At 36.5% G+C, this 72,089-nt stretch overlaps 3 protein-coding genes and 1 long non-coding RNA gene across 4 annotated transcripts; 1 reads left to right on the top strand and 3 right to left on the bottom strand.

Annotated features, from left to right (window-relative positions):
- Positions 1-12,785: 12,785 nt before the first annotated feature.
- Positions 12,786-13,456, bottom strand: LOC113362272. Its single transcript, XR_003365666.1, has 3 exons — positions 13,415-13,456; positions 13,234-13,318; positions 12,786-12,824 (listed from the first exon to the last, which is right to left on the bottom strand). It is a non-coding gene; the product is annotated as an uncharacterized LOC113362272 (long non-coding RNA).
- Positions 13,457-34,193: 20,737 nt separating this feature from the next.
- LOC113358766 lies at positions 34,194-37,408 on the top strand. Its single transcript, XM_026602432.1, has 6 exons — positions 34,194-34,329; positions 34,559-34,728; positions 35,069-35,238; positions 35,604-35,681; positions 36,298-36,442; positions 36,714-37,408. The coding sequence occupies exons 1-6, from the start codon at positions 34,245-34,247 to the stop codon at positions 37,137-37,139; spliced, it is 1,074 nt and encodes a 357-aa protein (XP_026458217.1). The 5' UTR covers positions 34,194-34,244; the 3' UTR covers positions 37,140-37,408.
- Positions 37,409-37,766: 358 nt separating this feature from the next.
- Positions 37,767-39,293, bottom strand: LOC113358767 (acyl-CoA--sterol O-acyltransferase 1-like). Its single transcript, XM_026602433.1, has one exon. It carries the CDS (start codon positions 39,127-39,129, stop codon positions 38,059-38,061), a length of 1,071 nt encoding a protein of 356 aa, XP_026458218.1. The 5' UTR covers positions 39,130-39,293; the 3' UTR covers positions 37,767-38,058.
- A 141-nt stretch (positions 39,294-39,434) lies between these two features.
- On the bottom strand, positions 39,435-43,193 carry LOC113358765 (protein APEM9-like). The gene is made up of 6 exons (XM_026602431.1): positions 43,087-43,193; positions 41,404-41,568; positions 41,135-41,212; positions 40,695-40,989; positions 39,966-40,327; positions 39,435-39,841 (listed from the first exon to the last, which is right to left on the bottom strand). Exons 1-6 carry the CDS (start codon positions 43,140-43,142, stop codon positions 39,721-39,723), a joined length of 1,077 nt encoding a protein of 358 aa, XP_026458216.1. The 5' UTR covers positions 43,143-43,193; the 3' UTR covers positions 39,435-39,720.
- Between the last annotated feature and the right edge of the window lie 28,896 nt (positions 43,194-72,089).

The following is a 72,089-nucleotide window of genomic DNA, read 5'->3' as shown; positions in this document are numbered from 1 at the left end:
AACTTCAATTTGATCTTCAGCTTCTAACAAAATATTTTCTTCATGAAAACCTTCAACTTGATCATACTCATTCATTCCATCTAAATCTTCTATCAAAGGAATTTCCATTTCAACATTTGGTTTAGAGTTTATACTAATACTCACCATCATTGGATGTTCCGTGTTAAGACCCATAGATTTATTGAAAATCATTTGATTCTCAAGCACAATTTGAAGGTTATCTTTTTCCTTTTCCGTTCGAACTGGCATAGCGACGTCATGAGACAACGACTCTATGACAGTGTCATTATGAGACTTCACTTTTTCAGATGTATTTGAATTTGAACTGGAAGAAGCATCCAACGATATTGCATCAACATCTAACGGTGCTGAATTTGTATCAAACGGTGCAGAAACATTCGGATCATAGGCTGGAGTTTCATCCAATGATGTAGAGCCGATATCCGGGTCTAAAACCGCACCCGAGGATACCACTCTCCCCTCCTGGCCTATATAAGGATCCGAGTTTTCTGTCAAGTCATAGACAAGAGTTCAATTCTTATCTAATGTAGAGCCGAAACCAGTACGAACTGGTGACACTCTCCCCATCTGGTCCATATACCGACTCGAACCCATTTTCTTTCTTCTCACCGTGACCCATGGTATGCATGTATCATCCGAAGAGCCAACTAGAGTATTATTACCCCCTAGATGTAGTTCAATCAACCTCCTCCACAACTTTTCAACCATTTTACCGCCGGATTTGACATATAAGATGAGATGGTGGTGTTTGAAAAATCTGGTGACTTATTTCTTGGGGCAGAAGTAGGACATGCAATTGCAGAATTATTCTTCCGATATTTCACAACATCAGAATAGGAAATAATAGACCTATTCTGCTGCTCCACCGGTGGAAGACGATCTTCAGAATCTTGAACTATCACAAATTTTTAATTTTGGTTTATGAATAAGTTCTTTATTAAAATCCTGCTGATCATGAATAAATTCCACAGTCAAACATATGCCCTGGAAACAGACTACTGCAGGAATATCTGAAAAATAAGACTGCACCTTGATCACAAATTGACTTTAAAGATTGTGAGTTCCATAAGTGAAATGGAAGACCTCTAATTCCTAGACAAAACACATTTTGCTGAACTTAACTAGAACTGATATAAACATCTTCAGGTCTCCAATGTCTAATAGAGATTTTGATTTTTCCTACCAGGAAAGATTTCTCTTCCTTGAAACAATCATAATCAACCTCATCACTTGCATAAAAGAAACCCAGTTTTCCATGCACGCTACGTAAGTTCAGCTTCTCCTTCCAACTAAATTTATTTTTTAGCAAATGCTCAATTTTACTCCACCCTGAGTGAGAATTATGAACCACCACTGCTAGAGCACGATTATAAAAACTGTGCACAACATCTAAACAAGCAACTTCCTGATTGATCTTCATAGGCTGTGAGTCTTGTACTTGCATAGAATCCTTTGAAAAAATAATATTATGGTTTAAAGACTCCCAGAACTTTCTTCAGATACCTCCATTTGCTCCATTAGGTATGCATATAAAACTCTCTGACGAAGAAAAAGATGAGAACTCATCCAATCTAAGAAAATTACTTGAACTATTGTTTAACCATTGAATCTGAATCACCACATTATTAAATCTTTCGACCATATTTTACCCACTCCAAATTCTCGTTCATAAGCCATCATTAGTACCGATGAAATCCATGGAATTGCTAATCTTGGTAGGACAATATTAGTAGATTTATTTTTGAGCTTTTCATACATTTAAGACTAGAAAAGATCCAATAAAAAGAAAAAAAATTAGATCGTAAAATTATAGGAGCTAATTGTGATACTTTCATATTTAAAAATAAAGACGACAAAGAACTCTACTACCCAATAAATCTCGGCCCCAAGGGGAAGGATTACAGATCCGTCCTTGGACGGCGGAGAAGTTCAGAATAGCACACTCCTACACTGAATCAATCACAGCGGACTGAAGCGTGAAGGAGGCTGAGTTCTTGGAGAGAATCTCCATTGCAGAGAGAGATCCCAAATTTTCGGAGATGAGAGAGGATAATACACTAGATGGATTTGAATATGTCGAAAAACCATGTTGTTTATTTGTTACCACTAGTTTTCTTTCCTAGCATGTGCTCATATTTGAACTAGCAGCGAGATAGTAGCGCTAAATGGTTCAGCATTACAAAAATGACTTTTTGCTGAATGGTTCAGTGCTGAAAGAATATTTTAGGGCATCCGCGCTGAACCATTCAGTGCCAGAGCCAGGCGTTGTTCCATTCAGCGCTCCACGGTAGCACTGCACAATTCATCGCTTGACCTCTTTTTTTTTCCTACACCTCTTTCATACCACCAACGGCTATTTTTTTAAATTTTTAAATGTTCCATTTTTTTCCTACACACCAACGGCTGTGTTTTCAAATTTTGAACTGTAAAATGTTTGGCAATTTGTTCCAATGGTTGTTTGTTTCAAAATTTGAAAATTTACCAAAGTAAGGGAAATCTTTTGTTACATTGCAAAACAAGGTTTTTTTGAAGAAATTTAAAAAGTACATTGAAATTAAAATAACTTATAAAACCTAATTAAAAATGAATTTATAAATAACTTAATTTATTACTAATATATCTATTTATGGGATATGTGGTAATCCTGTATGGACCAAAATCTTGTCCTTCCACAGTTTGTAGAGGGGTTTCTCCCTCTATTTCATTCAAGTTTTGGCGTAACATCTTCAAGTCAGCTTCCGTTCTTTGTGTTTGTGTCAAGATTATAGAGTTTTACATGTGCTTCTTAAGGTACTCTTCCTCTATTTTATACTTGGCAACCCTTTGTGCTTGTGATTTTTCAAGAAGTTCGATGAGCTTATCCATTTTGTCATCTTCTCTCTGCGATGCTTTAGCCTCACAAGCCATTTTCTTTGAATTATCTTTTCCTGGACCCGTAACATCATCTGTTTGTTCGAAATAACGTCTTTTACGAGATGTGTCTAAGATTTCATAATTATGAGTAGATGATGAGCTACCAAACATTGCCATCCAAATCTTCATCCATAGTTACAGGAGGGGAAGTATCAGCTTCATTTCCTTGAGTATGTTAACTGTCTTGAGTAGGTTGAGCGGAATTACTAGCTCCATCATCATTATTCACCTCAGGATTATAGTCGGGTTGATAAGTCTTCACGATCTAAAAAACCGAATCATGTTTCCAAAGTCTCTTAAACCCTGCTTCATAATTATTTTTCCCATGATAATATTGGGGGGGGGGGGGGAGAATGTATTAGACAAACAATGAAAGAAAAATTTTATAGAAAGAAAGAAATAGACTAAAATGGAAGAAAAAAAGAAACATAAAAAAAATTCAGGTTACTTACATAATCTTGCACTGTCATTCCAGTAGTTCTGTTTTGGAAGTAGGCTTAATGTGTGAAACATATTCTTTCACTTCGGATCTCAACGTGTTACATCTTAATTGCAATGACTTTTTGTCCCTCTATCCACCATTAGGAAATCTTTTAAGGTACTCTTCAATAATCTTTTTCCAAAATATTGAACCTTTTTGATCTTTTCCTTTAATCGGATCGTTGCTTGCTATAACCCAACCAAGAATTAGTGTCACATCCTCTTTTGTACTAAAGTGTGTCATAATTTTGTATGAACAAAATTATGTGAAGAAGAAGAAGAAGAAGAACAAGAAGAAGATAATCGATGAAGAAGATAATCAATTGATTTTGGTTTGAGGGATGAATGAGAAGTAGTTCTCTATTTATAGGTAGCCTGGAAATATAGTGATTGATATTCTTCTGGATTGATTGATGGCCAATGTGCATATGTACCACCCAATGAATTATCTTCAGGATTATTTGGTTGTTGGGATAAGATAGATGGTATTAAAAAAGAAGAAGATCTTCCAGATGAGGAACATGAAGTTGTAGCTCTTCGGTATGTCTCATTCCATACGAGTTGACGAGCTCCAATATCGAATGAATATTGTCGTGCCATATACTTGTAGCAATCCTCCTACAAGTATAAAGTAGAAAGATTTTTATTTAAATATTCAAAAAACTTAAAATGAAAATGCAAACAAATGTAAATGTACTTACCAATGTCAAACCCATATGGGAAAAGTCAAACGGACAAGGTACTTCTGGAACTGGTAGTTGTTGTTCTACGTCGGATTCATTGGGAAATGGTAATCTGAAATCTATCTCCGGCAGTTGTGATAGGGGATCATTCTGTTTCCCATAAGTATATGTCTGCGACATCATGTCAGGAGGCGGATGACTAGGAAACAAATGGCGAGGAACAATTGAGCTACCCAATGCTATCTCATCAACTTTCTGTGCATGTTATGACTAAGTGAGATAAGTTCCAACACTCTTCTTCCACCAAATGTTATATTGATCCTCAGTGACTGCGATGCTTACATCTACAATCGCTTTGTCCTCAACTGATTATAAATTTGGAGGATTTGCTGGGATTACAATCTCACTTGCAATCTTCCTCTGGAATCTCTCAGCCAAGTAACAACTAACTCTTGTATTTTCATTCAGGTCAAAAAACACAACTCTCATTTTGGATACTTATATTGCGTATCCATAATGGTCTCCCACAGCAAACACACTATCTAACCATGGTTGACAAATACATGATGCACTTTTTCTAGTGTCAATCTGCGTTCTTGCGCTTTTGACTGAGTTTTTCCTAGTATCCTTTTGGACTCCTCTGTGTCCTCTCTTCCTTGATATAATGTTAATCTTCTTGAAGAGACAAATCTTTGGTAAAACATCATAATATTCTCCAGGTGTCTGAAAAAGCAAGGGTTGCATGTTGCGGAAGTAATAATAGTACAAATATTCAACTACCATAACCATGCCAGAAATTTATAGGTATTGCATAATGAAGCTATACCCCAATCATATTCCCCAACTCTATCTACATCAGACAAAACTAGAACCCAATGTATCTACTCTTCCACTAGAATCCGCAAGAATAAAATGACCAAAACACCAAAAATAAAGAATGCTTGTGTCAAATGTCTCTACACATCCAATGTTGTCATGGTTTTCTCTACTTTTAATGTAGTTTTTCAAGATAGCCAAGGATAATGAATTTTTCTTAAAGTCCCATGCACCATGATGATTTTTGATATCCAAAAAATATAAATCATCCAGAGCAGAATATGCTAGATCACTACCCAACTGTGGCATAACTACTGGTCGTTTACTAGAGTCACTAGTGGGAATTCCCGTTAACATGTACCAATCTACAGAAGGAGGAAAATTTCAAACTCTTGAAAATGAAAGCTTTTCGTTTTGCTCCACCATCTCTCAGTTATGGCTTCAACTAAGCCTATATGCCCATTTGCGAAATCAAACTCAAAAACAGAAGAAAAACCACAATTATGACAATATTGTTGGAATCAACAATTGCCGAAATAAATTGAGAATCTTTTAATTAAGGTTTTTGGTTTTATATGCTTTAATTACCAGCAATTAAATGCATATCTCTATAGAACAAAAATTAATAATGTGCATTTACTAATTGGAGATTTTATATTGAGAGATTTCAGAAATTTTAGACAAGCATTTATTGGAATTAGGAAAATCGAATTTTGCTATCATTGCATATCTTGAGAATATTTTCGATTTTGGGAATTCCTTGGTGTCCCAAACAACCTTGGTCTATAAATACCTAAGTTTGCATTTCTAGAAAACTATCTTAAGAGCCACGCAAACTTCATCTTTTTGTTGTTACTGGTGGAGCCGTCTAATCGGAGAGGAAAGTATCCTACTTAGGTGAAATCTCTTACGACTGCTCGTTTAAATACTTTTATGGGATCAAGAAGCTCTACGCGTACCGTTGGTGAGAAACTAGATAATTGCAGTGTTATTAGTTTTCGATTGATTTGATTGACTAACGGTTGTTGAAACTTTGATTGCACCTAGTTTGTTTATTCTTGAGAATCTTCTCTTCTGATATAAGATTCACTCAAACTAGATCGAAGTATCGATGGGATCTTTTGAACTTTTTGTATATCTAAACACATCTTGTGATAATCCATTGTTAACATACTTCGTTCTGTGTGTGATTGATCACAAGAGATTCAAGTGGTTTGGTGCAACTGTTTTTTAAATATTAAAGAAGATTTCTTATTTGGTTCTCATATCTTTGGGTGTGCACTCACCTTGATCGGATGGGATCCAACTAGAATAAGATTTATTCGATTGATAATTAGCTGCGTGTGATCGGCATCACTTTATAGTTTCTTGTTGGAATCTATATCGATTGATTGTGAATCTAAGCTTGAACACTTTTATAGTTATTGGATAGATTGATCTAACCAGGAAAAAGAGTTTATTAGATTAAACGGAAGATCCTTTGCGTATGACTTGAGATGTCTTTATCTTAAAAGAATCAAAAGAGTTGTTACCAAACATATTTGTTGTTCCTTTACTGTTTGGAATACGATCCAAAGGAATTGTTCCAGTGCGTGCACTCATCGAAGTCGGAAGCGCAAGGATACCGAGGGAACTAAGTGAACTAGGGGTAGTTTAGTCTCAATATACGAAGTTGGTTTAGATTTTGTATAGCGTCTTAATTCTGAGAATATTCAATTCTGGACTAGGTCCCGAAGTTTTTCTGCATTTGCGGTTTTATTCGTTAACAAAATCTTGCTGTATGATTTAATTTTATTTTCCACAATTATATTTGTTTACATAATTTTAAAGTAAATTACACAAACGTTAACTCCGATATACTTGATAGTGATCTTATAGAGTTTGGTTAAGTCATAATCTATTATCAAGTATCATACTTTGGAAGTCGTATTGTCTCGATCTCTTATCCATAGACAATCACACAAAGTGGGAATACCGATTTGTTGCATTGTCTCGACTTGTCCATAGACGACCACTTTTGGTAAGAGGACTTATAGGTGGATAAATAAAATATTATGGTGTATTTGGGTACACTCGTCTTTTCAAACCTCTATTTCAGATTTAATCCTATCAGCACAAAAAAATCGAGAAAAAACAAGACCAGAAACCAACTCAGATAAGATTCCTCGTAAAGAGAATCATGGACGCCACTGTATCACTTTAATATTAGATCCAACAAGAAAAACAAAATTAAAAACTCGAGTGTTCTTTCTCAAATGTTCGACACCCTTCCACCCGTTGCATAAACAAAAGCAAGGATCATAAGGCTTGCGTCGATTGTCGACCCATTCCAATCTTATAGAGGAAACAAGCAACACAAATTACGGAGACTTTTGTTGTAAATTTAAAGATAAAAGAAAAATTAAAACATACCAGTGATGTTCGACAACATCCTTACATCTGATGCTCAACATCATCCTTATCACAGAGGGTTATTACAGTCATAAAGCAAGAGAGAACAAATAGATACTAATATTGATGCTCAACAACATCAATACTAACGATGCTCAACAACATCCAAACCACATAAGGCCTTTACAGTAAAAAAAAAAAAGAAAAAAACACGAGATACATATGATGCTCAACAACAACATTACTATTGATGTCTAACAACATCAAAATAAACGAATTTCAAGATTGTTACTAGTTGAATATAACAAATTTAAACAAAAAATGAAAACCCTCACTGGTTCCATTCCATTCCTCCGGCCCTTATTGATGATCAATCTGCATATCCACTAACCCCTACTTAATAAAATTAGGGAATCCACGAAAACAAGGTTGCTCCATAAAGAAATGATGGAGGAAAAATTTCTTTTTTGGGAAATCACTATTTGAGATCTAGGAGAGATAAACTTATCATTCAATCTTCCGTTGGTGGAACTCTTTAAGTATTAGAGTTTTAGGTGCAGAGAACCCGAAAAAGACTCTGGGATCGATCTTACACTCTCCTTATATACTTACTATATTTGGTAAATTATGGTCGGAACTAAAGGGAATCCTAAGAAACCTAAGAAAATGGCTAATGTTCTTCTCCAAAGGTTATTCTATTTAAGAATAAAGGAGATTTAAATAATCATGCTTCGTGTGAGATTACTTTTGCTCGTAAGAAATGCTACAATATTGATCACAAAATTATCTCTAGGGAATTATTATTGAGAAAAAACTTGTATAGGAGTATGTAGATGTAATTACTACTTCATTAATTCACGATGTTAGATGATTACTAGTACTTCAATGAAAGACTAATTTTGGGTCGGACAGATAGCAATGGTCTTGTGCACGGATTAACAACATCAGACATAATCATTAGTTACTATTTTATGAGATGAAGTAATAAAAAATCTAGATATACTTCGGTTTTACACCGAGATTTACACCGACTGAAACAACCGTTGGGCCCCACTTTTAATCCTTTCTAATCCCAGTGCAGAGAGCGCTGGTGCTAGCCGTCCATTCCCTCTCGGTGTAAATCGAAGTATCAAACTTCAGTGTGTGTAGAACATGTATGTATTATAATATGTATCAATTTTACTACTATACCCTTCTATTAACAAGTTTAAATGATATTGTATTATAATTTATTTCTCTTGAATTAATAAATATTATTAAACTTGCATTCAATTATTCTTTCCTAACTAATTAACTAGTTTCTTCCATATAATCTTGTAACTTACACACTTTAATGCCCTACATAAAATTGAGGAAAGCGAAGCTTTCGAAGTGGACCCTACAAATATTACATTGATTAGCTGGGCCAGCCCCATAGTAGTGAAGCTTGCCAGAACTTACTTTGTCAATATAATATTTCAGAGAAGGCTCTGTATGCACCCGATCGCCAGGATCTCCGAATTCCCTCTCTCATTCTACGCCAAATGCTAAGCGGTGATCCGAACAGCTGCAGCTCCCCTCCCTTCTTTCGCTGGCTAACCTGAATAAATCGTTATGGAAGGGAGAACATATTGAGAAGAGCTTCGATTGAGGATATGCTCCTGCTGACCTTTCTTTTCTGTAATATCCTCTTCTTCTAACTTACACAAATCTTCCTCTAGTATTCACTTTGATTTGATTGCCCTGAAGGCATGAGTAAAGGAAAGGAATGAATAAGGCTAGAATCGCAAGTAAACTCATATGTCGAAGAAGACTGTTTTTAAAGGTCTAACATTTGTAGTTTTTACCCTTTTTTCCCAAACTAATTTTAGTTTTTTTTCTAGTTATTTTATATTTTAAATTTTTTTTTTTACTAGTGATTTTTTTTCATTTATTTATGATAATCTTTGTTTCTTATATATGATTTTGTGTTGCTTTTTTACGTTTTGAAAATATAAAATACATGTGATTCATGTGATATATTCTGCATTTTTAGATGTACAAAAATAGTAAAATGGTAAAATATTAATTAGTTTTGAGAGATTACATAGGTCAAGAGAAAACAAAAATAATTTAGAAAAGCACACAATTGAAAGATGATTAAGATCATTCAGTTTGGTTAAATCTAAAGCATATAAAAAATATCTTGTTATAGTGATTGAGCTTTTTCTGTTGGGAAAACTTAATTCACAAGCTTATCATGGAAAGTTTAGGAATACAGTCTACTAAAAGATGTTACATATATATATATTTGAGCAAACCTCATAGATATGCACTATTTCACGGAAAGGTACACTTATAGTCGGACTCGCTCAAAACTTATCAACTCGCTCAAAACTTATCAACCGTGGGCAAGTACAACTCACCCACTGACCTGTTCCAGTTCCTACCTATTCTACCCTTCCCTAGTCAGTTTGTTACAATAGTTTGGTTAGGTTAATTTTTAATGGTTTGAGTTTACTAGGAATAGGAAATGGGCATAGGGTTATATCCTCTTTAATCCCAATCTCAGTTTCAGTTTCTCATCTTCTCCCTCTTATGTAACTTTGCAGAGTATAAGAGACGGGTGGATATGAATTCATGAAATCCATAAGGTATAGGTATGTATGTCTATTTAGTTTTTCATTATAGTAGGGTGATTGTAATTGGAATTTTTTTGTTGAAGTCTTGAAGATGAGATAGAACTTATATCTTCTTTCTCCATATACTAGTATTGTACTATACCTACTTTTATCCAGATGTTCCCTCTAGTTATTTTGGTTGCATTCTTATCATGGGTCTATTGTTCTCAATATATTTATTATATTTCTATCTTTTGTATTGGGTTTGTGTGGCGTATACACTCATATGTGAAGTGTATGTTTCGTGATTTAAAATGGATTTTTAGGTTAATTGTCTGAGATAGTAAGTGTTTGGGGTGTCATGATATTGGAATTATGGCTCACAAATCAGGGATATAATAGTAAAGAACTTAGGTGTTAAATCGATGGTGCTTCAAATACAAGACAAATATAGTTCCTAGTGGTGTATGTCGTTTGAATCTTTGGCAAGTTGATCAGCGAAGAATATTATTTAGAGATGTGTATACTAATCCAGAGAAGGCATATCTGTAGCTTTCACTGAGTTATCTGCTTTACATTTGGATTTGTGTATTTTTTTTGCATTAGTTCTCTATCTCGAAAGTGCATTTTACGATGCTTAACTCAGTTATTTTTTGTTTGCAGCGCAAGTATTTTTGGAGTATCAACAAAATCTATTCATGTAAAAATGTACTCCTTTTGATGCCGAGACACTTGTATTCTCAAGGGAGTTGTACCAAATGACATTGATGTGTATCGTTTGCTAGAACACCTAAAGGTACTTGTTTCAATTTGTTCATGAACCCTAAAATATTTTACCTATATATTATTTTCCCTTGTCATAAATATATATTATAAGGCAAGTACCAGTTTGCACTCAAATTTTGAGAAGGTGTTTGTTTCGCTAATTGGTTTCAGGAAGTTTCAACCTTATTAACACATTTTTTATTTTGGATGAGGTTGTTAATTGTTTTCCTTGCTTTCAGTAAAAAATTAAGTAAAATTTATTTTATTGATTAACTATATTATTTTATGAATCAGAAATAGGTTTTGTTTAGAGGAGATAAGGAAGGATCCTCAGTTTCTAGAAGTTGAGAATGCCATATCATCTCCTTTCTCGCTTCTGTCACTGCTACATACTCATTGTCCATAGTAGACAGTGCCACCAATTTTCATACTCGTGAGTTCTAACTCACTGCAGCTGGTCCCATAGTGCATAAATAACCGGTCGTACTTCGCTTTTTATCTACATCACCTGTAAAATTTGCACTAAAATACCCTCCAAAGGTAGAGCCACCTCTTCTATAACACAAAGGTTGCTTTTTTTTGTTGAAATTTAGATATTTACTTCGGACATATACGAGCAACATAGTAATTGGAATTGCTCGTATATAAATCCAAGAAAACTAGTATTTAGAAGAAGACTTGTACTTTCGAACTCACTATTTTATATTAATATTCTCCACTTGTAAAAGTTACAGACTATGGGTATTTATAGTCATCAACTGTCGACTCTCAAAGGATGACTTTCTAAACCTCACTGGATATTTCTTCACATAGAAGAATTTGACTGACTGATACAAAATTACTCTCTCTCTCTCTCTCTCTATATATATATATATATATATATATATATATATATATATATATATATACTAGAATATGACCCGTTCCGTAACGGCCCAGGATATTAAGTGTTGTTAGTAATAACTGACCGTTGAAGTTTTGCTTTTGTTGTGCATAGCTAAAACACCTACTCTCTTTTTTTCTTGTTGTTGGCAGACTCTTTTTTTCTCTTGTTGTTGGCAGATGGTGCTTACTAAGATGGGCATCAAAAATTCGAATTTGTTGGCTATAGTATTTTTACAATCAAACAGTTGTACACATGAGAATTCCTTGCTAGTTATAATATTTTTACAATCAAACTGTTGTAAGAGTAAATCCATCCTCACCAGCCCCAATAATCTTTGCATAGAAGGGCATAAAGGGGATCATTTTTAGTAAAGCCACATTGAATAGGAAACTAACATAAAACTACAATCTTTTGCCCGTACGTCGTTCTAAGTCATCAATATAACATTGATCTGTTTTGCTTCATTAATTGAACACTTTGATCTGAAATCATGAGGCTCAAAGTTAAAATAAGAAAGTGGGATTCACGGAACATCTTGTAGATACAATACTTTGATCTTGAAAGTTCTAGCCTGCAAAGTTAAGAGAATGTATTATAGATGTAGGATTACATACTCTTGATTGTTGAAGAACCTGGAGAAACAATAGTTTTTTAGTTTTTTTTAGGCCCAAACTACAACTGCTAACATATACAAACATAAACTGCAGAAACAGAAAAACTTAAGGATAACAAATAAAAAGAGCAACAACACATCTATGTTATTCATATGATTCATGATGCGCCTACTGTCACCAAAAGTCTCTCCATTCATTCACCACCATTGAAAATCACAGTGGAGGCAGATTTATTATGCTCTAGTGGGGTCTTTTTGCTTGGTTTTTCATCATTCGCGTCAGGTCAAATTGATCTCTGGCAGTTATGACTCGAGGGAGGGTTGTTGGGGCTGCCGCTGGAAAAGGAAACCTTGTAACCATGTAACTGGGAGTTCTTTGCTTCTTGGCGCTAAATGCAGTTAATCTTATTTGGTACTCCATTTCAACATTAAAAAACTACAACTACCTTACATTTTTCCTCTTCCTGGTCAGGCGTCAGCACAAAATTTGGGTACTTTGGGACTTCAGTGTGCATGGTATGGAATTTGTTTTAACTAACTCAAGGATGCAATGGTATACCTCTCACATCCTAACTACGTCCAAGGCAATGGCAAAGAAAATCCACTGGATTTCACTATCCATCGCACCAAATATGGTGCTGCAGGTATGGTCTGTCGCCTCAAAGTGAAGAAGGTACCTACATAAAGCATCGGGGTCAGTATTTGACTCCCCCATGAACAATGTGCGAAACAAATTTGGTATTGAAATAAAAGGAAGTATATAAAATTCTCTGGACCTAAGTCACACATTTTAGAAAGGTTATTCCTTTCTGTTTTGGTTTCAACAATCAGAGATTTTCTTGTCCTAAAAATTTAGCAAGCTACTCAGCTAGGAATGTAGTAGTTAAATAATACATTTTATGTAAAACAACATTGCATGAGATGAGAGTGGAGAAAAAGGAAGGCACTACCCATCAATATATAAGCTATCATGGTTGTTTCTCAAAGTATTTCTCTAAAATAATTCATATATAATCAAATTACATGTTACAAAAAAATACAATCCATATTAGATATGGTGAACAGGAGAAAAAGGTACATACTAACCTTTCACATGTTTATTCAACATCTGTGAATATATCTATATTGGGACACACCTAGTAGCATCGGTGTAAAAATAAGGTTAATTTCCCTGTAATAATCGCATAAAATGTTAGTGACAACCATATCCAAGATACCCTACTTTCCACAACCTATAATATGTAAAGACTGATGGATATGGAGATACCTTGTTTTGTTAATTAATGACGTTTGATTGACCTTCTTCGAAGGCCTGTTACCCCATGAAGCTCTCTTGTGTGGAAGATAAACCTACTTTTTGTACCAAGCATGCCATCTAAACCGGGACGCCATACAGAGTGGCATGATATGGATCTACTTTCAATAAATGAAACAAAAACACAAACAATTTAACGCAAATTAGATTTCCTTGAACAGAAGGTATGTACATACAACACATATCTATCTTTTTGGTGGCTTCTTTAACATCAAAAGATATCAACTAAAATCATATATGCAAACTTTGAAAATAGAGATACAAAAGCAATGATACATGTCACTAAGCAGCAGATAACGATTTTTGAAGAGTAAAAATGATTTTTGGATGAAACATTTTGTCGAACACGTAAACAACAACATTTATCCCTACAATGCTTTGGCAATTGTGGCTTACCAAAAACAAATGTAAGAACCATGTACCAATAAAAACATAAAAATGAATCAAGTAAATTTTGATTATACTAACAACATTTTCTGAATATCTGAAAATGCACAACAAATAAGTGACGAATGACCCAATATTCATATACAATTTCGTGTGCTTACATTATCATCGGAGCATGAAGACGTCCTGCAGTTGATTTTGAACGCTGGTCATCCATTTTCTGCCTTCTTCGAGAAAGTTTTATAGGTAGTTGAGGGACATTTGGAAGGGTTGACAATCTGGGAACCTATTTGAAAAAAATTAAAGAGAATGGACTGCACAAAATTAGAATTAATTACAGAGCAAAAGTAAATTCTCATGAACACAACGATATGATGAATGTAAAACATGACTTTATTAGTCTTAAAAAACAATAGACAATATCAGGAATGCTTGTATTCAAAACCGAAAATTAGGAGAACCCCAATTTCAGATAACCACGAACATAGTCATAAAAGAATTACCAAAACAATATGATGAATTAAGAAAATGAGGAATGCTTGATTATTCAGAGCCGAAATTAGGAGAAACCCAATTCAGATAACCACCAATATAGTAATAAACACAGTCAATTGAAATAGAATTACCTAAGATTTTTGGAACTCTGATGATTTCTGAATTAAACAATCGTATCCTACAATACAACAGTAACCTTATTAGGAACTAAAATTGAAAAATGAAACTATCACTGAACGAATCAAATAAAAAATAACTGGTATTTACCTAGGGTATCACTGAGCGAGAGAAAATGCGACTGAAACATGACCTCGTCTAGGATTTATGTAGCGGGATTTTATTTTATTTTGAAAGGGATACTTTTGCATGTAACGTATGAGGAATTATTACTGTGTCTTCAAAGATATTTTTTTTCGTTAGAACAGATGAGAGGAGCGACACGAGAAGAGATCTGATCAAAAAAAAAAAGTCATGAGAAGAGATAAATTGAAACGGAAGATTAGAGGAGCGCATATTTATGCCCCTAATCGGTGCTGATTTAATTTGGATTATAATGATTTCATAACCGACGAAGATGATGATCTGAACGGCTGGATGTGAGCGTTAAATTTGGGTTATTTCTTAGCCACGATTTGTTTTTCAATTTTGAGAGCAAATGCTGGCCATGGATCGCGATAATACGCTCTTCCACAGCCGTTGGATGGGGCAAAAACCATTTGTTTTTGTAAGAATGATATATATATATATATATATATATATATATATATTTCTTTTCTTACCTCTAGATAATTACAGATTTGTCAAAACCTTTTGACCAAACTTCATTCACATGCAACGATCAAACTATTTCACAATCAACTCAGTAAATAAAATCATTCTAGACATTACAAATTACATTTCAATAACCCCTCTTAATTTCTAATAGTTGATTTTGATCTTCAATCAATCATATGGTTCATCCTTTGCATTATTTACTCGTGGTGTAGCTTTTTTATGTCAACGTTTCGTAATGTCAGAACTTGTGTCTCATGATAGTGGATCTTCATCTCTGCCTTTAGTCTTCTTTAGTGTTTGCTAGATTACTAGTTTGCTATCCTTTCAGTGGACATGCCCACCGCCTCCTACAATTTTCAAAGCTTGATTGTCATATATCTAGAGGATCCATTTTCGGTTACTTATCTTTGCGTTGGGTTTTTACAAAACTTGAATACTTAGATGGTTCAAAGGTTCCACCTTTACCCACACTCGTTTTTACGGAAGAACGATTTTTGAGGAACCATGGTTTTATCAGGGGACCATGGTCTTATTAGGCCAACCTCCCTATATTTATAAGGGGTGTCCTAAAGTTAGGTAAATACATATTTATCCTTTACTTTAATTTAAATTAAAACTAACCTAATAACTATATAAATCTAATCATATACATTAATCTTAATGAATCTATTAACCAAAATCAAAATCAAAAACAAAAATCGGAGGGGAATCAAAAATTTTTAGTTTTGAAAAAAAAATATTCTCTTCTTCTCTCTTCCCTTGACGTTCCTCGTTCGATTGAAAAACTCATCAATCGTTTTTAATTCATTTTTTGATAGGATAAATTGAGTAGAAATCATCAAATGATTGGGTAAATTGAGTAGAAATCATTAAAAATATGGTTTAAATGGAAGTTAAAGTGGCATGTTCGGTTAGGAATACTTTAAAAAAAAAACTAGTTTTGTAACCGAACATTCTGAAACCAAGAACACGAAGAACACTTCGGTTATCACGAATTTATTTTTTCGTAACCGAACTCCGAGTTCGGTTGGTTCGTAAAAAATAGTTTTAACCGAACTCCTCATTGAAAACCAATATATTGTGTTCGGTTGGTTCGCAAAAAATTCTAAAACTAGTTAGTAACCGAACTCTACCCAAAAAAAAAAAAAAAAAAAAAAAAAAAAAAAAAAAAAAAACTGTGTTATTTTTCCCACTATGGTGAGTTATGATTTAACCGAACTTTGCCTACTTTGTTCGGTTTGTTCGCAAAAAATCTTGACACACCGAACTCTTCACTAATTCCATACATGTGGAGTTCGGTTAGATATGTTGTTGGGTTAAAGTTTGCGAACCATTCAAACATTACTCTGTAAATCCTATAAACAAAGTTCGCTAACATGTATGTTTACCGAACGACTAAAACCTCCATTAAAGAGCGAGTTCGGTAACTTGCGTGTTTGGAAGAAGTAACCGAACTACACTTTCAGATGAGTTCGGTAACCTATTCTTCACATAAGGTAACCGAACAAGCCCAAATCTACTCTAAAAATTTACTGTTTTTTGAAAATTTGGAGCAATTCAACCAACATTATCTAAGTTTGAAGCATACCTGGGTACCCAAATACCCTTCCTCCGGTTGTGGTTGGTAAAATCCATCGTTTTTCATGTTTTTCTTCTTCATCTTCTCTAACTTTACTCTCTCAATAATTCTACTTCTTTTAAAAAAAAACCCATCTGATTTTTTAATCTCACTAACTATCTTTAACTTAATCATCTCACTAATCATTACACTAACTATTATTAACACTAATTAATCATTATCCAAAATTAATCAGGAGGGCAATTCAGGTATTAATACAAATATCTAGATAAGGGTGACCTAGATTTACTTCTAATGTCTTTACCCAAAATAAAAGCATGGTCCCAAAAAAAAACATGGTCCCCAAAAAAAAACGTTCTTACGAAACTTGACCACTTTGGGTCAGAGGTTCCACCTTTACCCAATAAGCTCTTTTTCTTTGATTTTCGAAGAGGTAATCCATATGCTTTTCCCTCACACGCATCTCTAATCACTTATTAGGATGTGAACTTTTTTCCCAGTTTTCTTCGTGGAGACATTTTCATCTTCAAATTTTTAACTCAACTTAGAAAATCTTACGAGCTATTTTCTCTCTTCTTTTTCCATCCTTTTCTCTTCTTCTTTTTCATCTTTTCTCTTTTTTTTTTCTTACACTTGGAATTTGGTGACAGCTTCTTAGTAGGGAATGCATCTTCTAGTCTTGTTTATCTCCATATCTTCTCATCTCCTTTGGTTCTTTGGAAAAGTTTAACGCCTGCATGGATCGAAACAAGCTTTCATACCATGTTAAAATTTAGATATTTGATGATACTTCGGAGATATACGCATGGTAGTTAAAATTGCTTATATACAGATCCTAGTAAACTAGTACTTGGAACAAGACTTGTGCTCTCAAACTCATGTTTTTATATTAACAAGTGGAGTGCACGTGCGTTGCACGTCGGCAAACAAATATCTTTGTCATATGCATTTTTCATTTTTGAAAAAATATATTATAATGTACATTCAAACAATTTCATTTAGAAGTTAACAAATCAAAAATGTACCACCAAAAAAATACATTTGGGGCAGAGATCCTTTGTTATCAAGTGTTCCTATATATCACTCCATCTGAATGAAGTATATACGTTTTTGGTTTTTGTGGGGTCTCGACTCTTGAGGCTGTAGGCTTCTTCTTCAGTATATTTCTATCTTTTGTCCAAGAAAAAAATCACTAAAAACCTGCAAAAGATTTGTAACCACAACTCCGCAATATCAGGCAAAGAATAAGAGTAATTTGTATGAAAATAAAGATGCAAGTATAAGCAACAAAGAAAAGTCTGAAACACCCTGAATGCTTGGATAACCATGGTGAAATCTACACATCTGCAAGAGTTAACCTGATACCAATTTACAATTCAAAGACTTTCACGAAGGAAAACCATTATATTTCAAAGTTCATGGGCAAAAAAGTACGAAAATAATGGTGAAAACACCCATAGACAGGTATAATCTCAACCCAACAAGAAAAAAGTAATTTTTCAATTTGATCAACCCAAATTACTAACACACAATGGAAATTGTCAAATGCAGGCTAATCCAGCATCCATATTTCCTTCTCTTACTCTAGCTTTTCGTGATTAACAAACTAACAGACTACAAATTCTAATCCACCATCCATATTTCCTTGTCTCACTCTAGCAGTCACTACCGTGATTAACAAACTAACAGACGAAGCACAACAACAACGACACCATAAAATAGATCACTATCGGTATATAACAAAATCACTTATTGTAAACTATGTGGAAAAGTGGTAAAGTATGAATTTAAGAATTTGGACGTAGGTTTCATCTCATATAGAAGCTAACTTCACATATCATCAAATCTAAAATTAAACACTTAATCCATATCATCTCATCTGGACGTGGGTTTCATCCATATTAGTCGATCTTTATGATGTCATCCAACAAATTATGATTTATTAAACTAACGGCAGTCGGGGGTAACACAAAATACATAGTCCTTTGCTTCCATTAATATTGAATATAGTCCAAGGTCGGAAAAAAAAACTCACTTGTACTATAACTATGGGGTCTCCTGAATTTCTGACTTGTGATTTTCTTGCTGCCAGAAAGATACCGTGAAGCTGGTAGCATACAAAAACATAAAAGTTAATCAAAGGTCAGGTCATAAACTTTGAGTCTGATAGCAGTCCAAAAAAACTTCCATTCACTTAAAGATATGTTTAAGGTACCTGACCTAGGAAAGTTGTATTATAACGATACCGGGAGGGCGCAACTCTATTTGGTTGAATTGATGTGACTGCTTCCATAACAGTTACATGTTTCACCTCATTCATTGGTCCCAATTCCTCTCATAACATTACAAAACAGTACAAAATTTATTAGTTAAGTAATTTCATAACATTTGTTTTATACCTATACTAAACAGTACAAAATTTAGTTAAGTAATTTCATAACATTAGCTCCTTTTTGCAAAGTTTTGAGAACAATAGAACAAATGCTTGCTCATTCTTCTAATCAGATAAAATGAAACAAATCCAAATTCTCACATAAAACTATATCAGAAATAATGGGTAACACATCATGACGGTCTAATTCATTAATCTACCTTATATCAGCAAATACTCTTTGAACAAATACCACCATTTCATAAGTAAATGAAATCTGTTCTTGTTTAATAGATTAAAAGCAGAAATTCACTTGAATCAAAGTTCAAAAGTTCAACCACATCAAATGGTATTGTTGTTAGTACTAAAATCCTTAAATTTCAAGGTACGAAGTTACAAAATCTCAAACAATATACAGAAAACCTAGAATTTCAGATTACAAAAATCAAACAATTAGAGAAGTTTCGCATACCTAATCGAGGAAGTGAAAAACAACCACCGCAATTCTTCATCTCCCACATTGATTATCTGCAAATTGATTGAAATCTGGGTGAAGATTCAACTGCAGCGATGGATTTTAGTTATTTAGAGGAGAAAGAGAGGCAAGCAGGAAGAAAACGAAAGAAGTGAAAATTACGATACCTATTCGAGGAAGAGAAAAAAAAAAAGAAATAAACTGAACGGCTGTGGTTAGAGATGGGAAAATCCAATGGCTGATGAAAAAACGTGTTGTTTGGAAAAGTACGTTTGGTGTACGAAAGGTACGGCGGTACACGAAAAGTACGGCGGTACACAAAAGATGCAGACTATGGTTATCTATAGCCATCGACTGTGACTCTCTAGTACTTTCTAAACCTCGACTGAATATTTCTTCACGTAGAATTATCTGACTGACACAAACTTACTCTAGCTAATTCTAGACCTTTCTAAACCTCAAGACTAAACTTCATTCACACTGATAAAACTATTTCACTATCAAGATTTTTTTTACTGATTTACGACTCAGTAACTAAAACCAATTCAAGACATTACAAATTACATTCCAACATTATGTTACCTCTCAAATACTCGAGTATCCACTTCACATCTTCCCAGTGTTTTTTTTTCTAGGTTGCTTGCATATCTACTACTCACTACTTCTATTGCATGTGCAATATCCATCCGGTCTTGTACACACCATAACATATACTCCCATTAGCCGAAGAATATATGGTACATAAACATGCACTATTTTTCTTCATCTCTTTGCACATTACAAATTTGAAAGACGAACTTGGCTTCCATGTGGGTAACTAATTGGCTTGGCATTCTTCCATACTGAACCTCTTTTAACACTCATTCAACATATTCAACTCGACAAGTGTTTCCTTAGCTTTCTTCCTTCTTATAATTCTCATACTAAGGATCTATGGTGCTTCTTCAAGATCTTTCATGGCAAACTCATTTTCTAATTGTTTCTGCTGGGCTGCCGGTTGTTACGGTAAAGAGAAAAAACTCCATATTACTTTTGAAGACCCATAAAAAAATAAAATACAACGATATAATTAAACAGCAACATTTTACAAAAATAAGTTAAAGAAAAACAGGTAACACAAGCCAGTAACAACTAATGGCAATGGTAATTACAAGAATACAATCACTAATGTGTATGGAGGCACTAGAGCCTAGACATCTTTAGTCTTTGCTTCACAGACTTCAATCCATGACCATTGACCGTAACATTAGCTCCTATTCTCAAATCATATCTCCTTGACTTCACAAACCAAGGTTCATTAGAAGACCTATACTTGGTATGCAAATCGAGCCGAAACAAAGCTTCATTCCCCTTCAAAATCTCCGTCCTAACGTCCTCCCAAGGTACCCCATAAGTCTGAATCGTCTCGACACGAATAGTTAGCCAAACATTCCCTTGATCAAATTCCGGTATAGATGTATTTCCGATTGGTAAACTAAAATTGCTACCATAATAGTAAAGATTCATGTTCACGACATCATAGAAAATTTGAGGTTACATAAAGAGCCGGAATATGAAAATTTTCGATATATAGCTCCGGTTCCATAATAAATGGACCTCTAAACAAGGAAGAGACACCAACGAGTATTCAACCGAGAACCATAATTGCTAGAAACGTAATGAAAATCTTCCGTGGACAATTTGAATTCCCGGAAGTGCCCACCGGAGAAATCAGACGACTCTCACCAATCTCAAGCCGAGACACAAGAAGGCTCTCGGACTCGGCTGTTGCATCCATTGATTTGTTGAACATTTCTTTGTGGAAGAAGAGATTTTCTTTTTCTAAAGAATGAAGGAAGAAGAGTTGGTGTAGTGATGATCCCTTATATAATTGAACATTAGTCGAAACAAAACTGGATGGTGGCCAATCCGAACCAATTAAAGTCTTTAGTCAACGCCTCCGTAGATTTAGCTTTATGTCAGATAAAAATCTAGTCAAAGTCGTCGTAGAATTGGAGATAACTGGTTGATTAGTCTACCCTAATAAACACGCCAAGTGGGTCCATTTTCATTTGGAGCTAAGCATTTTGGTTTGCCTTACACTCTAGCTAGCATCCAAGAAGCAAGTGGCCGGGGATGGCTTAGAGCGTCCACAATGGACGACTAAACCCAAATATTTGGTCCAGTGGATAGGCGTAGTTATTAATTTATGAATGTATCCTTTTACAGCGATAAAACGGGTAATTAGTTAAGCTGGTCATCTCATTCCTCAAAAGTTTGATGCGTTCTAGGAGGTCCCAAATTTGAGTTACGGTGACGTAATATTACAGAATTTAACATGGAAATGTAGAGTTAGTTTGTCCCCCTTGCGACATAATCAGCCCCCATATCCGTTTCGGCTCCATTGGCTAGTTCCTCGTGAGGCTCGTTGGTAAGCTAGCTCGACAACCTATTCAACTAATGTAGCAGTACGTCGTTGGAGCTTAGCTTGTTAAGCTTCCAACTAGTTTCTTGTAATAATACTCTTTATTCAATGGAAATAAGAAAAACAATAAAAGAATACAACGAAAACATTCGTGTTTTTGCCAACAACACCAAGAACACCTTAAGAACATTTCCTTTTAGAAAAAAAATATACAATTTTAGATTATCGTTTAGTGAAAAACTTATAATCCTTCCAGATGATCCAAAGCATGATTCAGATTGGGAATTCATTAAAGAGACTAACTAGCAGCCATGGTTACTGCAGTTTTATAGTTATTTATTATAGCTAACAGATTAAAGGTATCACATAAAAAATAAAAGGCAAACAATAGAAGGTAAATGATAAAACCACCAAAAGGTGTTGGAAACGCATATGTTGCCTCGTTAAAAAGCTTGACAGTGAAAACCTGTAGGCTGTAGCCAAAGGGATAAGACCTTGATGAAGGAAAAAAAAACACAACGCGATGTGTCCTAAAAAATATTTTAAAACTAAAATTGCAAAGATAACCAAAAGTTTTGTACCCAACGAGTAGTCTTTTAATACCCGCAGTGTGTATGGTTTTCCAAACAAGTTGTAAATATTGAGCACATTTGTTTGCGATAAAACTATCAAAACGGATTTCTGAGCGTTTCTGTCACGAACAAGCCTGATAAAGTGCCACGCGGCCAGTACAGGAAAAAGATCCCTTTTTAATGATTAAGGATGATGGTATAGACTTTTCCACAATCGAAGATTTGCTTGATGGCATCTTCGAAAAATACAACCATAAAGAACATACCCAGTGTTCATTTCAGCACCATGTTTGTTAGAGCACTGCTCGGTCGAACTCGCAAGCGTTGCTATCTCAATCTTGTTTGTTAATGTTAGTGATCAAAACTATAAGTCTTGATTTCTAGTCTACTTATAGTGATGTATCAGACTAGGATAGATTGTGTAGTTGGGCATTGGACTTCATGGCGTTCATCAATTGAAGACAACGAACTACTAAGGAGATCTTGTGAAACTTCATCAACAAAAGGTATGTGGAGACTAAAACTCATCTATCACGTGAAAAGTCTATATCTACTCTATCTCATATATTGAGACAAAAGTCATATCACTATATAGTTGTCGATTATACACATTTGAGATATCGAGCTGAGATTAACTCGCTTACATATTTCTCGAAATATATGTTGGTAAGCTTTCGCTTCAACCAAGTTCATCTTATATTCTTGACGAAAATCAAAAGATGATCATGTAAAAATCGCCGAGTAACATCTTACATGGTTTGTGTGATACAATCATTTGATGTAGACTTGGAATGTTTCGTTATGATTATTTCAATAACTTGAAAATTGATTTGATGCTAATAGTGTGTGAAAACGGCTATTGTCATCCTCTAAGAATGTTAACCATCATTGGATTATAAACATAGCGTGCATTCTTGCATGTATGTGATCCATGACCGGAATTAAAGTATACATACCCGTATGCGTACTTGAACTTGTGAAATTCCGTGTACCAAGTACACATACCGGTATGCGTACTTGCGTAAGGTATAGGTCTGGGAATTTATGCTGGGTTTTGGAAGTGTACTTAAGTTGCGTACCCGTTCGCATACTGGCGAACCCAAACTCAGAACGGCTGCTTAGGTATGCGTACCCGTATGCATACTTGAGTGGTTAATATTCTAAAATCAGTTGACTCATGAACTAATACATTTATATATTAAGGAATGCATTCTTTGCAAACCGTGGCTATAATGTTCATGAATTGATTCAAGTGAATCAAATCGATTTTGCTTCAATTGTGTTATTGTATACTTCTATGAGAATATAGCAATTGAACAACTCTTTAACTAGTTTCATTTGAGTCATTTGAACTAGTTATGGTTAAGATGAATAAGGTTGATATGAGAGTGTTCATATAGCTAACCTCAATTAACTATGGTTGAGCCAACATGGTGTACACTTTTAGGTACGGTTACTCAAACCTAAATAAAGGTACATTTCATTTTTTTATAACAAGCTAAGTTCGATCTAACATTTGAAAGATATTAGCTTGAATCTAATAATGTTTTCATCTAATGGTGAATATTGAATGCTTTGTTACCAAGGTACCATTGATTGCAATCCATGATTTGAAAACTATATAAAGGAGAACTCCAGCAACTGGGAAACCTAATCCCCACGCCTCCTGTGTGATATTAGTTGAATAAGATAGAGTCGATTCTCCTTTAACCTTAGGTTTTTCACGAAAACCTATAGGTTAACGACTTGAAGACTTCATTAAGATTGTTAAGCCTGACCCGCCAACTATTTTCTTTGTAGTTGCGTGTTCTGATCTTGCCATGTTCTATCGTATTGAGTACTATTTTCTCTCAGATTTGCTTGAGATTGATTCTCCGATAGGCAAGATAAAAAGTAGTCACAAACATCTCGTCTCATCGTTTGTGATTCCAAAATATCTTGTTTCGCTACCATACGATTAAGATTATTGTGAGGTGATTGATAATACTAGGTTGTTCTTCGGGAATATGAGTCCGGTTTATCAATTGGTTCATGTGCACCTTGATTTATCAAAAGACGGAACAAAACTCGTATGTATTTCTATGGGAGACAGATTTATCTATTTCTATAGACTTTTTTGTGTGAGACAGATTTGTTTATCAAGTCTTATACTTTGGGTCGTAGCAACTCTTGGTTGGAGGTGAGATAAGCTAAGGGAATCAAGTGTGTATTATCCTGCTGGGATCAGAGACGTAAGGAGCACAATTGTATCTTGAATCAGTGTGAGATTGATTAGGGTTCAACTACATTCCAGTCCAAAGTTCATTGGTAGTAGGATAGTGTCTGTAGCGGCTTAATACAGTGTGGTGTTCAAAGCTGGACTAAGTCCCGGGGTTTTTCTGCATTTGTAGTTTCCTTGTTAACAAAATTTCTGTTATCTGTGTTATTTCTTTTCCGCATTATATTTTGTAATATAATAGAAATATCACAGGTTCTGCGTTAAGTTCAATCAGTTCTTGAATCTGACCTTTGGGTCGTTTATTACATTGATTGACACTTGGATATTGGTTTGTCATACCTTCCAAGTTATTTCTCTTATTCAATCGGGCTAGCAAATTCCTATTTGTTTGATTGCAAATTGAATTGAGAAATTGAGATATAACTTGTTGATATACTTTTCTATAGATTGAGTCTGCCTGTCTAGTTGATTCTCTTGAAAGTATATTGGAGTTTGTCTATTCAGATTTCCGAACGAAATATTGGGTGTGGTTGTTAGAGCCCCGCTTTTTCAATTGGTTTTAGAGCAGCCAAACACGTTAAAGACCTAATAAGTTTCTGTTGTAGCAATCTAATTATTATGGACGAGTTTATCTCTAATAACGTACCAGGTCAAAAATTACCAGATGATTTTCAAATCTTGAATTCACCTGAGAGAACTGTCACATCTAAGTCAATATCGAAACATTCTGTGAATGTAAAAACTGTTGATTGGGAAACACGCCTAGAAAAACAGTTGGATGAACTTTCTGATGAAGGTGATTCAGATATTGATAAAGATGTTGATGAGGAAGTCTCAGAGTATTTTAAATTTTTGGATTCGTTGAAAATTAAGAAGATTACAACTTCTCATACCACACCTCTTCTGACTCCTCTATGTCGATAAAACAAGAAATTGAAAAGGATTTTCGGAGGTCTTTATGGTTGGAATCGCTCTTGGGAATAAGTCCTCAAAGATTATGAGGAAAACCTAAGTAAAAAGTCACTTGAATGTGATAATGTTTATCAAAAATACTTATTGTTGGAAGAGAAACTTGCGGAAACTGAAGCAAGGATTAACTCTCAGCCAGCAAGTTTTGATGACAGAGAAAGCGCTTTTCTCGCTCGAGAAAAACATCTTGAGGCTCATTTAGCTACTGCTCTTGATAAAATCAAGATATTGGAAGATGACTTGAAAAAGTTCAATACTAGTTCAAGCAAATTAACCACTATGCTAGGAGCAAGTAAAAATCATCGTGAATACGAGGATTGGGCTATAAGGGAATAAATGCTCCAAGCATTAGCAAAGAGGTAAAATTTGTCAAGGCTAGTGATTATTCTCAACAAAAGGTTTCCACTGACGGAAAAGGTGAAATACCTTCAACGACAGTTAAGGTTCAAAAGAGCAAAGTATATCAACCTCCAAAGTCAGCACACACAGATCGAGGTAAGAACATTCCTTATGTTTGCCACTATTGCGGAGATAAAGGTCACCTGGAAAGGAGATGTCATTTCCGTATAAGGAATGAGAAACTTCATCATGTTCTTGTTTGGGCATCACAAGAAGTTGTGAAACCAAGATCATATGTTAAGGCTAATTCCCTTAACGTTACAGGTTGTAACTGTCCAACCTTTAGGCAAAGTAATCAGTGTTGTGATAAGCTTAGATTTGCTTATAAACATCATAAGAAGCCTTTTCACAATCGTAATGATTATCAAAAGGATAACTTTGTAACTACGGAGACAAGATCTGATGCTCCCTATTAGAGAAAGACTAACTTGCAGAAGAATAGTCAATACAATTCTCTTCCGAGAATTCCAGAAGAGAGTAATGAGAATAACGACCAGGTTATTCCTAAACGTACTCAGAAGTGGATACCAAAGAAAGTCAATGATGTTTTGAGTGTGAAAAGGAATGATCTCCCAGAAAATTCCATGACTATGGAGACGGAAGTATCCATGATGTTGGAACTTACAAAGTTCTCTGGAAAGATGGATTTGGATGTGAAAGGTTCTAAAAGCGATCTCTTTCATGATAATCCAAAAGTCACTTGTGGCGAGCAAGACATTACTCACCTCAACACAACTTGATTGTGCTGTAAGTGCATCCTCACCAAGGAATGCCCTGTTATGTATACGGTGAGGGAAGCACGAGAATTGGGGCACACAGATTATTTTCGGTAAGGTCGTAGAATTCGACTAAATTCTTCTAAAAAGGTATGTCTATAAACTTGAGAAATATTTGTGTTTTTATTTTCTTAGAGTACTTACAATGATCCAGGTACCGTGCTTATTGTTCATTTCTACCTAACTTGATCTGTGTTCAAGGTTCTTAAATGTTTAGGTATGAAAATCATAGTTCACAATGTTTGGACTTCATGGTACACATACCAGGTATGCGTACCATCATTGAAAATTAAAATCCAGGGATTTTAGTACGCATACCCGTTTGCAAACTGCTCCAGGTCATGAAAATTTGTTTGCAAACCGGTATGCATACTTGCCCATAGACGTCGATATTCGATAAACTTGTGTTGGCCGTAACTTCTTCGTCCAAACTCGAAATGACCTTATTCTTTTTGAATTCTCTTTCTATTTGAATGCTATTCAAAATGGAGATGATAATTCTTGAACTTGGATGACTTAATATTGGTATTTGTCCCATCTCTTGTTTTTGAGTGTTTTGCTCCGGTTCTTCGCACTTGTTCCACTTCTCTTGGACTTGGACACTTGGATTCCTGGAGCACTACTCTTCTAAGATCATTTGTATCTTTTACAAGAATGTTGTTGGTGAATCACAAAGAAGAAAGTTCAAGAATGGGCAGTAGTATGCATTTCTATGGGATTCTTGAATGTTCATAATCATCTTATGTGAACTATGATGCATGGTCGTTAATGACTTTATATGTTCTTCTTTGCTGAGAAAATATTTTTATACGCCTTTGGTAGATATTCTTGTTGTAAATCTGTGCTAAAAAGATTGATTCTACCCTGTAAGGACAAATCATCTTGTATGTGCATTACGAGTTTGTCTTTATTTTGACTAGGAAACTTCTTATGAGAATTTATTCTTATGTTTTAAGTGAAATAACTAGGGTTTGGAATAACCATTTTTGTGAGTACACATAGATATTTCCAACGATTTTCATCTTGCAATGTTTTTAGATTTATTTGTTTAAATTCTAAAGTATATTTGGAAGATGATTTTTGCAGTATTAATCTTTATGATTTTATATATTGCAAATTATTATGGGATATGTTGTTTACGTCCGTGAACCTTGAATGTCCCATATTTGTTCAAAAGTTAACTCTATTATATGTCGATATGAAAGTATTGATAAAAGATAGAATGAACTTTTGACTACAAAAGTTAAGCTTTTTATGTCATTATGCAAATATTGATGAAAGAAAGGTTGAACTTTTGTTTACAAAGATTAAGGAGAATTTTGATAAAGTACCCCTCTCTCAGGAACCCAAAAAAAAATATACCCCATTATTTTGAAATTTTTTAAAGTATCCTCACGTTAGTTTTTCCATCTAGTGTTAGTTAAAGACTAATTTTCTTTACATATTTTCCCTTTACTTATTTCCACATTGATTTTTTACATGATTTTTCAGGTTCGTCGAGTCCGGTTCAGGATCGTTATACTGCTTTCAGGTTAGTTACATCATTTTCCAATAAGGGTTCATCATTTCAAGTATTTTGGGGTTTTTGGTTGGAGGAAAATCGACCTTCTACAACATTTTTTTAGGTTTGTCGAGCCCGGTTCAGGATCGTTACATCGTTTTCAGGATCGTCGGATTATTTACACTCCACACCAAGGAGATGTAGTTCAGGGGTGAATAGGACTTTTAATTGGAAAGATAACTGCCACCTAGCACTTAACTGGATGAAATTTGCCTTTTGAATAAAACGGGGTACTTTAACAAACTTCTAAAAAACGGGGGCACTTTTTTAGTGTAATGTGAAAAATAGGGGTTCTTTATCAAAAAGCCCAAGATTAAGTCTATTATATGTCATTTTGCAAATAGTGATGGAAAATAGAATGAATCTTTGATTATTCCGCAGTATTGGTCTTTTCCTGATCCACATCTTTGTATATGTATTGTGATGCTCCTTAAGTTTTCTTATGTTGAGCATGACCAATTGACTTGATCATTTTCCTTGTGGTTAATTCAATTGTGATTTTTGGATACAAATTCATGTTTCATGTGATTTTTTAATGTCCAAAGAAATCCTTATTTTCTTGTAAAAGTAAGTCGCTCTTGTTGTTCCTTCGGGAATGATATTTTATGAGGGAAAGTTCTTAATTGAACTTGTTCTTAATTGCCAAATATTTGTGAGGAGTGTTGCTGTGGAATATTGTAGGAGTTATCTTGTATCTTTATAAACTCCTTGATGAATACACTAAGTTTCGACTATGTAAAATCATCGAAACAAGTTGGTATGTTATTCTCTTTCGGTCATGAAGTATCTCGATGAAAATTTCATGAGGATCCCACTAGTTTTCGTACCTTTGCCAATTTATATTGACAAAAAAGGGGAGAATTAATGTGTAGTTCACACTACAAATACATATGTTTTACGGATCATTATGTAAGGAGGGGTGGTTTTCATTGTGAGATGAAGTATTGACTAAGGGGGAGTGATACATATCACCATAGTATTGTTGTCAAAGTTGTGATACAATTGAACTGATGAGTACTATCTTCTCTAAATTTGCTCGAGATTGATTCTCCGATAGGCAAGATAAAAAGTAGTCACAAACATCTTCGTCTCATCATTTGTGATTCCACAATATCTTGTTTCGTTACCATGCGATTAAGATTATTGTGAGGTGATTGATAATACTAGGATGTTCTTCGGGAATATAAGTCTGGTTTATCAATTGGTTCATGTGCACCTTGATTTATCAAAAGACGGACAAAACTCGTAGGTATTTCCGTGGGAGACAAATTTATCTATTTCTATAGACTTTTCAGTGTGAGACAGATTTGTTTATCAAGTCTTCGACTTTGGGTCGTAACAACTCTTGGTTGTGGGTGAGATCAGATAAGGGAATCAAGTGTGTAGTATCCTGCTGGGATCAGAGACGTAAGGAGCGCAATTGTACCTTGAGTCAGTGTGAGATTGATTAGGGCTCAACTACATTCCAATCCTAAGTTCATTGGTAGTAGGCTAGTATATGTAGCGGCTTAATATATTGTGGTGTTCAAAGATGGACTAGGTCCCGGGTTTTTTTTGCATTTGCGGTTTCCTCATTAACAAAATTTATGGTTCTGTGTTATTTCTTTTCTGCATTATATTTTGTTATATAATAGAAATATCACAGGTTGTGCGTTAAGTTCAATCAGTTCTTGAATCCGACCTTTGGGTTGTTGATTGAATTGATTGACATTTGGATATTAGTTTGTGATACCGTCCAAGTTATTTCTCTTATTCAATCGGGCTCGCAAATTGCTATTGTTTGGTTGCAGATTGAATTGAGAAATTGAGATATAACTCTTTTTTATACTTTTCTATAGATTGAGTCTGACTGTCTAGTTGATTCTCTTGAAAGTATATTGGAGTTTGTCTATTCAGATTGCTGAACGAAATATTGGATGTGGTTGTTAGACTCCCGCTTTTTCAATGTTGTTTCACAGAAGCCTTCATTTTTCTATTCCAAGAAGAAACACAAAAGTACGTTAAAGTACACACCAACCTTACAGAAACACAATACATTTTAAAAGGGAAACCTAGAAACAGAAAATAACCCCAAGATGTAAATAACATCAATTCAAAAGTACACTAACTGACTTAAAGATTACTAAAACTAAAAAGTTAATAAAATTGTATTACAAGATGAGTGCAAAATAAAAAGCCTAGTTTAGTGTCCAGTCTCAACTATTCCGGAAATAAAGTTGTAGATAACCTCAAGCAGATAAAATCAAGGAGAAAAAAAAATAATCACAAAGCTTAAAAACTAGAATCAACTAATAATTTAATGCTTAGTAAAGCTAAAGAATTTAATGAATTCTAAGTAATTTCAGAAGCTAGTAAACATGAATAATATGCATCTTAATAGTTCAACAGAGGGAAAGAGTTTAGAAAATGAAAATTATGGGAAATAAATTAAACAAGAAGAGTGAAAGAAAAAGACCCCTGAATAGCCAAACCAAACTGTGATACTGGCATGTCGCTTTTCCTTGTTAGGAGACTATAAACCTTGGCAGAAGATTTATCATCTACAAATTGAAAGTTAGGAGATTTGAAAAACCAGAGGAAAAACCAAAACTTATCACCAAAGAAAGATTAAAAGGAAATCTATATAGTATGAAAAATATGAAAACTATAAATGAAATGGAAGGGTAATTTGGATGGACTTACCTGCGGTCTTAGTCATATCAGCGGACTTAGGGTTGCAAAGTGAGGGTAGGTTATTCATTTTGACTATTATTCCTCTGGCATAACAAACCACAAATTCAGCATGAAAAACATGTAAACATAAGAGGATCTAAAAACTTAACAAGATAGCAGAACGATAGGAGACAAGGTCGCATACATACACTCAAATCAAGGAAGACATGCGAATAAAGAAAGATCTAGGCCCAAAAATGATTAAACCCCATTTCAGAAAAACTCCGGAGAAGAGAGCCAGCAAGAGACAACTCTAAGAGAGAAGAAGACAAGGGAAACAATAAAGGATTTAATCAACATATAACAAAAGCAACCATCCATCTACCATGTTATAAAAAAGAAGGATAAAGAAATACAATGACCCAAATAAAAGCTAGAATATAAAGCAAAGAACTAAATAGGCAACAAGTTAAAACAAATTAATGACTATCAAATAAGCAACCTAGTTCAGAAATAACAGAGAATGGCCTAGAAACTACTGATAAAAGAGACCAGGTTCATAAAAGGACAACCTCTTCACAGACATAATGCAACAAGAAAAGTCTAATATGACACAAAAAGGATTCTACCATTTAAGAGACAAATATAAAAAAGATTTCCAGTTTTCTTCATAAACAAGAACCCCGTTTAAAGGATTCAATTTTAAAATCCAAATTAATATCCCCATTTCACTAATCACAAGCAAGCAGGGAAGGAAGACATACAGAGAGAGTTAAACAAGATCAGGAGATCATATTTCAAATAAAAGAGCAAGCATCAACCACATTGATTAAGATAAGGATCAAACTTGACAACCTACGCGAGCAAGCATTAGATCTACATCAAAGGGAGACCATATCAAGAAAAAAACTATCAAACTAAATTCATATTCAAGATTCTAGATAACAAACTATTAAGAGAATTTTAAATTTAAGAGATTCACTTTAAAATCCATTTTTAATAACCCCATTTTACTCTGCTCAAAATAAGAAAAGAGAGAGAAAGAAAAAGAAGAGAGAAGCAAGACTATAATCCAACTAAAAAGGCAACCAACAGAAACCAGAAATAATCTAGAATTCGAAATAACAACATAAAATTTTTATATAATAAAACCACCAAAATCACTAAAAGATAACTAGAATCTTGATATAAATATGTCATAAAAGAAGACGCGATGCTTCATCTAAGCAGAGACAACATGACTTGGATCTAATCACGACGAAAAAAAGATAAATACTAACTACAATATCTGTAAAATGACCGTGCCTTCCATCAGTTTCCTCAGATCCATAACCCCTAACTCTTGATCTAACTTTTGCCCCCAAGTGGTCCTGAGATTTACTCTCTAATGGAATGAGCCTCCATCGGAGAAGATTGGTTTACTAGGAATTTTTCTAAATAAGGAAAGAAACATGAGATATAACTTTATTAGCGGAGTAAAAGTACTGGTTGTATAGGATCCATAGATTTAAACCTTAGATCGTACGAGTTAATGATGTTTCTTTTAGATAATCTTCCCAACCATAAAATTATTCTGCCTAATGGGATCCATGCGACCAAGTGCTTCAAATAAATCTTGGTCTATTAGATTAAGAATTAGTTTGAACCATGTATCTAGCATCTCCGAAGATCATATGGATTTAAGTCCCCGAACATATGCCTTTGACTTTAATTGAAATTTTTGTTATGGTATAGATGTTTTGGATTGCTTATTTAGCCCATCATTGAGTACTTCAAAGGTGAAATCCCAACAACTAAAGGTCGAGCCTATATATGTTCTCTTTCTTTTCTACTATTCATGGTTCAAACATTTAATTACTCAGATTTTACAAAACTAATGTTTATGATTGATTTCTGGTTTTATTTAAGTGTATAACTACATTAAGTTATTGATCACTCTAAAGTAGTGACGATCTATATTGTCGAATAATTCTCTAGACAATTAGAGAACGTGGGACCTTACAGAGAGATTCTTTAGAGCGATCATGCGTGGAGACAACATCAATAGGTGAACCGAATATACCGAGTTTGATTGGGTTACACCTTGGGAATGTATTTCTTGGTGGTTCATATAGACATAACCCAATGGCATATCATACGTGTTATTTGGTGATACAAGAAATTTGACAATAGCTAAGAGTACCAATTTTCCTGAAGTTGTTGATGTATGATCTCAGCTAACGTACGAGTCAACGTTTGGTAACAACAAAAGACTCCCTAATAGTTTTTTCTTCTTCTTGTATTTTTAATCTTAGTTTAACAATAAATCTCTTTAATATTTTTTGTATTCTTATTTTGCTAATCTGAATAACTTATCAATTACACAACTCCTCGTGGAGGCGATCCTTAATACCGCTATATTACTTTTTAATGTCTGAAGGAAATAAGTGAAATAATTTGTTATGTAAAATATGCACGTCAAATTTTCACAATCAGGATTCTTTCATACACTAAAGCGTCATGCATAAGATTATTGCCTCAAGCATAAAATACGTTTAAAAAAACGCTTTTTAGGCATTGCCTGTGTTTTATAGGGACTGCTATAATATGACTAAACTCATAACGAAATAAACCCTAATATCCCATATATCCATCTATTTTTGTTTTGAATGATTAAAATTCATCTTAGAAATCGGCTACCTACGTTGGTAAGAACATAGCCGATCACATGAAGAAATATTGAAACCAAAATCTAATATACTTTTTTATTGCAAACTTAATCGACTGTGTATGATATTTTCCATATATATAAAAAAAAACATTCTCAATGGATTTGATTTTTGATCATAGCCCTAGCTGATTGCAATAAATTGCTTCTCGACTTATAGAAGCAAAAAATCAAAGAGTTAGTTTGGGTACACAACTTTAAATTGATTGTAAAAAAAATTAACTTTTTTGCTTGTGCTTGTGCTTCTGCTTCTGGTACCCAAACACCCATAGGTCTGATGAACCTCTTATCCCGTTACCCTGGATGGAAATAACCCCAAGCACAAGCAGTCCCCAAAACCCATGAAGCAGCCCCAAATACGCGTTCTGTTAAAGTCTTAAAGACATAAAAAATGGAAGAACTCTCTCTCAGTTTTTTGTTCCTCGGTCGCGCTCCTCTCTCTGATGGAAAAAAGGGATTCAATGTCCTTAACATCTTCTTTGCAAAATCTATCAGAAAAGCCAAGCAACAAGACCTTAGCATCACACGGTTAGCACTTCTCAGACCTTCTATTGCATCCAATTAGTAAAACCCTAATTGTTTTCCCTTTTGTTGATACTCATGAAAGAAAAAAGACCCTCTTTTTTTGAGATTTTTTTTTTTGTAATGCGAAAAACAATTTTTATATGTGAATTATGAAACTAGACATGTATTCGGAAACCCCCTTTTTGTTAATTGAGTTTGCTTTGTAGAATTAATAGCTCAATTATTGTTGCAGGTTCTCCTCTTGGAGTTGGAAAAACTGTGTGTGATAGTTTGGTGAGATCTTGTGAGAAAACTAAATGTCCAAGCTTGGCTAGTTTATGCCTTGGTGTTATTGGGCAGCATTTTGAGGAAATCTTTGAGTGCGTGGGCGATGTATTGGCTAGCTTTCCACCAGATGCTAAGGTATTCATTCGAATCCTTTTCTTTTTCTGGTAAACGCTTAAGTTTCTGGAATAAGTTTCTGGAATGTGTGTAAACCTGAACTTTGTCGGCGAAATGTACTACCTCACTTCAAAAGGTTCAGCATTCAGTAATTTTAGCCTTTGCAAATCCTTGTGTGAGTTTGTAACTGATGTAATGACCAGGGACTTTAGTCATTGCGTGGTTGAATTTGCATGCTATTGTCTGCCCTTCCAATTTAGTAAATTTAATATGCATGTACTTATAACATTCAGTTTTTATGGACACAATTACCACCATTATCTTGCTTAAATGTTTTGAGTTTTCTTGCATTGATTTTCAGCTGGCATTGGTAGCCATTGCCAAGAGAAGAAAGTTGCTGAATGACGATGTTCTTATTTCTTTGGCTGATTCCTCCTGGGATGTCCTAGATTTATCTGGGTCTAATGTTTCTGATCTTGGATTGACTAAAGTGTCAGAGATGGCAAAAAGTCTCCGAACTGTGGATATAAGGTAGCAACAACTTTGTATATCTCATGGGATACCTGAGCTACTTGTAGGAAAGACAAGTCATGCCTGATAATATAAGCATGCATAATGCATCTGGCCTGTCAGTTCTAGTATGTTACAATTGAATCTACCATATGGAAGGACCAATCTTCTGCATATTTAGTATCATATGCAAATGATTTAAGAACCCAGAATTAAGCAGATCTTTTAGTTGAAAATATATATGGAATGTGGATGGTCCTATATTGGTGCATGGTCCTAAATATAGTGCACAAGGTATCATAGGCTTAGTTATTTTATCTGAAGTACCTGCACCATTAAATTTTGTTTTGGTGACTGTTCTGTATTGAACAGATATTTTTGTGCAGGCGATGTTGTGAAATTACGGCAGGTGGGGTGTCGGAGCTCATAACCCATGGTCGTTCACTGGAGACACTGAGATGCGGGTATAATTTCAATTTTGTGAGTCATCTTCATTTTTTAAAGTGGTGTTTAGTTGCAGTAGTTTTTAATGATTGAAGCTATTACAGATGTTTAACTTTAATTTTAGCCATTATTCTGGAAAGTTCTCTAACTTACTTAAGTAGAAGAACTTTTGAGAAGAAGTTACTGACCTTTGGTTAACCAGAAGTGTTGTGATGCTATGTTGCCACATCATAAAATTTCGGATAACGTTATTATTTTCACACTCAAAACCTTTACCAGTTCCAATTTTGTAAGTTATGTGGAAGTGAACTCTTCTGAATAAAGACGGAGATGTGTTTGAGAAAAAAAGTAATTGCTCCTTGTTGGACTTGGTGAGGGGTGGTTGGTGGGAAGGAGAAGTTAGTAGGATGACCTGAACTTGTTGATGGGAATGAATATCTTTGTCCAGTTTTGAACATTTGCATAACTTGGTAGCATTTTGTATAAAATTTATTTTGTTTTTGTGGTATGTTCGCGCCTTCTAATAATGTTATAAGTTATGCATGAAGAGTAAGAGTGTCGTGATGAGAAGCTTCTACTAAACTTTTTTCTGGCGAAGTCAAAGTGCTGACTTATCATCCGTGTTGGATGTTGCAGAGGGTGTGTAAACAGTAATCTTACTGCACGTAGATCGTTGAAATATTTGAAGCCAAAATTGAAGGAGTTTCATGAAGACTCCTGGGAGAATCTTAATAGCTTGGACATTTCTGTTGATGCTGAGTCTTTGCGGTGGCTTGTTTGGGTACGTTTATCATTTAGCAAATACCCTATGGAACCAACTATGGTGCTACTATTGGAATGTCCTTACCAATTGGAGTCTTTAGCTTCCAAATGACTGGATCAAATTCATTATATTTCCTTCATTTTCTGGAAACAGTGTCCTCTAACGATGGTCAGGATCATCTATTAGAACTAATTTGGGTCTGGGAGTCGGTGAATGTTCTTACTAAACATCAGTAGCGATAATCTTTTATATTTGCCTTTCAACTTCTGTTATTTTCTTTCTTCTGCAGCCAGAGATTGATTGTCAATCAGAACGTATTTTAACTAAGGAATGCCCGCGGATTTTGGTTAACCCAATGCCATCCACCCGATTTGGTTTCCAAGTACTTCAAGTTCCTTACGAAGCACTACCAGATGTGACACTGGATGATCATATTATCAAGGACATCAATCCTAAGGCGTGGGAAGTTGGTGGTGTTTCTTCCAATGTTGTAGCTCGCCCTCCTCCTAACTTTAACGAATTACCGATTGCTGAGAAATTCAGGCTTGCATTTGTGGAGAGAGCTGCGAGGCTAGCACTGAAGGAAGCAAAGATGGCTATAAAGAACGAGAGGCTTGCAGAGAGGGAGTGGGCGTGTTCTACAGAAGCTAAAGCGGTAGCTCTTGAGCGGCAAGTGAAAGGTTTGGTTTTCCGTAAAACTAAAAGAAAAAAATAAGTCTTTCACCTGATGAGAATAGGAGTTTTTACAGAAGTAGTCATTACTAAATTTGTTTCTTTCGGTAAAAAAAAAGAAAGAAAAATATAAGAGAACTCGTGCTCCACAAAACCTCATAGTAAATTAAGCTGGTGATCAGAAAATTTTCTTTCTTTCTCTCTTCGATGTTCCATGTAATTATTCTTGTACACTAAGACGAGGAAGCCTGGTCTGTAGTCCTCCGATGTAGAATTGGCATCTCTCTTAGATATTGCATGTTTCCTTCGCCCTGTCTATACTTGCACATGATTTTGCATCCATTGGGAGATGATTTGGCTCTTTCACCCCTGCTGGAGCCACGTTCTCCAAATCTTGATGTTTTCCTCCCCTCAGCAAAAATGAAGCTAGCGTCCCACGTCATATCTTTCTAAGACTGAAGATGATGAACTTTTTGACATGACTGAATGCCTGAGCTTTCTGTTAGCATACCGATAATTTCCCCTATCCTTGTTCATTTAATGTTGCACAGTAGGTGTTTTTTATCCATTATAGTTCACTGAATGCCTTTACTTATAAGGGGTACTCTCTCAGCCAACTAGATCAGGAAATAATGATCTTTGTTTGGAATTCAGGAATTAATGATCTTTGTTTGGAATTTGTAAAAAAAATCTGAATTTTGGAAGTTAAAATTTATCTGTACAAGACTGAGTTTTAACCTCCAGACTTTGCTGGCTCATATGCTAAGTTGAACCCGAAAAACACTGTGCAAAGGCAATCAAAATGCACTTATTTTGCTTCTAACTGCATTTCTTTCATGACAGTTGCTAGGTTACAACTTGCAGCATCAATTTACCTCTAGAAAAGAACCAACATTGTATATCAAGCACCCCTTAACAAAAACTGTTAGTTTACAGCAATTTAAAAAAAAAATCAATTTATCCTACGAAAAAGATCCCCACCATTTTTGTATCAAACCCTTGACAGATTCTGCAACAATGGCATACTCCCCAAGTGATTTAACATCAGCTCCACACCTTAAATACTGAGGAAAGAACAACCAAGCACCGGTAACCAGCACAAACACAACGGTCAAAGGTCCTGAAACTAATGGAGGTAACTGAAATCTGTTTTTGAAACACCTCTTGAGTTCAATCTCCACTGCTAAACATGCCCCATGTAGTACAAAAAATGAAAAAACTTCCCAAGTTGGCCACACTCTACCAAAATAGTAGAAGATCAACTCATGCATCAAGCCTGACACGACAAATGTGGCAAGTAAAGCAATGAGTTGCGCCCACCTCTTTCCAAAAATACGAGCACAAATGAACTGTACAGGTTGGTATACAGTTGGCCGTAGAATTCCTGTAACCACCAGATTCCATCTTTTACCCCAGAAATCTTGTAGCGAAGTTGAGACAAATGGATTGTTGAACTGCGGTTCTAGTTCTAACCCTAACAGGAATTGCACCGATTTCGCAGTTACAATTAGAATGAGTTCTAGGAGGAAGTAGATGTGGACACAATATAGAAAAATGATGAAATTTGGGTGTAAATATTGTTTAAACTTGTAGACATAAATCAGTAAGACAATAACAAGACCCTTTACGGCATAAATTAGAAACGACAGCGATGAAGATGATCCGGGGTTTTGAGAAATTGACTTTTCAGTTTTGGAAGATATGTTTTGTCTGAAGTTGATGGGAAAACAAGCAATAGAAATGAAGTGCACAAATGAAATTGAGGGTGATGATAAAGGGCCTTGATTGAATGAGAAGAGAAGAAGTTTGAAATTAGCAAGCCAAGCTATAAAGAAACCTAGAATACCAAGAAGATGGATTGATGTCAGGGAGAGCGGAAGAATGATGAAGATGGGTATGATTGGAAGGACTGAAACAAGTCTAAAGATTCCTTTCGGAATGTTTCTTGAGATCAAGTAACAGTAGGTTAAGCATACAAGAACTGTAATCCATACCTGAGTCAAGCTCTTCAGCTCAGCCTCCATCGACTCCATCCTCTCTAATTCCTTATCACCCCTTTCAGATCTTAATCATTTGCTTCAAGCCTTCAAGTACAGATCTTAATCATGTGCTTCAAGCTTTCAAGTACTGTTGTATACTTGTATTTGTCTATGGCAGTGAGATTGAAACAGTAAACTATTAGAAAATGATAGTACATGGAATAAAATAATCAACTCAATAGATGCATTGATTAAAAAACAGATGGGGAACAACTCAACAATTGTGCAGGTCAACAGTCAACTAGCAAAAGCAGTGGATGGTGGAGTCCACGTTGTTAGAAGTCCAACTACCAACAAGATTTTAACTGAAATGCTTTAATTATAAAGAACAAGGGTGATACGCTGATACAGTTTTATTCAACTTTTTCTTCTCCCTCTAGAAAGGAAGAACAAAGAAAAACTCCACAAACTGAAGGGGAACTTTTCTGGAGCATTATTCATCACAGACTCTGCTGGTTTTCCTAATTTATGTACCAAAATAGTTCACGACGTTTATTTGAGTATCCACACTTCCGTCCTCGGGTTTGAAGATATGCCAAATTGATCAGTCAGACAGCCAAATAGCATGGAGCACAATCACCTGTTTCAACGTGACGTAGGGGGAAGAGACTGCACAGCTGCTAGAGGGTTCACTTGGACTGAAAATGCTAGTTGCCACATATCCATCAGAGCTTTCTTCACAGATGAAGCTTGTTTACTAACAATCCTGAAAAAGTAAGACACCAACACGGATAGTTCTTATTAGGAATACACACATCGCTTTTCAGCTAGCAGCAATGCAATTGCGTGATGGAAATGCAGATGGAGGGGCTTGAGAAAGAGAATCTTACCCTTTTAAAGAAGCTTGTTTCTTCCGAAGAACATAAAAAATGAACAAGACGAATGAACCCCAGAGCACAATTTTTCCATGAGAAATGACCAACCGAGCATCGCCAAATTTCAGAGTGACAGTACGGAACCACCAGAAACAAGGTTCTACTCGTTTGCTTAGTTTTAAAATGGATTCTTTATCAACACTGTTCCTTCCATTAAGTGAGTGCGAAACTTTTGATGTTACTGATGATGCTTGTTCAACTCCAGATATGGTATCTTGGCCAGAATCAGTGTGGATCTCGTACATGGGAGTTTCGACATCTTGGGATGACTTGGTAGCTTTTAGAGAATACAAAGAACGTAATCTCCTCAAAAGATCCTACATTACTCAGATATCCAAGCTAATGAGTATTTATATTTGCCATTCCATTAACAGAACTCTAATATTATACCGTGACTGAGATAGGGTTTAATGAATTTATGGTTATATATTGGATTCGTACAGAGGCAAGTATGTGAAAGTTGTCTTGGGTTCTGACTAGTACCCTACAGCATGATCCAAACCAACCTTCGACCTTAGACACAGATCCAAGTCAGGTCAGGTCAGGTATCAGTCAGATATCAGGTCAAAGCTAAACAAACTATGCCATGTACAATATCTGCCGTGGATAAACTGAACATTAAAAGTACTTCCATCTGGAATCTATTCTATATAATGAAAAGAAATGCGATATGTATAATCTTACTTGACGATTTCCTTCGTGCAACTCCGCTTGCTCCACCCAAGCAATTGCATGATCAGTATCATTTAAAACCTTCCCCAGAAGTGTTACAGCATAGACCTCCGCAACCTCCAAGTACTTTTCAATCTCCAGAACACAACACCCATCAAGTCCTTTTAAATAAGCCCCATTCGAGTTTTCTGCATTAGCAAGGACATAGCGCTGACCCTCGTCATCCACCAACCTCCACTTTCCAAGAAAATCTTTGAGCAATTCAGGAAGATCGGAAATTGATTCATCTGATATCAGAAAGCATGACCTGCCCAAAAACAATAAATGCATGCCCTGAAACAATTTTAGATCACCCAACTACCTATATGGGAAGATAATAACAATACAAGGCAGAAGATAGCAAAAACTACAGATGCGAAATGTAGTTGCATCCAAAAGGAAGAGAGCGATACCCGGTAAGAAGAACTTGAACCGGTATAGATGTTACTGAACCAAACAGAATGCTCAGCTCATTCAAAATTTCTGACGTTCTGCAGAAATCACAGGAAAAAAAAACATGAAACTAATATCAGTTCATAACTACTACATATCTGTGTGCATATGCGGTATGCCAATACCAGCAATCAAAAATTTAATAGCACTATGGTCTTGCTGCTTATTTATACATGTTCCTAAACTGCTATAGGGGAAAACTGTGGACAAGAATAACCAAGATACATACCTTCCCAACTCTTTAAGAGATTGAACATATACCATCCCAGCTGATTCCAACATGTCCACCAACTCAGTATCTTGTATTGCTTCGGAGTAATCAGCTTTGCATAGTCGTTGAACAACAGAAGAAGACAAAGTGATTGCCTCCTCAAACATACAACAAACAAGATAACTGCATAACAGCAAGTCAATTTAATTCAATCTCTATAAAGTGAACAAATCAAAAAAAAGAAAGAAAAGCAAGAGCAATTCCACAAACAATACTATGTTTTCAAACATGACACAGGTTTGTTCTCTGTCACCTTGGCTACATACATTTGTTTCTTGTAAGTTTAAACTGGTAGCTTAGACTTAGCTGTTTAGGCATTTCCCAAGGGACGATTACAGAAAATTGTCTTCAAATGGTGGATTCACTGAATCTACCGAAAGTGTACATATTAGTAGTAGTACATCTGTTGACTAGAACTAACACTGCCACACTGAGCAACACTTAAGGCCGGGGATCGCCTAAACCCCAAATTGCCCAGAACAAATTAAAACACCAAAAAAAAATATGATCAAAATTGTTACCCCAAAAACTATCATACAAATTCTTTGAAAACAATCAATACACCGACGATTGTGACGGGTGAAACTGTTAAAAATAATATGATTAAGAACAAAGGGTTTCTCCAGTTGCCTCCTCATACATACAACAAACAAGATAACTGCAAACAGCACATCCATTTAAGTTAAATGGAAAAATTAAAATAAGAAAAGAAACGATCTCTATAAACGAACATTTTTTTTATTTATTTCGCAGCTGAGATATGGTATAGATTTTTCGCTAGCTTTGGGATCAGCTGGGTCCAATGTGGATATATTAAGGATCTCTACAAGGGTTTTAACAGGAAAATTTTCTCTGAAAAGGGCAACTACATATGGGGAGTTCTTCCATATGCAGTACGTTGGACCTTGTGGACAGAACGTAATAGACAAACATTCTGTGAAGAGGCTAGAGAGGGAGCTGTGCACAGTATTATTTTAGACATAAAAGCTATCATCTTGTACTGGTGTCATTTTTCTTATAGTCTCAAGAATGTTAGATTCGAAGAACTAGTCTTCAAATGAGAAGACACCAGTAGGAGATAGTTTCTTTTGAGTTTTTGGGATCAAACTGTTATATCTGTAAAACAGATTTGGTTTGTAATTCTTTCATTCTTTCTACTTATATATATAAAATCTTATCGTTTTGTTGATCAAAAAAAAAAAAAAACAAGAGCAATTCCACAAACAATACTGTGTTGTCAAACGACCTAGGCAACCTTGGCTATACTCAAACTGGTAGCTTAGCGTTAGCTGCTTAGGCATTGCCCAAGGGACAATGGCATAAAATCAGCTTGAAATGGTGCATTTGCTTAATCTACATCAATTCAACAGTATCATTTGAGCAGAAAAGCTACAGAAAGAGTAACACAGCCACACTGAGTAACACCAACACATTGCCCGGTGGTTGCCTTAAGCTCCCCAAATTGCCCAGAACAACTTAAACACTGTATAATAACAATAAATATGGTTGAAATTCATGGGTTTTTAATTAGCCCCAACCAATTATGATACAAATTCTTTGAAAACAATCAAGACAATTAAGGATTTTGACGGGTGAAACTGTTAAATCAAATGATTAAGAACGAAGGGGTTCTACAGTTACCTCTCTGATTTCTCAATTTCATCCCAAATTGCAGGATTTGTGAGTGACGCCATCATTCTCCTCCTCTTCTTCTTTCTTCTCTGGACTTCCTTCGCAGAATGGAGTTTTCTCAGGTTACTAATAATGAACTAGGAATTACTAGTTAATCCAGTTATAAGAGAACCCGTTAATGTGTAGTCCAGCACCAGAAATTTTTTTAGAGAGATTTACTGTTTAGTCCAAAAAATCTCATCCGGATTATTGGCTAGTCCAGCGTCAAAAAATATTTACTCCTTAATCCAATTTTTTTTTTAAAAGAGTAAAATTACTCTACTAACCCTAATATATAACATTACGTATAATAATACATATGTTACTACATATTACATATGTAGTAGTAACTAGTAGTAACTAGTATGTAGTATGTAGTAATAACATATGTAGTATGTAATATACTAATAGTAACTAGTATGTAGTATGTAGTAATAACATATGTAGTATGTAGTATACTAGTAGTAACTAGTTATATATTGATATGTAGTATGTTTGATATGTGGTATGTTATATATTGATACTACATATTGATATGTAGTATGTTATGTATTGATACTACATATAAAAAAATTGTTATGTATTGATACTACATATTTTATTACTAGTACTAGTTACTACTAGTTTACTAGTATACTATACTATAATAGTATATTAGTTTAGTATAGTAAAGTAGTTACATAATTTACTAGTAACAATAAGATATTTTTGTTACTATTAGTACAATACATATTAATATGTAGTATCATCGTATTGATATTACTAGTATGTAGTAACATACTACTAGTAACATTTACATGTGTTGATACTAATTAGATCTGGAAGGGTGTTTTAGGAATTTATAAAATACACTTTATAGTCCCCACGAAGTTTTTGGACTAGAGAGTAAATCTTTTCCACGGGTGGACTAGCCATTAACTGGGTCTGCTAGAAAGGACTAGCCAGTAATTCCTACAAAATTTAATCGCTGGTCCAAAACATGATCTTTTACTCTCTAATCCGACACACCTGCGGACTTATTATTTCCTTTTTGGTAAATTCCCAAAACATCCCTACGTATAGAAACATTATTTGAGGCAGCCTTGAATACAGAAAACTTCATTTCTTCGTTTCAATTTCGTACATCAAAGCAGCTCTGGATATTCATGAAGACTAGGTTTTTTCAAAATCGCGATGATGATGGACAACTGTTGCTTTTCCAAAAGCTAAGTCTTCTTATAATTCTTCTAATCTTGATCTTAAACATCTGTTAGTGTTGTTTAAAAAGGAGAAATCATTTTTAGGGTTTTCAAAGTTTATCTTTTGGTTGTTCTATGGTAGGTGAATGAACTTTATTTTTTCTGATTTGACGTTAGGTTATCTTCAATCCGTGTTTAATTTTGATTTAAATGTGGTTAATTTTAACCTTTTATTTGATGGAGCGGTTAGTTTATGTTGATCAATTTGATTTTCTGGAGCTTTTTTGATGATAAAATATTTTATGCAGAATTAATTTCATTGGATTTAAAGATCTGTTGTTTCTTCTGCTCATGAAGATTAATTAGTTTTCAGTTTTCTAAACAATTCATTTACACGTAAAGTGAGAAAATTGAGTGTTGTTTATTATGTTAGTAAAAGCATTAGTCAATTTCATGATTCAGGGAATAGATTTTTGTTTAGATCCGAGATGATCATATTTGCATCATAAATGAATTGATGAGAAAAAAAAGAAGAATGGATGATATCAGAAAAGGAATAAGTGCAAAAGAAGCTATTTCTCTTCCTACGGGTATGTCTAATTTAGTTGGCATTCTTCTTCGTTGATCAATATTGATTGGTCTTAGCTTGACAAAGTTAGTGGTATTATACATATTTTACTAGCTGTATTTTCAAGAAAGTGAAAGCATTTTTTTGATACAACAGTTAATTGGTATCCTTATGATGGTTTTTGGGTTTTCTTTTGATTCGTTTCCCAGTACTCTAGTAGTCAAGTTTGATGTTGATGGAGTCCAGTAGTCAGGTTTTTACTCACTACTTATGAATATGTACTGTGTCTTCACTCAGAATGTACCAATACGTATTGGGTTTTCACTTGGTACACATCAATATGTACTGGGTTTTCAGTTCTTGTTTTTTTCAATACATATATATAGATGCACTGTTTTTTTTTTCATTTTGAATCTCATTAGAAATTTATTGGTCTCCAATTTTTATAATTTGCTATATTGTATGAGATTCATTCCCTTAAAAAACTTCGCAAATTGCAGAAAACAAAAGAGAACCAACAAAAGAAAAATAAGATAAAGGGTGAAACTAGTGTAGTAGAAATAAGCTAAAGAGGCATGCTTCTTCATTCATTCTATTCGGGTAAATATTATTTCCATAACTTACTAGTTTTGTTTTAGATGTTATATGTAAATCGGGATTTTTAAAGGTTTTGCTTCCATTCATCGTTTCGCGGTGCTGCTGATTCAAGGGTGTGCACTTGTGGATCTTGGGTTTCTGATGGAGTTGGACTTGTAGACTCAATGAGCATGATAGATTATATTCCTTTATGATTAGGTAAAACTGTATTCCTCTTTATTAATAATAACAAATAGGTGCAAACCTTTAGGAGACATGCTGATATATCTTTTTTCTAAAATCTAAATGCATCTGATTTTTCATGGCTTCTAATATTAATTCAACATACTTATGTAATGGAGGTCAACTGTTTAACTCTATTTTGACAGTATTAACATGTATTTTAGAACTAACCACAATTGTTTTTTGGAGTACATATCGATATCTACTAGTTTTTACTCGGTACATATCAATATGTACAAGGTTTTCACAGTACATATCAATACCTACTAACTTTTTTCAGTACGTTTGTATATGTACTCTAATTTTTATAATGAATATAAAAAAAAACAATTGGTGTGTGGTGTAAACAAGAAATTTTTAACCGAGTGACTAGTGTAGCCACTCATTAAAGCCATACACAAATTCTGAAGATGTTTTTATATGGGGTTGCCTCAAAAGCAGCACCACAATCCTTGGATCAGTGTGTATACTATAGGTTGTGAAAGAAAGAGAAACGTATGTATATGTACAATGTATTTTTAATGTACTTTCATAAGAACATGTATATGGAATATAATGACTTATGTTTATCGTGAGATGAAAAGCGGCGTTTCCTTGCATTGGGTTTCACTCAGTACATATCAATATGTACTGGGATTTCACTTAATGTTGTCCTCAACTTTTCGCAGTTCGGTTAATCTCGAAGATTATAGAAAATATACAGGTGCAAAGAAGAAGACGACAAGAAACATCAGTTGGAAGAAGATGATTCTCGCATCTCAAAAGGGATGATATCTTTGTAAACAAACCCAATTAATAGCTAAACCATACAATATTTTCATTGTATTGATTTTCTCGGAATTCTTAAGAGTTTTATATATATTTATATTACTGAGTCCATCCCTGGTAGACACTAATGAAGTGCATGTTATACAAAACAAGCTTGATCTTACTTGACAAGTACAGTTTCTCTGTTGGACATTATGACTGCGAATATTATTGTCGACAAAAAAGAAGTGTATATTTATCCTAAAGGATGCTGTTTTCAAAACTAAGAATTCAATCAGAAAAAAAAACGATCTGAAAAAGAACTAAAATATTAATATTAATCTAACTTTCTTTCGGTTCTAGCTAAAAAAACTAAACACCAATCTTTAACATCAACTCTAATCATCAGCTTCTTCAACGACGTTAGTGCCCAAACCCTTGAGACCGTCTGCAAAAGTTTATGCTACAATTATAAGTGAGTAGAGATCTTCCTTTGCATCTTCATCATCTTTCCTCTTGCGAGCAATGCGGATCCTAACTCTTCTTCACGAATCTTGTTATGAGAAATGACTGCAAAACATACTACAAATGATGAGAATATATTTACCGACAAAAACTCAATATATCATTCGACCTAAGTAACAAATCACAAGTACATGTGTAATATGAATTTCTAGGTACATATCAGTATGTACTGATGGATATGTACTGTAAGACAGTTTTTTCATCAGTTGCACATCAATATATTCTTACATAAATTTGCAAAATAACATATACTGTGTACTTAATACATATATATTGAAAAACGATGAAAATACATGACAAGAACCCAAGATATTGATGGACCAAAGTGACAAAGCACAAGAACATTTTTACTTTTACTTTTGCAAGGTAATACATATTGATATATGTACCTAATACATATGTAATCTAAGTATCCATTAGTACATATCAATATGTACCTATCAATTAATACATATCAATAATCAGTTTTCCAATCAGTACTTATCAATATGTACCGTCAGGTATAGTATGTGTTTATACACTGATTTCCGCAAAGACTCTCAGTACATTTAAATATTTACTGGATTCTATTAATATATTTTAAATATTTACCTAAAGCTATTAGTGAACAAAACTCGCAGTACATCTAAATATGTACCTAAAGCTACATAAAGACCCACAGTACATCTAAATATTGATATGTACTGTAACATATCCCACATGGATAAACTATCTTTCTACCTAAAGCATGTTTCTAGGTTGAATTAGTTGTTGATGTTGTTGATTGACAAGAATAGAAGTTTTCGTCTGAGAAAGTAGATGAAGTTTTCGTCCGAAAAAGAACAACTTCGGAAAAAATAAAGAAGAAGAATGAGATATACGTACCACACGTGATTGGCGATGTCCCTTGTTGAGGTGTTCCACACTAGGTGAATGTTGAATTCTTCGATGTTTACTTCCTTTTCTACATCTCCCTGATAGGTTTAAGAATGTAAGTCTCTTGTCCTCCAATGAAGTCTTACGGGTGATCGAAATGATACTGAAAACATGTAAACAAGTTATTCACCTATTACATATCAATATCCACAGATAATAGTGTTTTTTTCAAACAGTATATACCATAATTGAAAGTAAACTAAAATCAAAAATAAAATGGCGTCCACAAAATTAACTAGGCTCTCTTGTACTGTCAACTAAGAATAAGTCTCCTGCATTTTTATATCAATATGTACTAGGTGAATAACTAGGTATTTTACCTAGTAAATACTACCATATATTATTGGATCTAAGTACTGGGTTCATTAGTACATATTAGTATGTACATTTTTACACTTTGCAGGGTAGTACATATAACTTTGTACCTGCTTGATATCCAAATACATACCAATATGTACCTAAATCTCTCAAGTTCCTACACCACATATCAACATGTTCTACTAGATATCCAACAATACATATATGTACCTAATCTCTCAAATCCTACAACACATGTCAATATGTCCTACTAGATATCCAATAGTACATATCAATATTTTGACACCAAGTTAAATTGGAACGATTGAGTGAGAATAACTAGACGCACCTGATACCCGTAAGAAAGATGCCCACCATGTGGAAGGTCAAGTTCAATAATTCTCTCGCTGGGCTTCAACAATGCAGTGATATGTACCTAATAACTATGTAAGATAAAGTACCAACTGTACTTATCAATATGTATTGATTCTTATTCAAGCATAAAAGATGTTTTTCACATAGTACATGTCAATATGTACTGTTTCATAATATTACATGTCAATAAGTATCGGTTCATATCGTACAAATAACCTACATATCTAGATAGGAATATACACTACATAACAATATGTATATTGTACACTGATATGTAATATCAATCATATTGCTACTTGACAAAGTAACACAATGCATCATTACATATTCATAACAAACACAACAATGCTACTCCCATAACAAAGTAACAGAATGCAAATATCACTACATATCATATTGATATGAATAGTATCACCATTTATGGGGGTCGAGGGGGCAGCGTCCCCTCGTTATTAAGAATTACTACATATTGATATTCAATAAATCACTACGTATTCATAACAAACACAACAATGCTACTTCCATAATAATTAAGGAATTACTACATATTCATATTCAATAAATCACTACATATTGATAACAAACAGATCAATGCAAAAAATCACTACATATTGATATGTAATTCACTACATAATATTGATAACAAACACACCAATGCAAAAAATCACTACATATTAATATGTATCACTACATATCATATCAAACACAACAAAACATAAAAAAAATTCCACATGCAAAAGAATTTCTACATTTTGCAAATCTACCAACACTACATATTGGTATGTAGTCTAAAAGTTTGAATAGATGTTTACCTTTTTTCATTATTAAATTTGATTTCTTTCCTTTAGCTTCTGGTGAAGGAGTACCGTCGTTTTCATTCATTTTTGTTGATGAAGGAATATCAGATTCAGAAGTTGTTGTCATACTTCTCGTTGTTGGTAAATTTGCAGCGGGTTTTTCCTTGGTTTTTGTTGTTGATTAATTAACGACAGTTTTTCCTTCTGGTTTTTGCTGGTGAAGGAGTTTCTTCTACAATTACTTCTCTAATTGTTCATTTAATCTCCCTTTTGGTAACCATTTTCTCAGATTGAAAATTATTGGAACGGTTAGGGTTGCTGAAAATGGAGTTAGGGTTTGCCGAAGAAGATTGATTAGAGATTTTTGGTTTTTGTTGCCTATAATGATCGATTTTTAGTGATGATTAAGCATGGGTTTAGGTTGATTTTTGTTTTTGGTGTTGTTGATTGAGAAGAAGGAAAAAGTTCTCGTCTGTAGATGAAAACAATGAAGAAGAAAATGCATTTCGTCTGAAAAATAAAGAAGAAAAACGAGGAATAAATGTACACACGTGAGTGGTGAGGGCAGTCAAGTACTTTTAACTTTTTAAATGTTTTTTGGACCTCCGGATATTTTTTTTTGCAGCTGGACTACATAATAACCTGGATCGGATTTAGTGGACTAAATAGAAAATTTCTCAATAATGAAATTCCTTTCACTCCCCGAGATAACATCAAGGAATGTACAACGAGCCCGGCCCATTTACTTTGGCAGGCCAGACAGATCGATCCTTGTGATTAGTATTTATCTAAGTAGAAATTAACGTTTAATCCCATATTAGTTGGGCTTGGTCACTCTAGTCCTGTCGTCCCAAGCCTAATACTGGCTAGTCCAAAACTCCCCCTCCTAGACAATCTAGCCCAACATTTAGACGAGTCAATCCTTTTTTCCACCGATCCAAAAAAAAAAGAAAAAGATTTTTCTATTATATGAAGTATCCCCGAACTATAAACCGATGCTGAAAACATGATGAGCATCATCATCAACAATTGAATCTACCAATTTTCGTCAGCAAAAATGATTATGAAGGTAAGTTTCATCTTCTCTTATCACTTTCACTCAATCGGGAGTTATTAGTTTAGGTTGCGGGATTGAATTTCAGTTAAATTTTTCTAGGGTTTTTATAAGACTAAACTTAAGTTTTCTTTTTATTAACATTTCTGATATGAAATTATAAAATTCAGTTTTTAATTTTGTTTTTTGTTAGATCTGAGTAACACAAGTTTAGTTATTAGTATTTTATTCGTCTTTGGATTAATTTTTCTTGTTTTCATGTCTTGATCTGTTTTCTATATTCATAAAACTTTAATCAACAAAGAAATCACATGTTTTATCAGTTATGTTTCTGAAATAAAGCTTAAGCATATGATCTTGAATGGATTTGTTTGAGTCGATGCTCGATTTATTATCTTTTTGTAGTTGTGTACATGTTTGCACACTGAAATGCTATGTGACGAATAAACAAATTAATTGTTTTATTAGATTTGATGTTGTATTTGGTAGATGTGCACATACTTGTACAGTGGTATTCTCTGTGATGAATGCATGCCCGTTTTGTGGGTATTAATGCTAGATTTTGTTATTATTTCTGTAGACATGTACATGTTTGTACACTGAAATGCTCTCTCATGAATATATGGCGTGTCATATAGATATGGATGCTAAATTATGTTAGGTTTTGGTATAGGTGTACATGTTTATGCACTAGTATAATTTGTGATGAATGGATATCATGTGGTGTGGAAGTTAGAATTTGTTATATTTTTATAGAGGTGTACATATTTGTACAATAGCATGCTCAATAATGATTTATTTCAAGTTTATTTTTGATTTTAAAATTTTCAGAATAATGTTTTGGGTGTACATAATTGTAAACATGTTAATTAATGAGCACATAGTTGTAGACATGTTAATTAATGTGCACATAGTTCTACATATACTGATTTTGTGTGTGTGGATTTTTGTAGTCGAGGAGGAAGGTTAGATATCCCAAGGAAGAGATTATTCACATGGACTTGTTGTACATGATGGAGAATTTTTTTTATTTGTTTTTGCTTGGATCTTTGGCATCATTCAATGATACAATTATTGTAAGTATCAAAGTTACGGTTCTTATTTCTTTTCTTGATATTTTTTTTTTGTTGTGCAAGGTGTATTGAACTCTAATATGTTTCAATTTGGTTTGCAACATGTGATTGATTTGTTAGGAAGGGAAAATTTGGTTCGTATGAATTTGTTTTAGCTTATCAATTCACAGTTTTTCTTGATATACCTAGTAGTTTTCAGTGTGAAGCATGTAGTTATGCTTATGTTGTTCTTATGAGAAATATGTTCACTTAGGAACATTAGGGAATTTATTCTTGGTTAAAACTTTTGATGTTGATTGAACCTTTTGATTGTTCTTGCATTAGATCGTTAGTATGCATATTGATTTATTGTTACCATCAAGTTGATTTACATAAAAAGTTACCAAATGAGAAATATAGTTGTACACACGTTGATTATTAATATGTATATAATTATACACATGTTGATTGTTAATGTGTACACGGTTGTTGATTGTTAATGTGTACATAGTTGTACATATGTTGATTATTAATGGTACAAAACTGTATGATATAGAATATTTGTGTGTACATAGTTATCTGTGTACATGTTTGTACACTAGTATATGCTTCAGTTTATATAGAATGTGTACTTTAGTTTACACCGTATACGATCATTTGTAATATGTAGGGTATCGACCATGTGTGATAAGGTTGTGATTGCTATTGTGAACCATGATGAGAATTTTTCCTATTTTATAGATGTCTACAAATTTGTACATTGAACTTCTATGTGATGAATGCATGGGTTGTTTTGTTGGAATCAATGCTCTATGTTGTTATTTTTCGGTAGATATGTACATACTTGTGCACTAGTATGCTCTATGATGAATCACTGCATGTTTTGTGTGAATGGATGCAAGATTTGTTACTTTTTCTGTAGATATGCACATGTTTGTATACTAAAATCCTCTGTAATGAATATATGGAATGTCATGTGTGTATCAATGCTAGATTTTTGTTATTTTTTATGTAGGTGTACGTATTTGCAAACTAGTATTCTCTGTGATGAATGGATGTCATGTCATGCAGGTATGGATGTTGATTTATAAATATGCACATAGTTGAACATATGCTGATTATTAATGTGTACATAGCTACATGTATTAAATTTAAGAACTCATAAGATCAAAATGGTAGAGCGCCCTAACCTATCACAAGGTTTGTGGAGGTTGATGGTTCAAATCCATTTAAGTTTCCATGTTATATTTAATTCAATATGGGTAGTCTTATTACTAGTGCACCTTATCTCTGTGTCATGAATATATGACATGGTTTGTGGCTATGAATGTTGGATTTTTAGGATTATGTAGATATGTACATAGTTGTACACCATTTTCGGGCTTCATAGATATATTACCTGTCCTGTGAGTGCTGATGTTGAGCTTTCTGGATTTTTACAGATGTGTACACCAGTGTAAATAAAAAACAAATAAATATGAACATTATATAGCCATATGGGTACTCTTTTTTGTAGATCTCGTAAAAAGCTTCTAATATATAAAGTTTACGAAATTTGGACGAGCGTTTTGAAAGATAAATATTTTTTTTAATTTTTTTTATGTTATTTAAAATTTCCGACATCATCATGAGTCACTTTGGACTAAAGTATAAATATTTGGACTAAATTGTAAATCAGGAAGGTTATATGTGTATTTTTCATATCTTAAATAAATTTTGGACTAAACTATACCTAGTTAACTCGGAATGAACTAATCCGTACTTTTAGACGCATTTTTGGACTAAACCATTTTTTTCTTCTCTTTATCTAAAGACGGGATCCATGAAAAAAGTATTTTGAAAAACCACTTTAACAAACCATACAAAACGTTGGATTGTTTGCATCTGATGGTTACCATCGATGCTTATGTGGCTGTTTAACTAACTCTCTTTCGTGTTTGTTTTAAATTGAGAAATTTGAGAAAGATATCTAAAAACATAAATCCAAAACCGTGGACCATGTCCGATGTATCTTCTCGAGACCCAAAGTCATCGTTAATCATTCCCAATCTTTTGTTTTACTTTTTTATGAAATCATTTATTAGAATCTTCAAAAACAATAAATCATATGAATTTATATATTCAAAATCTATCATATGCAAGTTACGATTTACCACATGTAAGAGTAGTCGTCCTATCAATCAAATATTTTGTTTTTAAACTCGTTCTTTTTCTACAGTAAAAAGCTTTTACTGAGTCGTGAATAATGCAATTCAAGTTATCCATAAATCAAGTATAAATTGTTAAACTTAATGTTGGTTTAGAAACAAATCTTGCTTGGATTAAGGTAATTCTGTTTAGCTTAAGGTAATCATGTTTTGGTTAATATAGATTAGTGCTAAGATGGATTACAGTCAGCAACTAGGTGTCTTGTGACTCACCTAGTGAGGTGTCAACCGACTAATGATGGAAAAGTTGGTTGACACATAGCTGTGACTCAGCCCTCTTCTAGCCTCTTATACATATATGTTTTCAGTAATTAATCCATCTAAGAAATGAGAGGAAATAGAAGTAGAAGCTAAGTCATTTTCATGTTTCTATTTGTTATGCTTTTATTTTCTTCTTATCATCATTATAAGTTCGGTACAATCATGTTATTACGTTGCTTCCTTAAATGGTGGTAGATAATTAAGAAGTAGGGAGTATTGTTTGTGCTGTTTTATTGCATATGAACGTGATATATCATTACTTTTTTCCTAATCAGACAACTCTATCTATGATGTTTTGATATAAGAATATGCTAATACTAGAGTTAAGGATGATTTTCATCTTATGGGTTTTGTTATAATCATGTTCAAGTCTAAAGTATGATGATTATGAAGATGGAATTCCAACATTCTACTTCTATTTCTCCTAGTTATTTCATGTTCTTCGACTAGGGATATAAAAAGTCCGACTTTGTTTTAGTTAGGTAATAGAATTGTTCTTCTCTGTATTCTTCATCGATTTCTGTTGCTGTTGTTCATATTCTGGTTGATTCAAGTACTAAACTTCATAATGATACATAACGGATTCAGTGTCATCTATGGTGACATCAAATCAATGAGATGTTAGTCGGGGTACCTTTAGCATCATCAGGAGGTTCAGCTGTTGCTATTTCTGCAAGGCAATGTATAGCTGCTTTGGGTATTGTGTTAGACAACTTGTTTTTTCCAGTGGAGATGTGAGAATCCAACCAATTTATGCTTGTGTAGTAAGGATTCAATTTATAGCGAGTTGGTCATTGTTGGATGCTCTGGTACATCAGCTGCATATCGTGAGTAGTTCGTGAAAACTAACACGAAATATCAAAGAGATATAAGCTTGTCAGGCCTCTGCTACCACTATCATCAAACTAAAGTGATTGATGTCATATATGTTGAGTTAAGGGATCTGATGTTGGTTTTCATCAGTGGGATGTATTGGTACTGTGTGCTTGTCTTTGTGTAATTTTCTAATTGAGAAGTGGTAGATACAATGGCTGGTGCATTAATATTCCCGCATGTTCGAAGCTACACAACATGGACCCATTGTCCTCAGATAGTGTAGCATAAGGTTTTACTTCTGAAAAGGGTTGTAAAGGTATTCATGATGGTTTTTAATAGGTGGACAGACATGAGGTAAAAAGGATTTGCTCGCAAGGCTGCAATGTTACTTGTGCAGAATAGAAGGTTGTTTTACTGCGGATGCAGGCTAGGATCAGCTTTGTGTGTAATGGCCTAAATGACTGATTAGCTCGCATATTCAATCAAGTTTTGACGTTTGGAGCTGTTCTAAACATGCTTGCATATTGCCAGACATTGGATACAAATATGCTCACTTTGGAAACGTGAATTCCGGGACTTCTGCTTCCTTTCTCTGAACTTCAGAAGCTACATAATATGGTATTGCTTAAATACGGTGCCAAAAATGATAGAGCTTGGGGTGTTCCGGGATAAATTTTGGTTGGGATACACTCATCTTGAGAATTTTTATGATGGCATAATCGGCATTAGGATTTCAGCCATTTAAGACCACGTAGTTACAAGGACTCATTTTGGACAAGTGATAGACTCTACAATATGAGACCTAGAGGGTAGCTGCATGGACTATTATGAATGTTTCCTTCACAGTAGTTAATGAGCATATTAGGTAGTTGTTTGAGGGTGAAAACATTTTCTGCTGGTTTCGGTAATTTCATGTGTTGTGGGTGAGAAACGAGTCTAAACCCTAAACAATGTACTGCAAGGGAGTACTTTAGATTCGAGAGATCAATCTGTACAAATCCGTCCTAAACCAAGGAATGGCCGTTCCATACTTGCTTCGGTCACAAAGTGAAGGAGAAGGGTTGGTTTTGTGGAGGGAAGCGAAGAAAGTGTTGAGACCAGAACAGTTGATTCTAGAAGAGTAATTGTTTTGACTTGTATCAGAAAGCGTAAGCTAACAGGTGATTTCTGAGTGTTGTATGCTTCTGAACAAAACTTGTTGTTCGGTAGTAATAGGTAAGACCTAATTTATACAAGTCGAAGTGAAACGTACTATGGTCTCGTAACAAATGAAAACGAATGAGTAAATGGGAGGAGGTGGTGACCGGTAATGCCTGGAATTGATGTTCCATAATGAAGGAAAGCGTTTCACCATTACTCCCAGTATTTACTAACCGACTCATTTTTTCTATTTTTTCTTATGACACTGTCTTGTAACGGGCGTAGTATACGCCGCACGCTGTAAACCGCCAAACCAATACCCTAAGGAGCATCCACTAGTTTGTGACATGTGTTGATGTCTCGAGTGTTTTCGTGGAAAACATGTAGCATGTTGCTGCTGTTTGGAAAGTTGATCTTGGAAGACTTGCCGGCTCGGTGGTGACTCTCCACAGTCGAGATTTGCATCTTGAGAGGAATGGTAGCCGTTTATTATTGCAACCCTTCGTTTGGTATCCAGCGGCATGAAAGCATGGCCGGAATGGATTTGACATGGTTGGGCGTGGCCAAGCTTGGATTTGGCATAGTTTAGGCGTGGCCAAGAACTAGGGATTTGGCATAGTTTGGGCGCGGATAAAATTAGGGCTTGGCGTTGGGACAAAGGTTGCCACGCGTTAGCTGGTGACCTTGGACGGCTAAGATCTGCATCTTAAATGGAAGGGTGGCCGTTGATTGTCGCAACCCTTCGTTTTGGAAGCCAACGACGTGGAGGAAAAGCTGGCATGGTTTTGGCATGCTTTGGGCGCGGAGATGTGGCGCGGCATGCCATTGGCACATGCAGCATGGTTGGCATGCCTTGGCGCGGAAAGGTTGCACGGCATGCCATTGGCACATGTGGCATGGTTGGCATGCCTTGGCGTGGAGATGCGGCTGGTACGGCATGCCATTAGCACATGTGGTGCGGTTGGCATGGTTGGCATGTCTTGGCGCGGCGATCTTGGACAGTTGAGATCTGTATCTCAAGTGGAAGGGTGGCAGTTGATTGTTGCAACCCTTCGTTTTGGCAGCCGTGAAGTAAAGGCCGGTATGGCATGGTTTTGGCATGGCCAAGCTAGGATTTTGGTATAGTTTAGGCGCGACGAAAAACTAGGGTTTTGGCATAGTTTGGGCACGGCCAAAATTTGGGCCAAAGGCTACCACGCGTTAGCTGGTGACCTTGGACGGCTAAGATTCGCATCTCAGATGGAAGGGTGGCCGTTGATTGTTGCAACCCTTCGTTTTGGCATCCCTGAAGTAAAGGCCGGTATGGTTTAGGCGTGACAAAAATAGGATTTTGGCATAGTTTAGGCGCGGCCAAAATCCAGGGTTTTGGCATAGTTTGGGCGCGGCCAAAATTTGGGCCAAAGGCTACCACACGTTAGCTGGTGACCTTGGACGACTAAGATTTGTATCTCAGATGGAAGGGTGGCCGTTGATTGTTGCAACCCTTCGTTTTGGCATCCGTGAAGGAAAGTCCGGCATGGTTTAGGAGTGGCCAAGCTAGGGTTTTGGCATAGTTTAGGGGCGGCCAAAAACTAGGGTTTTGGCATAGTTTGGGAGCGGCCAAAATTTGGGCCAAAGGCTACCACGCGTTAGCTGGTGACCTTGGAAGGTTAAGATTTGCATCTCAGAGGAAGGGTGACCGTTGATTGTTGCAACCCTTCGTTTTGGCAGACGTGAAGGAAAGGTCGGCATGGTTTAGGCATGCCTTGGCATGGAGACGTGGCTGGCATGGTTTGTCATTGGCACGGTGGCGCGACTGGCATGGTTGGCATGCCTTGGCACGGAGACGTGGCTGGCATGGTTTGCCATTGGCACGGTGGCGCGGCTGGCATGGTTGGAATGCCTTGGCGCGGAGACGTGGCTGGAATGGTTTGCCATTGGCACGGTGGCGCGGCTGGCATGGTTGGCATGCCTTGGCGCGGAGACGTGGATGGCATGGTTTGCCATTGGCACGGTGGCGCGGTTGGCATGGTTGGCATGCCTTTGCACGGAGACGTGGATGGCATGGTTTTCCATTGGCACGGTGGTGCGGCTGGCATGGATGGCATGCCTTGGCGCGGAGACGTGGCTGGCATGGTTTGCCATTGGCACGGTAGTGCGGCTGGAATGGTTGGAATTCATTGGCGCGGAGACGTGGCTGGCAGGATTTGCCATTGGCACGGTGGTGCGGCTGGCATGGTTGGAATGCCTTGGCGTGGAGACGTGGCTGGCATGGTTTTTCATTGGTACGGTGGTGCCTCTGGCATGGTTGGCATGCCTTGGCGCGGAGACGTGGATGACTTGGTTTGCCGTTGGCACGGTGGTGCGGCTGGCATGGTCGGAATGCCTTGGCGCGGAGACGTGGCTGGCATGGTTTGCCATTGGCACGGTGGTGCGGCTGGCATGGTCGACATTCCTTGGCGCGGAGACGTGGATGGCATGGTTTTCCATTGGCACGGTGGTTCGGCTGGCATGGTCGGCATACCTCGGCGCAAGGCGTGGATGGCATGGCTTGCCATTGGCACAATGGTGCGGCTGGCATGATCGTCATTCCTTGGCGCGGAGACGTGGCTGGCATGGTTTTCCATTGGCACGGTGGCGTGAGGATTAGGGTTTGGTATGTACGAAGATGATGTCAGTCAATACTAAGGGTTCTGCCGTGAAATATGACACATGTATAGAAAAAAAAGGTACCCTGGTAATTCTTACGTAGGCATGTTGATTGATTCAATAAATGCGCTCGTGGTCGTAATGACGTCATGTTAGATGTAAGGTTTTAGGATTTTAACCCTAAGATAAAAACCACCATCAACATCAAGTCCTCTGCTTAGATCGGAACATGAGCACTTTTGCGAGGTAAACATAAGATGGTGACAAGCAAGGACAGAAACGAAAAAGCAAGTCATGAAAGATGGTTAGGAAGATTCGTCTAACCTTTTTCGAGAAATAAGGAGAATTCGTGATCCTTGCATTTGGCGGCTTTGCGTAAATTCTGCTCGTGGTACTGCAGGTTAGACCGCCGAGTGGTAGAGACGATTGCTGGCCGGGATGCAGACTGTTGGCATCGGTTTGGAAGGGATCCGTTAGCATTGGTCGGTTTGGAATGGAGATGTCAGCATTGGTTGGCTTGGAATGGAGCCGTCAGCATTGGTCGGCTTGGAATGGGGCCACTTGCGTTGCGCGGCTTGGAGTGGAGCTATCTTGCGTTCCTCGGAAGGATGACGACTGGCTTCAGTTGCGTGTAAGGATGACGACCGTCTTCAGTTCCATGAAATGATGGAAACTTTGTCTAAATTAGGGCTCGGGCATGCCGAAACCCTAATTAGCGCCCTTTACTAGAATCGCTGTAGAATTCTCGTACAGACTCGGATTTTGACGGTCAGCCCCTCCATTCTAAACGGAAAAGAATTTCCTATCTCCGAACGTTGGAATATCTAGGTTTTGAGCTCGTTCGAGAGGTGAAAACAGCTCGACAGTAAAATTCAGGAAGAATTCAAGAGGAATGTTGCGGTCCCGAGGTGGCATAGTCGTGCCCAGTCACCTATTCCCGCTCATGGAGCAAGAAGGAATCTTCATTCTGTTCAAACTGTAGAAACTCCGTCCGCATGAAAAGAGGTATCGACCCTCTTCTGTTGATCGTCTAGATCTGTGCTTTCATCTGCAGTGTCTCTCCAGTGGATTCCAAAATTTACCAAAACTCCACTGCATTCTTGGGATGGATGGATGAAATATATGCTCAGAAACGATCATGTCAGGGCTAATCTTGGAGATTGTTGTTGCGTTGTCGGTCCATCCTTGACTTTAGGTTGTTCAGTGTCTGGACCTTCTGATAGCGATGATTGATATGTTGTGGATGATTCTATGGTAGAAATCTTTCGAAGCATCCTTCGAACCAGCTTCTGAATCTTGGACTATCGTATGGAATGGGACGCGGTGAGAAGTCCCCAATTATATTTCTGTTAGATCCGATGACATGGCTGAATATGTGAATGTATCTTTGTGGCGTGTTTTTGGAGTTTTCGATGCACATGTACGGCTTCATGTTGATAAATTCCCGCGGCTCGTAAAACTTCGGCAGTGATGATGTTGAAATCAGAAATAACCAGGTTGAGGGGAGTGAAAGCATCTCATGCTGGTAGTCCTCATGTATAGCCTACTTTCATCGCATCGCCTTGAATCCATGTCTACGGGATTTGATACAAGCTTATTGTACTCTTCTGGATGTGAGCTGGGATGCACATGGACGAAATATTCTGGATAGCGAAGAGGCAGGAATGAGAGAGGTATGTTGTTTATCCTGGCTCCCTCTGTTTCTTCAAGAAAATGTTTCAACCGCGTCTCTGGAGTTATCTCATGAGTCTTTGATGGTCGTCGGGATGGACTGCGATGAGCAGTACCCAGTCGCATTTTTCTTTAGCTTCTGAAGTTGTTTTCCTCTGAGCAGGCTTGGGATCCGCCGCGGCCTCGTAAAGTGTTGAAAGCGTCTTCTAGACAGAGAGGTGATAATATTCTTGCGCTACACCCTTGAAGAGTAGATGACCTTGTTGTGGTTATGGCCTTTTGGTTGACTGTGTCTTTTGAGCTTTGACAGTGAAAGGATTCCGTGTAGATCCTCAGTCCCCAAGTATGGTTTACATTTTCCATCTTGTATGGTTAGTGGGTTGACCATGATAAAGAAATCACCATCGTGCCTTTGTACTGGTGATTTTATTACTTCTTCCACGTGAAACTAAAATATGGAGGAGTACGGGTTACCTTTGTAGTGATTTCTGTTGTGGTGAAGCTCTGGCTGGTATCAAAAAATAAGCGGCAACAGTTCTTGGTAGCAGATGTAATCAGAAGAGACTACATTTTCGTGGGAACAAAGTAGGTTGGATAGAATTGTATGGGCATCCATGGAAGTAAAAGGATTGGCTGGATGCGTAAGCGTGCTAACTATCCATGGTTATGAGTTTTGGCGGGATGGATCAAAAGTTTGCCATGACTACGAAGATTGGCTGGCTGCGATCATGATCCTTGACATGGGGAATGAGGTGACATGACACTTTGCAGGAAGGAGCGGTGTTGAAGCGGCTTCGGCTCTTGGAGAGGACATTGAAACTTAAGGAGACAAATGCTGTTTCGGATCCTGGAGCAGCTTATGAAGATATCGCTAAAGCGGGGCGGCTACTGGAGCGAACGTTGAAGCGGAGCGGCTGCTGGAGCGAACTTTGAAGTGGAGCGGCTGCTGAAGCGAACATTGAAGCGGAGCCGCTGCTGGAGAACGTTGAAGCGGAGCCACTTCTGGAAAGAAAGTCGAAATGGCGCCTTGAAACTCTCAGAGCCTTGACGGTTACAATGTTGAAGTCGGAGACTGCGTCACTCATCGTTCTGTCAAACTAGACATCCCTCAAGTGAACAGTGGTTAGGAGTCCCCAATTCCATCTATCGATCGTGCTTTCCAGGAAAGGTTGGGGTTTGAGAACGACTTCCCTGGATGAAAACAACTGCTTTCCTGATGCAGTTCGGTTGAGGGATGAAAATATGTCTTGACGCTACGCCTTGGAGAAATATAGAATCTCACATAACTGTTTCATCATAGACTGCACGATTTTATGGGCGAGGTCCCCAGAAATCATGCATCTCCTGACGGGAAGAGGGTCATTGTGAATTCAGGAGGATTGCTGATTTCTTTTGCCTCGATTTTGGAGAAGTCGTTCCTGATCTTTACGTGTGATGAAATTGGATTGCTGATTCCCTTCTACTGGGAATTCAAGAGCAACGCGAGACCCTTCATCTATAAACGCACATCCTGCTGAAGTGTATGCGCCGGATATTAAAAGTATTCCTTGTCGGCTCCCTCTTGGGTTGACGTGACTCTTATGGTGGCCGCTCCGTCAGTGTCTTGAGGAAATAGGTATCTCTTTCCGAGTTATAAACACGTCTGTATGAACCATACGATAACCTTTTGTCTTTCCATCAAATCAACACTGGTAAAAGGAGGTCGGCTTCTTCCGGCTCTTTTAGTATCTTGCCCTGATGGTGGAGTAACAACATCTCTGGTGACGGCTGGAGCTGTCATACTTGAATAAACGTTGGGGTGGTGGGAGCGGCTCTGGTTCTGGTGATCGCAGGTGTATCGTGCAGAGATGATGCAATTTTTATCAGGGAGTGTTGGAGCCATGGCGCTGTTTCGAAGGGTGAGGATGGGCTGCTTTGGATGGTTGTGGAGCGGAGAAGATGGCGCTAGAAGGGTTCAAGTTGTTAGCGCTGGAATGTATGCAAGCTTCTGGCGCTGGAAGGATGCAAGTTGCTGGCGCTGGAAAGATGCAAGATGTTAGTGCTGGAAGGATGAAAGATGTTACCTCTGGAAGGATGCAAGATGCTGGCGCTGGAAGGATGCAAGCTGTTAGCGCTGGATCGGCTTGGAATGGGCGCTGGATTGGCATGGGCGCTGGCTTGGATTTGGTATGGCGCGGACTGTTGGCTGGGCATGGTGCGGACTGTTGGCTTGGCACGGTGCCGTCTTGGCACGACGCTGGCTTGGCATGGTGCGGACTATTGGGCACCGTGAGGCTTGTTCTTGCAGGACCAGTTGCCTCTTTCCATACGTATCCCAAACAGGAAATCCTTTCCTTATTAAAATTCCAAAAGTGTTATGCCTATAAAAAGGGTTGTCTCTCCTTTTTTTTTGAAAGGGAAACAAAGCGCCTGGTTTATGGTTTTATTTGAATTGATAGATAAATGTTATCTACGAGGGTTTTGGATTATTCTTTTGGAATGAATTACTTTAGAATAATGTTTTCTTGATTACGATTGCAAGTGACGCAAACATCCTAGGAGAACCATGGAACCGTGAGTGTTGCGTGTTGGTAGAGAGCATGGGATGAAACGTAACATGGCTATCTGTTTTATCATTCCCCTGAAATCTTGAAGTAGTAAACCATGTATTTTGTCTAGGAAAGAATTACTCGGTTTTTTCGGATCTCTTGACGAAAAATGAATCTTCCGGGTGTAATTCCGAGTTTTGTGGGAAGCACCGCCGCGATTGTGGAAAGTCCCCAGTCGTTCCTGAGACACCTGATAACCGAGTCGTCGATCCCTGGGCGGATCGTTTGCTCCTACCACCTTGGAAGTCCCCAGTCACCTCTTGTCGTGTTATGACTGGTAACTGAGTCGTTGATCCCTGGGCGGATCGTTTGCTTCTACCATCTTGGAAGTCCCCAGTCACCTCTTGTCGTGTTATCACTGGTAACTGAGCCGCCGATCCCTGAGCGGATCATTTGCTTCTACCACCGTGAAAGTACCAGTCACCTCTTGTCATGTTATTACTGGTAACTGAGTCGCCTGGTAATTGAGTCGCCGATCCCTGAGCGGATCGCTTGCTTCTACCACCATAATGTCTGGGTTGAAGTATGATATTGGGAGTTGGAAATCGATATTGTAACCGAGAGATTAATCTCCCATTGCGGTCGCCAATTATTTGAGGGTGAAAACAGTTTCTGCTGGTTTCGGTAATTTCGTGTGTTGTGGGTGAGAGACGAGTCTAAACCCTAAACAATGTACTGCAAGGGAGTACTTTAGATTCGAGAGATCAATCTGTACATATCCGGCCTAAACCAAGAAATGGCCGTTCCAGACTTGCTTCAGTCACAAAGTGAAGGAGAAGGGTTGGTTTTGGTGAGGGAAGCAAAGAGAATGTTGAGACCAAAATAGTTGATTCTGGAAGAGTAGTTGTTTTGAATTGTATCAGAAAGCGTAAGCTAACAGATGAGAAAGCTAACAGGTGATTTCTGAGTGTTGTATGATCCTGACCAAAACTTGTTGTTCGGTGGTAATAGGTAAGACCTATTTATAAAAGTCGAAGTGAAACGTACCATGGTCTCATAAGAAATGGAAACGGATGAGTACATGGGAGGAGGTGGTAACCGGTAATTCCTGGAATTGATGTTCCATAATGAAGGAAAGTGTTTCACCATTACTCCCTGTATTTACCAACCGCCTCATTCTTATGACACTGTCTTGTAACGTGCGTAGTGTACGCCGCACGCTGTAAACCGCCAAACCAATACCCTAATGAGCATCCCCCAGTTTGTGACATGTGTTGATGTCTCGAGTGTTTTCGTGGAAAACATGTAGCATGTTGCTGCTGTTTGGCAAGTTGATCTTGGGAGACTTGCCGGCTCGGTGGTGACTCTCGACGGTCGAGATTTGCATCTTGAGAGGAAGGGTAGCCGTTGATTATTGCAACCCTTCGTTTGGTAGCCAGCGACATGAAAGCATGGCCGGCATGGCTTTAACATGGTTAGGCGTGGCCAAGCTTGGATTTTGACATAGTTTAGATGCGACCAAGAACTAGGGTTTTGGCATAGTTTGGGCGCGGCCAAAATTAGGGCTTGGCGTTGGGCCAAAGGTTGCCACGCGTTAGCTGGTGACCTTGGACGGCTAAAATCTACATCTTAAATGGAAGGGTGGTCGTTGATTGTCGCAACCCTTCGTTTTGGCAGCGAACGACGTGGAGGAAAGGCTGCCATGGTTTTGGAATGCTTTGGGCGCGGAGATGTGGCGCGTCATGCCATTGGCACATACGGCATGGTTTGCATGCCTTTGGCGTGGAAAGGTTGCACGGCATGCCATTGGCACATGTGGCATGGTTGGAATGCCTTGGCATGCAGATGCGGCTAGCACGACATGCCATTGGCACATGTGGCACGGTTGGCATGCCTTGGCATGGAAAGGTTGCACGGCATGCCATTGGCACATGTGGTGCGGCTGGCATTGTTGGCATGCCTTGGAGCGACGATCTTGGACGGTTGAGGTCTATATCTCAGGTGGAAGGGTGGTCGTTGATTGTTGCAACCCTTCGTTTTGGCAGCCGTGAAGGAAAGGATGGTATGGAATGGTTTTGGCGTGGCCAAGATAGGATTTGGCATAGTTTAGGCGCGGCCAAAAACTAGGGTTTTGGTATAGTTTGGCGCGGCCAAAATTTGGGCCAAAGGCTACCACGCGTTAGCTGGCGACCTTGGACGGCTAAGATTTGCATCTCAGATGGAAGGGTGGTCGTTGATTGTTTCAACCCTTGGTTTTGGCAGCTGTGAAGGAAAGGCCGTCATGGTTTAGGCAAGCTAGGGTTTTGGCATAGTTTAGGCGCGGCAAAAAACTAGGGTCGTGGCATAGTTTGGGCGAGGCCAAAATTTTGGCCAAAGGCTACCACGCGTTAGCTGGCGACCTTGGACGGCTAAGATTTGCATCTCAGATGGAAGGGTGATCGTTGATTGTTACAATCCTTCGTTTTGGAAGCCGTGAAGGAAAGGCCGGCATGGTTTAGGGCGTGGACACGTGGATGGCATGGTTTTCCATTGGCACGGTGGCGCGGCTGGCATGGTTGGCATGCCTTGGCACAGAGACGTGGCTGGCATGGTTTGCCATTGGCACGGTGGCGCGGCTGGCATTGTTGGCATTCCTTGGCCCGGAGACTTGGATGGCATGGTTTGCCATTGGCACAGTGGCGCGGATGGCATGGTTGGCATGCCTTGGCGCGGAGACGTGGATGGCATGGTTTTCCATTGGCACGGTGGTGCGGCTGGCATGGTTGGCATGCCTTGGCGCGGAGACATGGCTGACATGATTTGATATTGGCACGGTGGTGCGGCTGGCATGGTTGGCATGCCTTGGCGCGGAGACATGGCTGGCATGGTTGGCATGCCTGGCGCGGAGACGTGGCTGGCATGGTTTACCGTTGGCACGGTGGTGCGGCTGGCATTGTCGGCATGACTTGGTGCGGAGACGTGGCTGGCATGGTTTTCCATTGGCACGATGGTGCGGCTGGTATGGTCGGCATGCCTTGGCGCGGAGACGTGGCTGGCATGGTTTTCCATTGGCACGGTGGCGCGGCTGGCATGGTCGGCATGCCTCGGCGCGGAGACGTGATTGGCATGGTTTTCCATTGGCACGATGGCATGAGGATTAGGGTTTTGTATGTACGAAGATGATGTCGGTCAATACTAAGGGTTCTGCCGTGGAACATGACACATGTATATAAAAAAAGGTACCCTGGTAATTCTTACGTAGGCATGTTGATTGATTTATTAAATGCGCTAGTGGTCGTAGTGACGTCATGTTATATGTAAGGTTTTACGATTTTAACCCTAAGCTAAAAACCACCATCAACAGTAGTGAAACACTTCAGTGGGGGAGAAGTGTTTTTATGCTCAGGACCTGCGTGGGGGGTTAAGTCAGTCATCAAATTCTGAGTTATGTTAAAGTTCTTATGGTGGTAATTTTATTTGACGCAAAAAATGTCGAAAACTATGTGGTGGCCGTGGATACCTACCCATAGTGGACTACTTGAATTATTTTCTGCTTACTTTTCTGCCAGTAGATAACATTGATGTCTTCTTTTACAGGTTGCTAGATTTTTATAAATATTTTTGCTCAACTGGGCTCTCATAAAGGTTGTTGGAACAACGACATATATGAGAAGACTTGAGCACCTAAAGCAGTATTAATGCAATGCTCGAAGAGATGAGGTATGTTTAAAGTCAAGATTAAAGTATGTTGATTCTGAAGGAGCATATTTAAACTTCATAGTAGGTTTATGCAACTATGTCTTTTGATTTTCAGTTTCTGAAAATTGTAACTGTAAATAAATCTGTGCCTTCTATTACTCGACAAGTATTGCCAAAGTGATGCTTTGAGAGTAATGAAAGTGTTTTTAATGAAAATGAAGTTTTTTTGTGGTTTAGCTGTTTGGGAAGTCACCATAGAAATTCAATCCCAAAAGCATTGTGATACAAGGTTCTGATTGCACGTGGTTAAGTGTTCTGAAAGAGATGAAGACGCTTTTGGTTTAGACACGAAGACCAGAAAATGACAACTCTTCATCAGTTTCGATTAAAATAAGGTTTGCTTGTGATTTATTTTGGATGTTCCAAGTTTGAACCTTCCCAAAGGTAATTCACACTAGTAATCTGGAATGAATCATGTTTTATACTTTGTTTAGTTTTTCCTCTGTCTATTAAACCCAAAAGTTTGATAGTCAAGTTTAAGGTGTTCATTTTCCTTAAGATGTAGATTGAATTAAAAGTATATATTGTACCTTCCATTTCTCCACTAAGTGTTTTCAAAGCGGTACTTTGAAAGTATGAAAGGGTTAGAATGAAGTATTTGTGGTCTAGTTGTGGAAGGGATATTGCGGAAAAGCAATACCGAAAGGTTTGTGCTACAAGGAACTGTTGCATGTGGAAATGACCAAGATATAGATAAAGTGATGAAGGGGATGGTGGTACAAACTATGGAAACCAGAAAGTAGCAAACAATTTCTTCACCATTTTTCGATAAAAGAAAGGTCTGTTTATGATTTTTCCAGATGTTACGAGTATGAGTTTTGCCCTAAGGTAATTCATATTTTTGATATCTGGAATGAATCATGTTTTCTACTTATTGAATATTCTGCTCTATTGAACCTAATGGTTTATAGAGTAGTTATTTCTATGCATGAAATGTTGACCTTAAACTTGTTAGGTTTGACTCATGCATGTCGCAATTCTGCCCAAAGGTGTTTGCGATGATACCGAGTTTTGTATTTTAAGTTTAAGATGTTTATGTATGCTTATTAATATGCTATCAGTTTTCGTTTGTATGCATAGCTATTTCAAGTGATAATAAGCATGTATGTTGTGAAATAAAGTTTTGAAACTTGGAAGTAAAGATCCTTGTACATCATGGTTTACCCAAAGGTGCACCTGATGGTAATGAATCTATTCTAATGTTTCGTTTTTGTTTAGATTAAAGTAATGGTAACATTCTATGGTGGCAAAGTTCTGGAAAATCAGTGGGAGTATGATAACACTAGTTTTAGTTATCATCATAATTGTTTAACTTGTTTTGCTGTCTGTGTTGTTTAAGGAACGGGAAAATCAGTGGGAGATCAATAGAGAAAGTCTCTTTCGAGATAGCTCGTAATGAGCACAGATCTTTGGAGACACAGCTCTTTTGGGCGCAGATACAGTTCTGTTTGGAGACCGTCTGTTTTGAGACACAGATGAAGACACATAAATTCCTTGTCGGACATACCTCAATTGAGTCAGTTATTATCCTCGGAGATGTTAAATGTCTCGACAGACATACCTTAATTGGGCCAGTTATTCTCCTCGGAGATATATCTCTTTGGAGATGTTAAATGTCTCGACAGACATACCTCAATTGAGCCAGTTATTCTCCTCGGAGATGTTAAATGTCTAGAAAGACATACCTCTATTGAGTCAGATGAATCTCTTTAGAGATATCTCTTCGGAGATGCTAAATGTCTTTTCGGACATATCTCAATTGAGTCAAATGTATGCTTGTTATATGTTTCGACGGAAACATGCCTCTTAATTGAGCCAGATGCATACTTGTCTCGATGGAGACGTATCTAGAAATCATATTGATTGCGGTAAGAGCATACATATATAGTTACGGTAAGATCAAATAAAGATTGATTCAAGTTTAAGTTTTTTTGGCTTGAAAAATGAAGTTTAGAAGTTCAGTTTGTTTTGGCATAAGGTTAAGCCATTTAAGTTATATGCATAAAGTTTAAAGTGTAATTTACTTGAGTATAAAATAGCTCGTCTAGTTTTCTGATTGTAGAAATGGCGTATGCATCTTTTAAATGGTGCATGTGTATATTTGGTCGAATCCTAGCTTACCTTTTAGACTTAAGCATGCAGTTTTAGTAAAGTTTTTGTTGTCAACCAAAGTGGGAGAATGCTAGACTTAATGTTGGTTTTGCAACAAATCTTATTTGGCTTAAGGTAATCTTGTTTATCTTAAGGTAATCATGTTTTGGTTAATCTGGATTAGTGCTAAGCTGGATTACAATCAGCAGCTTAAGTGTCCTGTGACTCACCTAGTGAGGTGTCAACCAACTAATGATGGACAGGTTGGTTGACACATAGGTGTGACTCAGCCTTCTTCTAGCCTCTTATACATATATGTTTTTAGTAGTTAATCCATCTAAGAAATGAGAGGAAATAGACGTGTAAGCTAAGCTGTTTCTGCTTGTTATGCTTTTATTTTCTTCTTCTTATCATTATAGGTTTTGTACAATCATGTTATTACATTGCTTCCTTAAAATGGTGGTACCTAATTCAGCATCAGGGAGTATTGTTTGTGTTATTTTATTGCATATGAACATGATAAATCATTACCCTTAGCCTAATCAGACAGCCCTGTCTATGATGTTTTGATATAAGAATATGCTAATACTAGGGTTACGAATGATTTTCAGCTTGTGGGTTTTGTTATAATCATGTTCAAGTCTAAAATACGATGATTATGAAGCTGGAATTCCAACATAAATAACATAACACTTTCGTCTAAATTACTTTGTTCACCCTCGGAAGAATAATACATTTTCTTGTTATAGGATTCTTAACACTCAACAGCTTTCCCTCTGGTAAATTTCTTAATATATTCAATGTCTTAAAAAAACGACTTAGTGAATTTAAATCAAGACCATGGTTAATCCAGTGATCAAAACCTAACGATATATATATAAAGAAGCTCGACTATTTTCTTTGAATTTCTGCGTAAATAATTTCCAAAAATTCTTTACTCGTCCCGAGAGTATGTACTGCCAAACAGGGAATAATGTTTGTTAGATGCCACCTCAGTTAAAATTACAAACCATCCGATAATTATATAACATCCCCCTGTTTAGAAATTTTGTTAAAATAGTTTTTCAAAACACTTTGTTCATAAATCCCAACCGTTATCTAAATCGATCTTCATGAAGATGTTTCTCACATCTACCTAAAAGAAACCAGCTAAGAATTTAGAACAAAACTATAATGGGGCACATTGTTCTTAAAAATCCTATATAAGTAAGAGTGCGTTTGGAAAATTTTTATACATTAATATAAAACTATATTAGAATCTGTGTGTGAGCGTACAAAAACAGTATTGTTGTGTGTACATGAAATCATCTTACCACGTGTACGAGTGTCGAAGCTCAAATACCAGTGAGAAGTATTCGTGTTGTATAAAGACGAAGATCGTATAAAGTGCTTTTCCATTTCGAGATATCTACCCACCTCACGAAATGAAGACACGCGTGTAAAGTTCCTTCGGAAATCTAACGAAATTGTACGACTAAGAGCATCCACAGTGGGCGAGTATAACCAAAAATTTGGGATGAAATCGTAACACAGTGGGATGGAGTAAAGATCAAATCCCAACCAAAGATCAAATTCCAGACCAAATATGGTCGCGACCAAATCCCAAATTCTAATATAGTCGGGCGTAAATTTAAAGTACGCTTGTTGCTGGGCGTAAATTTAAAGTACGCTTGTTAACGAGCGGAGATTTAAATTACGCCCGATGAAATTTTAATTAAATAAAAAAAAAAAAGAATGAGGCGGACTTTTAAAGTCCGCCTGATGAAATTTTAATGGGGCGGACTTTTAAAGTCCGCCTGATGAAATTTACAAAAAATGGGGCGGACTTTTAAAGTCCGCCTGATGAAATTTTAATCATGTACCGTTGCGTCACAACACGGACTAAACCCAAATTTTGGTCTTTTTTTTGATCTTTGATCTTTGGTTTTGATCGCACCACTGCAGTTGCTCTAAGAGGTAGGTGAGTATTCAATAGGTCAAACCATAAGAAAGTCAAATATACCATACGAAGCAATGCATGGCGAGATATAGGGCCAAAGAAGTATTCTAATGAAAAAGTGATAAAGATTGATGAATAAATGAATCAATGACGAAGACAAGTTGAGGGGTAAGCTGACGAGAAGGACCTTAGGAGAAGAGGGTCACATGGAAACTGTGAAGGTTAATTATTGGGGAAGTTAGGATCACATGGAGGATGTGAGATATTAACTATCATACATTAGCTCCTTCTCATTAGCTATTGTGTACAAAAGGAGAAACAAATAGAGAAATCATGTGAGATCTTTTGTATAAGGAATGTATGCTAGTGGGTGATCTGAGTCTTAGAAATTCATAGAATCATTTCTTTGTATACATCATTGTGATAATGAACTTGATACATTTTCATGTTATTATTTTATACGAAAAATGGGTTATTTGTCCAAATATTTTTAAATCACGGTTCAAATGGTCGAGTAAAAAATAGTTTGGGTGAAATGGCCAAAAAAATAGTAAGGATGAAACTGGTTTCATCCTACGTTAAATTTAAAAAATAGCAAGGATGAAACTGGATACATCCTGTGTAAATTAAAAATAAGAAAAAATATTTGAAAATGGGCACGATGAAACTGGTTACATCCTGCATATTTTTACATTTTTGTCCATTTAAACAGTATTAAAATCTAACTGTCCATTTCATTCAGGAATTGTTGATTTTGTTCTTTTTAATCAATTTTATGTATCTTATAATTATGGTTTTAGTGTTAAAATTGTATTTTCTTGTAGATTTTCCAGCAACTATAACTATATAATCTCTAAATTTAAAGATAGATAACCAAACTAAATTTGAGTCCATTTTTCTTTAAATTGGTTCTCAAATTTATATGAAATCTTTAGTTTTAGAATAAATAATATTTCCAGGGATAAGGTAGAGTTAGTTTTATAACTAAATATCTAGCAAATTTGTCGTACCAGCTAATATTTCAAAAGAAATTGCGGGGGGACGTCGGATAAAATTTTACCTGCATATATTTGACAACAAAAGGATTTAAATGTATATTAATAAAAATATTATGGGGACCTCTGACCACACAGGCTCCCTCAGTTTTGTCTCTGCAAAAAATGTTAGTAGTTTTTTTAACCTTTGAGCTTCCTTCAGAGAACACGGCTCCAATGGTTATTAAAATATGGGAGGTCCAAAGGATGTGATGACATCATAATGCTTGAAATAGGAAACCTCTTATTAAAATAAGAAAAAGAAGAATGAGAAGAAGCTATAGATTAACTCCCAAAAATCAAATGATTGCTTCTATTGAATTTCAAGCAACTAATTGGGGAGTTTCAGAATCAGGCGACTATACCAAGTCTGTTAGAGCATTGCTCGATCGAAATCGCATGCGTTGCTATCTCAAGCATATTTGTCAATGTTAGTGATCAAAATTATAAGTCTTGATTTCTAGTCTATTTATAGCTAAGTCTCGGACTAGGATAGTAAGTGTCGTTGAGCTCTAAACTCCACGACGTTCATCATTCAAAGACGAAGAACTACTCAAGGAACTGGTGGAATTTCATCGACAAAAAGGTATGTG

Source organism: Papaver somniferum, chromosome 3, assembly GCF_003573695.1.
Source record: "Papaver somniferum cultivar HN1 chromosome 3, ASM357369v1, whole genome shotgun sequence".
NCBI lineage: Eukaryota > Viridiplantae > Streptophyta > Magnoliopsida > Ranunculales > Papaveraceae > Papaver > Papaver somniferum.
This window is presented reverse-complemented; position numbering and strand designations above follow the sequence as displayed.

Coding starts and splice junctions, on each gene's coding strand:
- LOC113358766 (XM_026602432.1), top strand. CDS start 34,245: ATGGAAAAAAGGGATTCAATGTCCTTAACATCTTCTTTGCAAAATCTA. Junction 34,729..35,068: donor GCTTTCCACCAGATGCTAAG/GTATTCATTCGA, acceptor ATTGATTTTCAG/CTGGCATTGGTAGCCATTGC. Junction 35,682..36,297: donor CTGGAGACACTGAGATGCGG/GTATAATTTCAA, acceptor TGGATGTTGCAG/AGGGTGTGTAAACAGTAATC.
- LOC113358767 (XM_026602433.1), bottom strand. CDS start 39,129: ATGGAGTCGATGGAGGCTGAGCTGAAGAGCTTGACTCAGGTATGGATT.
- LOC113358765 (XM_026602431.1), bottom strand. CDS start 43,142: ATGATGGCGTCACTCACAAATCCTGCAATTTGGGATGAAATTGAGAAA. Junction 41,569..43,086: donor GAAATTGAGAAATCAGAGAG/GTAACTGTAGAA, acceptor GCTGTTATGCAG/TTATCTTGTTTGTTGTATGT. Junction 40,990..41,134: donor GTTCAAGTTCTTCTTACCGG/GTATCGCTCTCT, acceptor GTTTTTGGGCAG/GTCATGCTTTCTGATATCAG.